The sequence below is a fragment of the Prionailurus bengalensis genome, chromosome D3 (genome assembly GCF_016509475.1).
Source record: "Prionailurus bengalensis isolate Pbe53 chromosome D3, Fcat_Pben_1.1_paternal_pri, whole genome shotgun sequence".
Taxonomy (NCBI): Eukaryota; Metazoa; Chordata; class Mammalia; order Carnivora; family Felidae; genus Prionailurus; species Prionailurus bengalensis.
The window spans coordinates 47,852,036-47,924,124 of NC_057356.1; positions in this window are offsets into that span (position 1 = coordinate 47,852,036).

Consider the following 72,089-nt stretch of genomic DNA (forward strand, 5'->3'; position numbering starts at 1 on the left):
GCATTAAGGGTTAACAGTATTTTTATTACAGATGAGGACAGGAAGGATCTGGAGAGAATCCCCTCAGGTAACACGCAAGGGGAGAGGCCCGATGTTTTGGCTATTTGCCATTAAAGCTCATTAAAATGACTCCATGGCTATGTCTAAGTCTAATGAATAATTAATGCTAAAATGTTAAGGGCTTCAGAATCTTAATAGTGACGGTGACAGAAGGCATGAGGACCAGACGCTATGGCTGTCCAGTCACGCCTGTTCTTGGCTCTCTTTTGCTTCTTGCCCTCAACAGTGGGGTTTAACCTCACTCTCTCATGTGGCAATCCATGACAGTCCCTCAGAGGTGACTTCAAGCATTTTTAAAATATTTACGTGAGAGGGAAGAAGTACAGGCTCATTTTCCAAGTCTGTACTCTAGCTTTCAAAATGACTCAATAACATGAGGAGAACTTAAGCTCAAGCCTTTGGGTATCAACCAAAAGATACCTCAGTGAGTCAGTATTTATAAATAGAATAGAAATTAGGGGCCCCTGGGTGGCTCAGTTGGTTGGGCGTCTGACTCTTGGTTTCGGCTCAGGTCATGATCTCACAGTTCATGAGATTGAGCCCTGCGTCGGGCTCTGTGTGGTCCACGCAGAGCCTGCTGGGGATTCTCCCACCCTCCCTTTCTTTACCCCTCCCCTGCTCATGCTCACTCTCTCTCTGTCTCTATTTACTTATTTATAAGTAAATACACTTTAAAAATATCAACATATGTCCTGGGTCAATTATAATAATGGGGGTCTCAGTTTTTCTATCTCCGTATCTGGACCGTATCTCCAAAATCAGTAATTATTCTAGCTACCGAAGCATTTTTCTGGATGCTTATAACTCAAAAAGGCACTGGCACTCATACGTCAGCTTCTACAACTCCTCAGTTGGTGGCAGTGACATCTCATTCCACTTATAGCAGGGTTGCAAAGATTAGCTCATGCTACAATGCCTGTGTTAGTGGGGAATATATCTGTGTTGATGAGGTTGAGCCCTCTCTCCCTCCTCTTCCCCTTCCACCACCACCCCCCCCTCTACAATGCCCTGAGCTGGAAAAATGGTGCGCTTTGACTTTGACTTTTCCTATGTTATATTTTCTTACTACTGTGGAGCCATGGAGTAGGCTCACCTGACACTGGGAGATAAGGGAATTTAGAAAATCTGCTCTCAAGACAACAGCCTGACTTGTGAGGCTTTAGTCTGACTTACTTTGAATTTCAAAAGCCGAATATTGCCTACATTTTTGCCTTCACATTCCTCCAGTAAATGTTATAATCTACACCCCAAAAGATGGCTGTCTGATTGAGAAAAATCCTGCATTTAGAAAGGTAAAGAGGAAAGCAACAAAAACCAATTAACCCTCTTACACACGTATTGCTATAAGACGACTCACATGCCCTTCCATTAAAAAATGCACAACGTAGCATTGGGATTTGGTGCCGAGATGCATTGGAAAATGATCATTAATTTCTGCTCCTTTTCAGGGAGACTTTTGATGACCTATATCTGGCATTCTTTATAAGTAGAAAGGTCAGGGGACATTATAGAGAAGCAAAGCAGGAACACAAGAGGCATTTTACAATTTTGTAGACAGAGAAAAACTAACATCTTTTTCAGCAACCAGTGAATATACATGTATACATACACACACACACACACACACACACACGCTGGCCAAGGAAACAGTTAAGCCTAATTATGATACCCATCCCTTATTTTTGAGTAAGTGCCATTGAGGAAGAAATTATTCTAAATAGACAATAAGACAAATGAGAAAAAAAGAGCTTGAAGATCTAGGAAGACTTTCAGATGTCATTTTTTTTTTTGATAGCCTCTGGAACTTTCCTTTTCTACTTAAAATTTTTACTATGTTTTTGTTTCAGTATTGTATGAAAACGTTATCATCCAAAAAATTTATATATATCATATATATATACATTGATATACCAAATCATATATAATCATATCATATACATAATATACATGGAATATATTACATACAATATAAAGATATCACATATATGTATAATTTACATATTAATATGGATTATACATATTATATCCAAATTATATATATGTATCTTTGGATGAAATTTCTCACTCGGCAAGACTTTAATCTCCCCGCAGGCATACTTTCAGAAAGCCACTTCTGAACCAGAACTGTGTTCCTTTAAAGAATAAACTTAAACTTCACTTTTAAGTTAATGAAGCAAAACCTGATCATTTGGTCTCTGTTAGGCTAGGGAAATCTGGAGACACTTCCTCAAACAGCAGAGAAACCATCATTCATTTCAAGATAAAATTCAGCTAGTTTATGCTTGTTTCCAGTGAATACCAAGTGACAGTGGTGTCTGTCCATCTGTTTCTGTGCAGCAAGAGACAGGAACAGGAAGAGACGGTGGGAATCCCTTCATTTAAGCTCATGAGTCTATCTACATAAATGTATAATAGGGAGTGTGGGAGGATTTTGAGAAGCAAGTCTACAAGTGGGTTAATATCTAGCAATACTAAAATCCCCAAGTGGCAAAATCCTTCACATGTTTTAACAAGTCTATGAGGTCCTAAGACCCTCTCCAGCTCAGGAGCGGGCCCTCTGAAAGTTGTGCACAAAGTCACAGGCAGGAGTTTTGCTTGAAGGGAGAGCCCGTAGCTTTCATCAGATGCTGAAAGAGTGTGAAACCACCTCTGAAAGATTAAGAACACTTTTTTAGGACAAAGACTGGGGTATAATAGAAAGGTAATAGAGGTCACTGACAACCATCGACTGCTTGCCGTGTCTCAGTACCTGCAGAGCTCATAGTCCCCCAAGTGGGCTGCCCACACCCCAGGGAAACTACCCAATGAGATATGGGCAGAAAACATGGAACTTCTATTTATATTTCTGTTGATCATAACAAAGAGAAGATTTAGCATGCCTGGTGTTTAATAATATGGATTAGCTCCAGCACCCCCTCTCAATCCATATGTTTAGGTTAAGGGGTCCTGAAGAGGGGTGGGGCTCCACAACATGCAGGGCTTCTTGGCAGTGGCCCCATCATTTTCCAGTTTATCATGACTTATAATTTCCATGACATAAGTGGATTTACAGGCTGCATTCTTTAGACTTTTTACATTTTGTCATGACATAGATGTGACGGGTGAAATGTTTGGGACCACACAGAGGTTCTCACATTATCTCCTGGAAGTGTGTCTTAAGAGTTACTGAGCTGAACATTTTTTTTTTTTTAATTAAAAAAAAAATTTTTTTTAACGTTTACTGGGGCGCCTGGGTGGCGCAGTCGGTTAAGCGTCCGACTTCAGCCAGGTCACGATCTCGCGGTCCGTGAGTTCGAGCCCCGCGTCAGGCTCTGGGCTGACGGCTCAGAGCCTGGAGCCTGTTTCCGATTCTGTGTTTCCCTCTCTCTCTGCCCCTCCCCCGTTCATGCTCTGTCTCTCTCTGTCCCCCCAAAAATAAATAAACATTGAAAAAAAAATTTTTAACGTTTATTGATTTTTGAGACAGAGAGAGACAGAGCATGAATGGGGGAGGGGCAGAGAGAGAGGGAGACACAGAATCGGAAACAGGCTACAGGCTCCGAGCTGTCAGCACAGGGCCCCACGCGGGGCTCGAACTCACAGACCGTGAGATCATGACCTGAGCGAAGTCGGACACTTAACCGACTGAGCCACCCAGGCACCCCCTGAGTTGAGCATTCTTAAACAAAGATATATGTCTCATATTTGCTCGGTTTTTTAGTCTGTCAATAATATGCTATCTAGAGTTTTTTCTTCTTTTTTGTTTTCAAATCAGCACACTTTGTCTGTACTTTGCAGACAAATGTGACCAAACAATGAGAGAGAAAATAGATGTTTTTCAAAAAGAAATCTCTGGCATGGAAAGAGCATTTTTAAAAAGGATGTCAGAAATGTTTTCATTATTACAGGGGTTTTTTTTGGTAAAAATATTATCTGTTACCTACAAAAGTTTTTCAGTCTAGAAACAAACCCAGAAACACAATATTCTTGTCTATTTATAAAGTTTCAAATGAAGAGATTCAGTGTTTTGAACCTGTTCAGTACAACAATGGTTTCTGATTAGTTTCGAAAATAACTAACTAAAACCAGAGAAGATAAACATTTCCTGAGTTTCAACAAGGTTTTCCATAATTGTCATATAGTTTGCAAATTTTAATAGGTGGTAGCCAGAAATTTATGTCTTTCATTTGGACATTTATATCTTAGTGAAATATGTATAAAGCTGTGATGGCCAGTCACTAAGACAAAGTAGAAACAGACCTGCAAATTAATTACATCACTTAATTACTAAAAGCAAGATTTTTAGAAAAATGAATCATTTTAATCACATTGCTCTCATAATAATATTAGTTCAACATAATAATATAAAATGTTATTTTAGCAAAAATTTTCTCTGAGTGCAAAAATGTGTTCTGTATTACTAATGAAACAGAATGAAAGTATTTTTTAGTATTATTTATTTCAATCATTTAAAATTTCTATTTTTTGTATATGCTTTATAATGTGTATAATAGTTTAGTGGCATGCAATTTAATTTACAAATGTAGAAATATTTTATACATTTATTAAGACATGCAGGCTCAAATGCTTTTACTGATGAGGAACAATATCAAAGAGGTTGGGACTGATGCTGTAAGCCTTTGATATATGTTTTCCTAATCAGTCCTCATAACAACCCTGTGAAAGAAGTATTGTTATCATTCTAATTTTACAGATTAGAAAGGGACCAGAGGGGTGCCTGGGTGGCTCAGTCGGTTAAGCATCCGATTTCATCTCAGGTCATGATCTCACAGCTTGTGAATTCGAGCCCTGACTTGGGCTCTGTGCTGGCAGCTCAGAGCCTGGAGTCTGCTTTTGATTCTGTGTCTCCCTCTCTCTGCCTCTTCCCCAGATCACACTCTGTCTCTCTCTCTCTCACACACAAAAATAAATAAACATTAAAAAAGAAAGGAACCAGAGACTTTCAATAGCTCAGCAGCTTGGCCGTAATCACAGAGTTCGTGGATGACTGATTGGAAATTTGTAAGCCCTCGCATCTGACGTCAGACCCCATGTTCTAACTATTCTACTTCGAGCAACGTCTTAGTATGTGATGTGCTTAAGACCCTAGACAGGCTCAAAGTCAAGTCAAGTGGCAGTTGACAATAGTTTACATTGCTTAAATGTCAAATTTTACTTAGGTGCATGTTTCTTCACATCTTACTCTAATTGTATATCAATATTTCAGGTTAAGGTTAAGGTTATTTGTGGGTTGGGAGGTAGGCTAATTATTTTTTCTGCTAACCTCTCTTATGGGAAAACCTATAGTCTGGAACACAAGGCACTAACCAAAGTACCACATAACGGCCACTGGCAGCGTGTCGTAATTGCAAGCAAAGAACTTCAGAGAAAATAGTTATTTCATTATTACCCATGTAAACTCAAGCTCCCAAAAGTGACAGCAATATAGCCAACTTACAAATTTTGCAGCCAACTACAGCATTGATTGGGGAGGGTAGCTTCTGACTGGGTCTTTGTCCTATCAAAAACATTTCCACAACCTTTTATACAGTCAATTTATGTGCAATGTATAGGAACTTCTGAAACTTGGGCTCCTCTGTGATGGGCAGTGATAACTGCAATGGGGCCGTTATTGTCCATCATGTCAACGAGTGCTCTTTAACAAGGAGATTACTGGCAAGAGGGAGCATAATGACAATGGGGAAAATGTTAAAATGTTACTATCTATCATGTCAGCTCACTGTCCACTGCCTGACTAAGGTCGGCTTGTTACAGAATCCTCATAGGCTAGCAAGCTGAGGCCACATATCTCAATGAAATAACCCCGTCATTTTTATTTTATTCTTATTTTCAAAATATACCCAAAGGCTGCAGGCACTCTAATGTGTCAAGGTTTCAGGCAGCAGTGAATTTCCGTAGCAGTTATAAGACTCTGAAACAGGGTCTTATAATGGAAAAACTGACAGACCCTTAACTATAGCAGCACTAACAGGAGTCACTATGATAAAAGCTAGCTGAATAAACCACAATTTGGCCCAATTACGTAGGGCTGCTACAATCTCCAATAAGCCTGATGTTCATTCCAACCTAATAATTTGTGCACTTCAGGTTGAATGTATTGTCAGTTTCTAAATGGGTTCCTTCTTCCCTGAATGTAGGCTGTGTGGTGAATCCAGGTGCCTGGATTTGACAGTCAGGTGCCTATGTCTGGGAGACTAAATCAGCAAGTACACAGTAAGACTTGTCAGAGAAGGAGGAAAGAACAAGTGGTGGATCATGGGTGAAAAGTCAGCTCTTCTCCGGTCGGCATTGCCAGTGGACAGCCATATCCAGCAGGCATAAAAAGGCAGTCAAATGGTGGCTGATAGAGAAGAACGGCAACCAGCATATGCAATCAGCAACTATACATTTATACAGCCTGGGGTCGGGCATGGTGTCAGGCTCCAGGGGAATGACATAATTATTTCCTTTAAGGAGCTGATAGTTTAATGAGAGATAAAAATGTCAAGAAATAAATACAAATGGCGTGTGTGTGTGTGTGTGTGTGTGTGTGTGTGTGTGTGTGTGTTGCTTTCCACTGGACCAAGATAGGACGGGAGTGAAGAGTACCTTGACTCTCATATACCACTTACTACCACATCATCCATCTAGCCATCCACCCAACCACCCACCCCTCTATCCATACATTCATTTGACATTGACTGAGGGTCTTATGTGTTGAGCCCTGTTTTCTTCTAGTGCTCAATACCTTCTCCTTCAAATCAGGATCTCTTCTCCCAGCCTTCCTATTCCTGTTTGAAGTATTGGTATTCTTCCATTCACCCCTTCATTTCTGCCACCTCTACGTGCTGAGTCTTCCTTCAGAGTCTGGTTGGTTCCATTCCTTCCTTCCCATTCCCATAGCTGCCAGCCCCGTCCAGGCTCTCAGATGATGAGTACCTTGTGCATATATATATTCAGTGTTTGGCTTGGAATTGAATTAGCTTACACACTGACCATTAGTGATCTGGTCTCTCTGCTTCCTGTCACTCTTTATCACATCATCTCACTTCATTTTTCTACATTCTGCTTTTGATGGTTTAATAATCAGTTCCATGTGTTTAGAAACCTTATCTTGTCCACTGCTGACAGATAAACTCCATGCCTAAATGGATTGTATGCTTTTTTATTCATGTCATTAAATATTGAATGAATGAATGAGTGAATGAATGAATGAATGTTTTCTCAAAATTCAGTCTGGCCTCATCTCTTACATGAAACTTTCCATGACCTCCCTTTCCCAGCTCTGAATATTTTAAGCACACTTCCTCTGTGTTCCAGTAACACCTATAACATAACTCTATCAAAATGCTCACAAAACACATTCTAAACATGATTTACTTGTCAATCTGCCACACTTGTCTTAAGAACCTGAGGGTGAGAATGTCCTGTCCCATTTGACTTTGTATCCACAGTGCGTGTCACAGACTGAAGTACATATTTGTTAACTGACTTATTAAATAAGCAAATAAATAAATGGGTTACAGGAATAACCATGAGCTGCCATCATATGTAAAAACTCTGGCTACCAGGATAGTTAAAGAGTAGAAAATGTCATCACTTTTGATCAATTTGGCTGTCACAACTACGAAGCTTCTTTGAATGTAGGCTTGCTATTTTCAACAGAAGAAACACAGAAACTTGGATCGACACCTGTTTTTTCCCAATTTTTAATTTAAATTCTAGTTAGTTAACATATAGTGTAATATTTGTTTCAGGAGTGGATTGACACCTGTTTTGACTCAGACCAGGAATAAGCCTGAGACCCAGAGTGTGATAAATTCTCTGCATCACCATATACCCAAGGTCTTTCAACCACAGTTTTGTGTGAGCCATTCCTAGACCCTCAGGTTCAGGAGTGCCCTTATGAAAGTACTGGCACATGGAAGGAGGAGGGATCTATGGAAGATGTGTTGTCTTGAGAACAGTGTACTTGACTAAAAGGACATAGACTTGAGTGGCTGTTCACAGTTTACTAGAGTGATATCTGTGGCTTTTGTGTCCTTCTATTTGGCTCATGGTGTTGACCATAGATTTTGTTAGACTAGAGTTAGTAACCAGAGGTAAAACCTTCCAAGACAAGATCTCAAGGATGTGCATGTGACTTGTACTTATGTGAAAGCTGTTCTTTTTTCCTTTATTTATTTTCTTAGTCTTCCCCTTTCTTCCTCTCAATCTCTTTCTTGTAATACTCCATTGTTGAATATCTAATATATTTTGGGCTCAGGGCTTTGTCGTATAAAGAAAAAATTATGAGTATTTACTCCCAAGAAGTGTATTATCCAGTTGGAGAACTAATTAAGTACACATTCAATAATAGTTCAAGTATGTGCAGTTAGAGTGGTTCTGAAGAGCTATAGTTCAGTTCACAGATATTTTGTGAGCACCCGCAAGAAGGAGGCATATGATGGGCATTGAGAATATAATGGTAATTAAGGTGCAATCCCTGATCACCATATTAGTTTCCAGCCTATTGAGGAAGATTGACATATAAATGCATTATTATAAAATTAGTAGTGTTAATAAAAATGTTCTAGAAGGATAGGTGAGTAGCATGTTAGTCAATTGGGGGTTCAGAAATGGCTTTCTAAAGGGATGACTCCTGAGTGGAGCCATTGTTGTTGTTGTTTTTTTAAGTTTTTATTTTTTATTTTTTTTTTAAATTTTTTTTTCCAACGTTTTTATTTATTTTTGGGACAGAGAGAGATAGAGCATGAACGGGGGAGGGGCAGAGAGAGAGGGAGACACAGAATCAGAAACAGGCTCCAGGCTCTGAGGCATCAGCCCAGAGCCCGACGCGGGGCTCGAACTCACGGACCGCAAGATCGTGACCTGGCTGAAGTCGGACGCTTAACCGACTGCGCCACCCAGGCGCCCCTTTTAAGTTTTTATTTTAATTCCAATTAGTTGACATACAGTGCTGTATTCGTTCCAGGTATATAATATAGTGATTCAACAATTCCACACAACACCCTGTGCTCATTATGACAAGTGCACTCCTTAATCCCCATCACCTATTTAACCTACTTCCCCACCCACCTCCCCTCTGGTAACCATTAGTTTATTCTCTATAGTTAAAAGTATGTTTCTTGGTTTGTCTCTCTCTTTTTCCTTTTGCTCATTTATTTGGTTTCTTAAATTCCACACATGAGTGAAATCATATGGTGTTTGTCTTTCTCTGATGGACTTATTTCACTTAGCATTATACTCTCTAGCTCCCTTCATGTCATTGCAAATGGCAAGATTTCATTCATATATATCATATGTTCTTTATCTATTCATATAGGGATGAACACTTGGATTGCTTCCATAGTTTGGTTATTATAAATAATGCTGCTGAAAACATAGGGGTGCATATATCCTTTTGAATTAGTTTTTGTATTCTCTGGGTAAATACACAGTAGTGCAATTGCTGGATCATAAGGTAGTTTTATTTTTAACTTTTTGAGGAACCTCCATACTGTTTTCCACAGTGGCTGCACCAGTTTGCATTTCCACCCACAGGGCAAGAGGGTTCCTTTTTCTCCATCTCCTCACCAACACCTGTTGTTTTTTGTGTTGCTGATTTTAGCCATTCTGACAGGTGCAAGGTGATATCTCATTGTAGTTTTGGTGTTCATTTCCCTTTTGGAAAGTGATGTTGAGCATCTTTTCGTATGTCTGTTGGCCACCTATGTGTCTTTGGAGAAATGTCTGTTCATGTCTTCTGCCCATTTTTAATGGGGTTCTTGTTTTTTGGGTGTTGAGTTTATAAGTTCTTTAAATTTTTTGGATACTAACCCTTTAATGAGTGGAACCATTGTTGACGTAACCTAGCTATCATGAGCACTCAATATGTGCCAAATATTGTGCTAGACACTCTCCATGTATTAGCTAATTTAATCTTCACAACAATCCTGTAAGGTAGGTTCTATTATTACTTCCATTTTATTAATAAGAAAACTGAGGTATTAAGGGGTTAAGTAACTTGTTCAAGGTTATATAGCTTGTAAGTGTTAGAATTTGGATTCAAACACAGGCAGTTTGGTTATTGAGTCTGGTGACTGTGCAACATAGCTAACGGCATTCAAAAACACCTCAAATAAAATTGAGAGGCAGAGGCAAACAATAATCTGGAAAAATGTTTTCAACACACAATTGCATTAATGTTACAAAAAATTTTCAGATTACTTTTAAAGAGTTAAACATTCCTACAGAGAAATGGAAAGAACATTATAAGGAAACTCCAAAAGAAGAGATATAAAAGATCATCAAATATATAGAAATGTTTACTCTTACCAAAAAGAAACACAAAATAAAACAGGAACTCTATTTTACCCACAAAATATCATTTAATTATTGCTACAGCTTCCTGAAAAAAATTGACAATGCATCAAAACCTTAAAGTGTATATTTTTTGGTTCAGCAAATACACCTTCAGGAGTTTCTATAAAGGAAATTAAAATTCATGTTCAAACAATTTTATCAATAAGGCTATTCATCACAGTGATGTTTATAACTAGTAAAATTGGGAGTAATGTAAATATCCAACAATGGGGGACTGATTAAATAAATTGTAGTACTGTCCCACAATAGACTTCTAAGTAGCCATCACAATGTAATACTGAAACATAAAACTAGACGAAATATGAAGTTATTCATGATTTATATTAATTAAAAACAATAAAGTTATAAAATAATAAAGAATATTTCCACTTTTATAAAAGCTACATTTAATTATAGAAAAAATGTCAGTATTGCTCATCTCTGGGTAATGATAAAATGGTAGTATTTTTTGATCTTCATTTTGTTGATCTGAATTTCCTAATTAAAATGTATTGTCTTTGTAATAAGGGGAAATGAGCAAAAACTATTTTTTTAAGGTGAGTTATGTGATGAGAAAAGGGAAGACACATAGGCAGAGGAAATAGTACAAACAGTACGGCTTGGGGTATATGGTGGGGGAGGGGAATAAATGCAGTTTTTGAGAAAAAGTAAGAGACATAGCAGTGACCCCCCGTGCCAAGCTAAGGAGCACAGGTCAGTTCTGAAGATAAGGAGACAGCGATAGGTGTTGAGCAGGAAGGTGGAGGGAGATGGCCAGAGCTCCATTCCAGAGCAAGTACTCTGCAGGCAGAGTGGTGAGGGAAGGCTTGGTAAGGAGCCCAGAGGTATGGCTTTGCCGCAGTAAGGAAGAGATGGCAGAGGTCTGACCAGGATCAACAATAGCAATAGAGCAGAAGCGACGCATTTGGAGAAACAAAATGTTTAGGAAGTCATTTAGGTAGTTTAGGGGACGAATTCATCAAGACTGTGAATGATTAGGGGGTGACAGAAGAGAAATCCCAATCCATACTTCGATTTTTGTTATAGACACATTGAATCTGAGGTTCCTCTGATATGCAAGATGATGGAATAAACAGTTCAGAATAAGAAGAGATACTTCTAGGGGCACCTGGGTGGCTCACTTGGTTAAGCATCCGACTTCGGCTCAGGTCATGATCTCACAGTCTGTGAGCTTGAGCCCTGCATCAGGCTCTGTGCCAACAGCTCAGAGCCTGGAGCCCGCTTCAGATTCTGTGTGTCCCTCTCTCTCTGCCCCTCTCCTGCTCATACTCTCTCTCTCTCAAAAATAAAATAAAAACATAAAAAAAATGTAGAAGAGATACTTCCAACATGGGTGATCATGGGAAGTTTTATCTGGAAGATGAAGAAAGGTAGATAAGAAAGAAAATACAGGATAAGTAGAATTGCTAGAGGTCTAGATGCTCTGTGCAAGCAAAGACAGAGGCATGTGGTCTCAGAGTTCAGATTGGCTTAAGAAAGCTTGTGAGGGAGAGTAGTCGAAGATAAATCTGGAAAATCTAGAGCCAGACCAAAAAAACTCTTTTAATGCTGAGGCTTTTAGGTTATCTTTTTTAGGTTATCTTTTTTTTTCAGCGTGTGTGTGTGTGTGTGTGTGTGTGTGTGTGTGTTTAATGCTACAGAAAATAAAGCATTTTTGAGGCTTTTTGGGCCATAGAAGTTTCACATTCCAAGTAGTGCTAACTACACTGGCCATGGTGTTCAACAAAACACAAATATTTATACTCATCATTTTAAAAACACTTCCTGGTTTTTAACATGTTGTATGCTTACTCTGAATCAGAAACTGGTCTCATTTATGGTTAAGAATAATTCTCCAAGGAAGGCATTATTACCCCTATTTGTAGATGAGGAAATGGAGGTAAGGACAGGTTAATACATTTGCCCAGAGTTACATAGCTAGCAAGTGGCAGAGCCTGGTTTCAAACTCTGATCAGGTAGACCACATAAGTTCACAGAAGTAACTGGTAGCAATGGGGAAATCTAAGAAGTCCTCTCTGAGACATAAAATTTGAGCTGGAAAGCACACCAGGTGTGTGGAAAGGGCAAGGAGGGAGTAGGGTGTGATAGAAGGTCACAGGGGAAGGCAGGACTGGATGCTCTGGGACACTGAACCGGATGTTGAGTTTGGATTTTACTCAAAGGACAACAGAAATCTACCAGCAGGTCTTGGACATGTGCCATGTCTGTGTGATATGGTCTGACTCATGATTTTAAAAGATGATTATTAGAGGGCACCTGGGTGGCTCAGTCGGTTAAGCGGCCGACTTCAGCTCAGGTCATGATCTCGCAGTCCGTGAGTTCGAGCCCCACGTCGGGCTCTGTGCTGACAGCTCAGAGCCTGGAGCCTGTTTCAGATTCTGTGTCTCCCTCTCTCTGCCCTTCCCCCGTTCATGCTCTGTCTCTCTCTGTCTCAAAAATAAATAAACGTTAAAAAAATGTTTTAAAAAGATGATTATTAGGAATTCACTAGACACATGGGGGAGGGGTGCAAGGAGGGAACTGTATGAAAATGAATAGCGCATGGGAAGGTACAACATTGAAAAGAACTCTGTATGGGTAGGATAAAAGGTTCATGTAAAAGAAGGTGACAATGAGGCTGGTGACCAGGATTTTGCAAGGTTTTAGCTAAGAGTTTTGAAACTTAGGGAGGGGAACTGAAGAATTTTCAGCAGAGCAATGGACATGGTCAGGTTTACATTCTAAAGTCTTCCTTCAGCAGCTATGTAGAGAATAGAGGGGCCAACTAGAGGCTGGATGGCCAATAAGCCAGACAGCAAGTGATGAGAGCCAGAGAAGGCAGGGGCAACAAGGAGGTGCAGAGGGAGAGTATTTGAGAGAGATTAAGGTGAAAGAATCATCATGATGTCAACTGTGTATATATAAAGAGGAATGCAGGATTTATTCCTGGTTTTCTGGTTTGGCTGACTGGCTGAGTAGATGATGGTGACTGAGAATTTAGGAAGCAGGGTTTCAACAAAAGATGGTGAGTCCAGTTTGGGCACCGTGACTGATTTATTTCGGGGTCATCCAAGTGGAGATGGTGTGGAAACAAGGGTCAGGAGTTCAGCAAAGTTATGAGTGAAAGATGAAGATGTGGGGGTTATTAACTACAGGTGGGAACCAGAAACCATGGGTGTGAAGAAGGTCACTCAGCGCAGTGTGGGAAGAGTAGACCCAAGTTACTGAAGGTCACATCCTGGGAGTCATACCAACATTTTTGGATTGAACAGAGGAAAAATGAACTGTGAAGTAGATTGAGAAGGAGTCGGAGAGGTAGGAGGGAACTCTAAAGAAGGGTCAAGTAAAATAAAACAAAAATATGAGTTAGCAGGAGCAATTTGGAAGGAATCTGTAACCCTAGCAGAAGTTTCAATGAGTCGTAGAAACTGTAGGCTGCACATTCTAAATGGTTTAGTGGAATGGGAAGTATATGGAATGGAGGCAAGAAGGAATGTGGAATCCAGGAAAGATGTTTTTCAAAGAAGTAGAAATGCTAAGTGTGATTTTCTGCTTTTAGGTCAGAGTTAACGTGGAGGGAAGGGCTGAATACTGGAGAGCAGTGATTGAAGAGTACCATCCTCTAGAGGGAGGGGAGAACGGATGTCCTGCCACAGGCTGAGAGCCAAGACATGGTGCCTTCTCCAATCTTCTGTTTCATGAGCACCTTCTTCTATGCATGGATTTTTTGGTCAGCTGGCACAAATTCTGCATATTGACATTTTAGCTTCATTGACTAATACTAATTTCAGTTTCTCTCTCTGTCTCTCTCCCCACTGTGCAACTTCCTCCCAGCCCAGTCAGCTGTAATCCACTGGGGTCACCTCACACATGATATTTCTCCTTTCAACATCTGTGGGTGGAGCAGGGTTTCCAGAAAAGGCTGACTGCTGAGCTTGTTTTCATAAATATGGTTGAGATGTGCATCTTATCTCTAAGTCCTTATTTTCTGTGAGGTAAGTACTCTTATTGCTGCTTTTCAGATGAAGAGATGGAGGCTCAGAAAAGCTTACTAATTTACTCAAGTTCATGCAGTCCGTAGGTTAACTGAGCTGGGATCAAAGCTCTAGCCCAAAAGCCCACTTACCAAGTAGTAGAGGTCATGTTCCAGTGGATTGGGGGTTTGAGGCTGGACACAAGGAAGCCTGTGGAGAGGTTCTGTGGAGCTCAGATCTGAAAGGGTAAAGGAGTGGTGGCAGTGGGAATAAAGACATGGATGGAGCTGCATGGGGAAGTAAGCTTTACATGGAAGGTACCAGACTTGGTCATGGAGAGTTGTAGGGCAAACTACTTGATGACTGTGTCCAAAAATGGCATTACCTGTGCCCCAGATCTTGGTTTCTAAGTAACACATTCCAGCCTTGGCTGATTCCAAAGCTGGGGCAGAGAAAGTACAAGGTGAACCTGGGATGTCTTATTGCGCCAAAAAGCAATGAAGTGCTCAAAGATTAATGAGACCATGTCAAAAGGACACAGAAACCCACAGGAACTGGCTAGGAGGGATCCTCACTGGCCGCATTGGAAACAATTGGAGCAACAAACAAAAGTAAGGGGTAAATAAAACAAAAAGAGTCCATGTATCCATGATGATATGAGGGGAGGGGAAGCAAAAGAAAGGGCAGCCATTTTTTACAATAAATGTAGAAGATTGATAGAATTAGAACATCACCATGTTGCAGTCTCTAAAATAATAAGTGATTTTAGGCAAGCCATGTTAAAGGATGCTAAAACCATTGGGTGGGTGGTTGTGGGGAATAGAATATTCACACAGACAGAAAGTCAGAGTACCTCTTAACTACAAAAGTGCAAACGTATTTTTATACAAGTATCAAATTTAACAAAGAGAAAATGGTCAATATAGACCTCCTTATGTGATGCAATGGAAAGGATATAACATCATTTATGCAATTCTTGCCATGTGCTTAAGCTAGGCCTAAACATGACGAACTAAATCCAAGATATGGGTTAATCTACAATACAATTGGCCTGGACTCTAAAAGTTTCAATATCCTAAAGACAAATTTTTTTTTTCTTAGGAAGGGACAATTCTTGCTTAAAAGAACCTAAAGAGGCATGATGATGAAATATAAAGAGGGAAACTTAATTGGATCCTAGATTTGTGAAGACTACAAAAGATCATTTTGGGGTAAATGGAGAAATTTGTATATAGATGACATTTTAAATCAATGTTTGGAATTTCTAGTTTTTGTCTGGCATGTAAGGAGCTTGGAAGTCACCACTCCATTCTAACGACAAGGGGAAAGCTGAACAAATTGAAAAGTTAACAACTTTTCTTAGATCTCTAAAAGAAGGGAGATCAATGTGCTGCCCCCAAATTGGAGAGTCAGATAGGTAAATACAGAGAATCACAACTTACCAGAACAGGAAACCCATGAGCAGAAACTTCTGCAGAAACCAGGGCTAGGGTAGGAAAACTGGAGCTATAATTGACAAATTGCTGGAGGCTCAATGTGGACAAGTCTGAGAGTCAAAAACTCCAGGGAGTCCTTACACTTTTTTTGAGTTTTATCTGTAGAAGTTCAACTAGGCTTTCACAATGAATATCAGAGAAAAATCCCCCTCTTGCTTCCAGCAAATGGAGAGAAGCAACCATTTCTGAAATATGTCAGAGCATTCCGTTTTTCTTCTTTTACTATTATTTATTTTTAAAGTTTTATTATTATTAATTTTTATTCCAGTATAGCTGACACACAATGTTACATTCATTTCGGGCGCACAACATAGTGATTTGATGAGCTTATATGTTATGCTATGTTCACCACAAGTATAGCTACCATCTGTCCTGACACAATGCTGCTGCAATATCATTGACTATATCTTTTATGCTGTGCCTTTTATTCCTGTGACTTATTTATTCTGTTCTTTTGAAGAAAGTTTGTCCCCAGAAGAAACTAGTTAAGCAGAGACTAACCCACTTGGGTTTTATCAGAGCTTACCTAGCTGGAGAAAGGGAAGTACTCAACTCCAGCCTAATCTAGCCATCCCCCACCTGGAGGGGTGGGTGGGAGAGAGTCTCAGAAGCACTTCTGAAGTTCACAGTTCAGAGACACAGGCTCACTAGAAGACTGAGACCTAATCAAAGGGGGTTACAGGATGCTTCCCTCCCACACACCACCACCACACTATTAAAGGCCTAGTTATAGCAGGTCCTTTTACTCAGTACATCATGTCTGGCTATCAGGAAAAAAAATTACAAGACATACTAAAAGGCAAAACACACAGGTGGAAGAGAGCAAAAACCAGAAGCAAACTCAGATATGGCAGGGATGTTGATATTATCCGACTGGAGATTTAAAACAACTCTGATTGATGTGCTAAGGCCTCTAACGGATAAAGTAGACAGCATACAAGAACAGATGGGAAATGTAAACAGAGAGACGAAAATTCTAAGAGTTGGAAAGAAATTCTAGAGATCAAAAACACTCTAACAGAAATGAAGAATACATTTGGTGGGCTCATTAGCAGACCGGACACAGTTGAGGGAAGAATCTCTGAGGTAGAGGATATCTCAATAAAATTTTCAAAAACTGAAAAGCCAAAAGAACAAAGACTAAAGAAACCAGGACAGAATATCCAGGCACTGTTGGAAATCAGCAAAAAGTGTAACATTTGTACAGTGGGAATATCTGAAGGAGAAGAAAGAGAGAAAAGAATAGAAGAGATATTTGAAGGAAGACTGGCTGAGAATTCCCCCAAATTCATCTCAGACACCAAATCACAGATCTGGGAATCTCAGAGAATACAAGCAGGATAAATGCTGAAAAACTACACCTATGCATATAATTTTCAAACTACATAAAATGAATGATAAAGAACAAATCTGGAAGAAGGCAGAGAAAAGAAATACCCATAAAAGAGCAAAGATAAGAATCACATCCAACTTCTCAGAAACCATGCAAACAAGAAGAGAGTGGAATAAAATATTTAAAGTGTTGAAAGAAGAAAACCACCAACCTAAAACCAAACTTACATTTCTTGGATATGCAAATTGTATTGTAATTAAACAGAGGAACATCTAGTTCTTAGGAGACAGATGCTGACCTAGTTAGGGATACAAAATAATGAGGTCTTCAACTTTCCTTTCAAATATATATAGGAATGTTTTCAATTGGCAAATAAAAAAATATGCCTGTTATGTTTATAGTAACTATAATCAAAAATTGCCTATATAATAATAACAAAAGGGAAGTTAAATGATAAAAATGGCATTTTCTGATCTGAGGACCATAAGAGAACATTTCCATCTCTCTAAAATATGAAGCTCTGCCTACTCTAAGAAGGAAATAGTTTATTGATCAAGATAATGTAGACTATAATGCTAGGAGGATTTAGTAGATATAGTTTAGACCCAGCAATCCACTCCTACATATATTCGCCCCAATGAAATGAAAAAGGTTCACATAAAACCATGCATACAAATATTTATAGTTCTATTTCTAATTGTCCAAACTAGATACATCCCAAAAGTCCTCCAGTGGGTGAATGGATAAACTATCTGTATACCATGCACACAATGGAATACTACTCATCAGTAAAAATGGCGAACTATTTATATAGGTAACAAGTGGGTAGATTGCAAAAGCATAGGACAAAGTAAAAGAAGCCAGATGCAAAAGTTACGTGCTGTATGATTCCATTTATAGTGTGGTATTCTTGAAAAGACAAAACTACAAGACAGAGAACAGATGAATAGTCGCCAGCAGTCAACTACAAAGAGGTGCCATGAGGGAGATTTTGGGGTGATGCCACTGTCCTGTATCCTGATTGTGGCAGTGGTTGTACAGATCTACCATTTAAAATTCTTAAAACTATATCCTAAAACACGAAAAATCTACTACATGTTCACTTAAAAAAAAGAGGAAAAGGAATAAAAATTCTGTAACCCTTGGACTCTAAAATTTTGATATGACATTCAAAGACAAAAATGTTAACCTATTATAACAATGTATTTAAATGACATTAAAATACAACATTACCATCTATAAAAATTCATCAAGCTATACACTTATGATTCGTGCACTTTTTTTAAATGCTTATTTATTTTGAGAGAGAGAGAGAGACAGAGAGAAAATCCCAAGCAGACTCTGCACTGTCAGCACAGAACCAGACACAGGGCCCAAACCCACGAACAGCCCGCAAGATCATGACCTGAGCCAAAACCAAGACTCTGATGCTTAACTGACTGAGCCACCCAGATGCCCCTGATTTGTGTACTTTTTTGAATGTGTGTTGTGCTTCAATCAAAAGTTTAAAAATATAAAAATATGCAGTTTGCTCTAGCAGATGTGCTGTCTTACAGGTGAAAACAGTGTTTTGGTTGATTGAATAATATGTTAGAAACATCCCCTGCAGGTCCAGAGTTACGGCACGATTTCAAACAACTCTAATCCCCTTTTTGTTACTTCAAACTTTCCTTCACTTCGGGGCAGAGTAAAGGGGCAAAGCCACCACCTGCCTAAATTTATGGCATGAAGAAATGGACGATTAAATACTCTGGTCTTCTCAGCTGTTTATCACTTAAACTACCACATGACATCTATCTGGCTGCTGATATCCCGATAGGACAACTACCACTTCCCCTTCCCCTTTGCAAAGTTACATTATTATTATGTGCAAATTGAACAGAAAGTACTGATCTGGCCAAGTAAGCGAGTCTCAGTGAAGTGCCTGTCAATCTGCAGATTCTGGAGTTGAATAATAATAATACAACATGGCTTGCATTGACGTCGTGTTTTAAATCTTTGTAGGGAGGAATAAAGAGGAAATTTGCTGAGTGTTTAGTAAGTGTCAGGCACTGTGTTTGGTGTTTTACATTTGTTAATTTATTCCATTCTCTCAATTACCAGTTTAGTTCAGAGTATGTATCCTCTTTTTACAAATATGGAAAATGACTATAGACTTCCAAGTTCTTGAAAATGAATGGTATAACTTGCACCCAGCTCAGGGAGCCTCAGAACCAGAATTAGTCAACGACCTGCCCCCACTGCTGGTATCAGGCGGCCTCCCAGACGAAAAGTAGTCTCTGCTATGAAGACAGTCACACAGGAAGGTTGGTTGGCATTTATAGGGTCGACGATACCTTTTGCCACATGACTGGGTCCACAGAGCTCCTGCAGTATGTGTGAGTCTGAGGAATGTACAATATGTTTCTCCCAGGAAGTGATTACATCAGTGGTTGACTGAGGCCATTAGTATCAATATCATACTATCTCAGCCTCAGGAACACCAAGCTCCTTAAGAATCCTATTGCTCAGCCTAAATTCCGCAAAGCGATGGAAATTTGTCCTCAAGTGACAACCTCCTTACCACACGACTTATGGACCCACATACTTGGATTTCTTCCATGGACCAATTCCAGCTGTCCCACCTTTTGATGATTTATTTCAGATACCTTCCAGGCTTTAGCTAGGAACTCTACCATGAAAAGACAGCAGGAATTCTAGGGAGTTGTCATGGCAACCTCTAGATATCATCTTCAGAATGCCCCATGGCTGTTGAGTCCAGATTTATCACAATTATGTTTATATATGGAAGGCAAGCTCTTGCATAGGCAACCAGACCCCAGTAAATGGATCTAATTTGTAATTATATGGATCACTCTAACACTGCTGGCAGCAAGATTTTAGGAACTGCTTTTGAATGTTGGCTTATTGGGGACTGTTTGTCATATTTATATGGGCCTATACCTCAAAAACCAATGGGGAGGAAAACGCTATCCAAACTTTGCATTTTGTCAAGGAAAAACTTGAGAGTTAGGTTTTACGGAGAAATGTGTATGGGCTACCCTCTCCTTAAAGTGAAGAGAGTAGCCTGAGTATCTCAGAGATTCTCACTTTTATTTCCTCTTTGTCTTGCGATCCAAGCTTAAAACAATGGCAGCACAGAGCCCAGTTGCATAGTATCTGCTTCCAAGCAGGATGGCACTGGATCTGCCCAGCATCTTGTGCAGTGGGTGTTTGTCTAGCATTGTCATTGCAATTTTTATTGCATCTCATGATGTGCACAGATGTGCTTGGTAAGCATCCCAAGAGGAAAAGAGATTCTGCTCAATATCCCTGTTCCCAAATGACACTACCTTATAGAATCACTTTCTGGGCTACCTCCTTTGGGATGCTGTAACCATTTAAAGTCTCTGGATTTTGGTGTTTTAACAAGGGTTTAATTACTAAGGTAAGTGTATGCACCTGCTAAGGCATTCCTAATTATTTGATAATGGTGCAATCTTTCTCAATACAGCCAGTTTTGTGGTGTAAGCTACACTAATGAAGCACACTGAGAGAACACATTCCCCCAATGTTGGGGAAGCTTATTTAAATTAAATAAATTTGCAAAGGACTGAGTTTTTACCAGTGGCCTCAACAATTATGCATCAGTATTTCATGCTGGAAGCCGGTATGCACAGTGTCAGAATGAGGCACTTCCTCTTACTTTTGTTCTTTGTAGTGTCTTTAAGTGAAATAGTGTCACTCTTAAAATTTTATCTTTTCTGCATTGCTTCACATACCCCCTCCTTGTTTCACCCCATCCTTTTTTTTTTCTTTTTTAAGAAAAACTAGCTTATCTCTTTTGTTGTTCACATGGCAAAAACTGATAGAAGCACTGTTTTGACAATGCTGAAAGTTTTTTCTTTTCCACCTGATTCTTACCAGTGCCACATGTGGTCTGTAGTGGTTTAGTAATAAGATCTTTGCTATAACATCTGCAAATTAGCACCTTGCATTGCAACATCTCTGGAAACTTGCTGATGGTTTGCAATTGTAGTAAGTCACAGTTGACACTATATCCAAGTGTTTCAAACTTTGTTGCTTTGGACTAAAAAAAGAAGATTCCAATGGGCAGATGGTTTCCAAATCGCTGTTAGGAGCTACGTTAGCGAAACACGGCATCTCATTTCTCAAGCACACATACTCACAAAGTGACTCTGGGAAGAAATACGCACGATTCTAAACTGATTCCATCTATTCTTTTCTGTTCCTAGTCATGTGCTTTTTTTTTTTTTTGTCCCAAATATTTTGGTGACTTGGGCCAGTTCACTGGTTTTCAGAAGGCCATTATGAACACAGTTTTCCATGTATGGATAAAACAACACCTTAATCATTTAATTTCTTGGAATTTTTATGTAAACCAAATTGATTTTTCAAAATTTCTCTATGAAACAAGAGCACCCATTTAAATACACCTATGACCTGCTCCTGAGGTTTTAAACTACTTAGAAATGACTGCCAAGACAAATGAGTGATAGGGGAGAAGACATCCGAATTAAAAATTGTTGCAAATAAGGGTCAAAGGATTAATAGAGTGTGCAGGACCCAACTTTGAGGGCTCTTAAGGACAGTTGTCAATTGTGCCAAGGTTCAGATGCTTCTCGTGACACCATGGTTCCATGGAGCTTATTACCACACAGGTCTAGATTATGCTGTCCTTGTTTCATCACACCGTCAAACAGGGCTAGAGAATGGAGCAACTGGGGACCCGTAAGAGCAAGCAGAGGCATGATGGGAGGGGCTCGGGTAGTAGCAGAGAGCATAACTTGCCGTGCCAGGCAAATCAAAAGGCGGAGGGGGCCTCCCAGCTGATTCCTCAGTGTCCTAGAGATTTCTGTTATTAATGTGGCTTGGGGCATGTACTGCTGATAATTACTGCTAGCTGGAATAATTAATAAGAATAATTGCTCGGCATGGAAAGGGAAAGGGAAGCTCTGGGAGGAGGAAGAAGCAGGCTAGAGAAGCAAGAGACTCCCCAAGCGCATTTATATAGACAGGAAGTTCAGCAGCAAGCATCCTGAGAATCGAGGAGCTGTCTGGATGCCAAGGGCAAAAGTTAAGAGATAGCAAGTGAGGCCAAGTTTGATAGTCTTACCTTGGAATGCAATGGATAAGAAGCCTGTCATGGTTTCAGTGAGAGCTGACTCCCTTTGGAAAGTCAGAGTTTTGGGTTTTTTTTTTTAACACAAAACAAAAAACAAAAAAACAAAAAACAAAAACAAACAAACAACCCACACAGTATAAAGAGAATTAAGAAGTGGCCTTAAATGACAAGTCTGTGTATTTGGTAGAAACCTGATAATGACAGCAGGAGAGCAACAAAAAGGAAGAAAAGTAAGAAATGGTGCCCCAATGAGAGTTTGGGAGAGTTTCTCCCAGCTTGAAGGAAGAAAAACATCCATTAGAAACCAAGTATTGGTGTTGACAGTGTGTAAAAATAACCACAATTTTAACATAATAGGGTAAATTTTCTCAACACTACATAGACTTGCCAACACAGTTCTTGATATTGTAGCTTTCTATACATTACACTTAGATATTCCCCCCGAAGGCAGGGCAAGCATATGCTTGGCAAAACTTAAAGAAGTGAGAAAACGGAATGTGAAAACTTAGCTGTGAGCAACATATGGAATCTGGCAACCAGAGTTCTGGTAACGATGTACAGACCAAGGGGGCTAAGCCCAAGTGTCGGGTGTTCCCCATGACCCTCTGCAGGAGGCAGGGCCCCATGTGCAGTGCTGTGTTAGGAGATAAGAAGAGCTCATGAAGGCAAGGGGTGACTGCTTATGATTCCTTTTTCCTATAGGAATCATACAGGAAGATCAATGCAAGCCAAAAAAAAAAGATGGATTTACCCAATTATCCCCTACCCAACATTTGATGTTAGGTATTGCATTTTAATGGATAATGAATGACCTTAACCCTCTTTTCATCTGTGTTACATAAATGGATTACAAAGAAGGAATGCTACTAAATAGCCAATAGCAAGTGCGTGATGCTGGGGCCTCTCCAAGGTCATACTGCTGCTCAAAATGGGAGCGATACTCCCCTCACTAAAGCCCTAGCCACTTGGGGGATTAGCTCCTGGTATTAGCTAGGTAAGGGGCCTGCATGCTCAAGGACACCTATTGCTTATCTTGGGTCGAGTGGCTTTGTGTCGTCACAGCGTTTAGGGAATTCTAAAAGGCAGAATCCTAAAGGACCAAGCCTTTTTAAAGGCTGGGGCAGGAAGATGATGAGAAACCAGGTGTGAACTAGGTTCTCAGTTTTAGGAAAGAAGACAAGGCCAGGTAGTGTACCATGTGATGTGATGGCTGAAAGGTTCTAGGGGAAGACCTCAATTGCTATGTTTTGAGGAAGTTTTGCCCACCCTAACTGAACGTGGCATTTCTTGGCAAACAGGAATCTGAACTAGACCTTGAAGCTGCCCTCATACCTCCAATGAATGGCACTAAAGAATGTAGAGTCCAGACTCGAGATGGAGTTGGTGGTGTTTATCAATGGCTATGATGGGGTTAACGGAATCCAGAGTAAATCTTAAGGATGCTTGAAACTGGAGGAAAACACTGCTGGTTAAAAATGCATTTGGTGTTTGTTTTTCTCACAGCTTTGAAAAATTATAGTTGAAAAAGTGTGCATAATTACTGGCATAAAGAGTTGAATTAGAGGATGTGGACCTGTGCAAGCTCAGGAGTGGGACAATGGTGGGAAGCAAGGAGAGGGGTTGGGAAGGAACCCAGCCTTGGAGAAGTCATGACTCTATCCTTAAGGAAAAGGAAAGAAGAAACTCAGCCCTTTGCCATCCTATCTAGTTATAGAACATTCAGAATTTCCAGCTCAAGATTTCAGTTTCTGCTGAAGAATTGAGAGAAAACTCTGTTAGCAAGGTGCAGCAGAAAGTTTGAAGACTTCAAGGTCAAATACATATGGAACTAAGTCTTATCTATGCAGCTCACCACAGAGTTACCTTGGATAGACATATCACTTCCATCGAGTGTGGATGATATACCTACCTGGGAGGATTGGTGTCAGAATTAAAGTAAAATATGTAATGCACTTAGCTCAGTGCCTGGCATATAATAGGGACTCAGTATATGTCAGCTCCCAATTCCTTAATCCTTCCTAGATGTCCAGGGCCTTGCTCCCCATCTCTTCCTGTCAGCCTCTTCCTAGTCCTCTACAAGTGAATAAATAACAATGGTAATTATAAGAGGTTTGAGGAGAGGATTTCTGGCTATCTTGCCTTTCAGGGTTTGAGCATCAAGTCAATCCTCTTTCCTCATTAGGGTGTCAGCCATTTTCACTCTTGTTCCACCAGGGTGGTGCCCTGGTCTATCCAACAAATGTTTACTGAGTGCCTACTGAGGTCAGGAAGTATGCCTGCTTTCAGCATGACCAATGTTGTCACAGGGAGAAATACATTGAGGCGATCCCTTGGCCCCATGCTTCCGAAGGAGGCCTGCGCAATGCCACAGAAGGATGGTGACTTACAGAGACAGTGGCAGGAAGAGAAGATCACCAGCTGATTTGGAGAGAAGATCTTATCCCTTAAATCCAACATTAAAAAAAATATTTATTCATTTTGAGAGAGAGAAAGAAATCATGAGTAGAGGAAGGGTAGGAGAGAGGGAGAGAATCCCAAGCAGGCTCTGTGCTGTCAGCATAGCTCAACTCAGGGCTCAATCTCATGAACCAACCATGAGATCATGACCTGAGCTCACATCAAGAGTCACACACTGAACCAACTGAGCCACTCAAGCACCCTGAATCCAATAGTTCTAATGTGCTCACTATATGCCTGGCATTGTTTTAAGTGCTTTCCATGTACTAGCTCATTTAATCGTCATAACTGAGGGAGGAGACAGAGATAATCATCACTCCACTTTAGAGAGGATGAAACCAAAAGATACAGGTGCTAGGGACCTTCTCTATGTCACAAAGCTAGTTAATGGCCTAGAAGTCTGGTTCCAGAGTCTTCCCCCCTAACCTCTACAACATGCAATTACGTCATCTTGCACCCCCTACCTCCTTCCATCTGAATCTACAAAGCAAGGCAGATGTATATTGTATCTTCCCCATCTCTATACTCAGACTTCTCCTTCTTTTAAAGGATGATTTTACTGTTTGTTTTTATCCAATTTAATCCTATTTAAATATTAGCTTGGGAGCAGAGGGTGCTATGTACTATGTTACCTTTGTTAACGTTTTGGGTTAGGTAGATGTCTTCTCTGGTTTCTCAATAGAGAGGTCCAAGAAAGCAGCAGTGAGTTTCTGAGTTATCAAGAGACCAAATTCAGCCAAAAGGAAAACTTTCAATTTTCAAAAAGGCTCTTTCTGTTTAAACCAATCTTGAGACTGAAATGGTGTCAAGCCATGCTGTGGCAGTGCCCCTTTGTCCTTCTAGACTAGTAGAGGAGGGGAATGTGAGTTTCCCAGATGCCTTAGGACACATTCCACCCACGGATGGAGTTGCAGGGTAATCTGAAGTCCCAAAGGAATCAGTTCCCAAATATAAGCTTTAACTTGTTTACCTTAAACTTGGAGCCCATTACTACAGTGCCCTTGGGATTCTGCCATTGGCACTCCATCTATCCTCATCTTCTAGGGATTGGGGCATGTCTCTTCCCAAATTTGCTTAAGCCTGCATTATTTCCCAAATGCCTAAAAAGTGAGCCAAATTAACCCTGTCCCAGAAGAACAAACAAAACCCTGGCAGGGAAAGACAACTTTCAAATCCCTTCTCCCGTGGTCCCTTAGGAACAAAGCCACATCCGAGGGGACCAGTTCTTTAGACTTCTTGTCTCCCCATTCTGCTGTCTGGCTAAGACCAAATAGACTTTGCTCTCTCTCCTTAACTGTTGGTCCTTTCCTTCATTTCTGTTTGCTGACCTTGAGATCCTTCTCCTTTCTTAGAATGAAGGCTCAACTTTATAGAAGCAGAAAGAGAATAGTGATGTTTTAAAATCAGTCTCTTGAGGAAAAGGATGAAGTCTATTTTATCCATTGTATTATCTCTAGTGTTTAGCAAAGTATGTGTTCAATGAATTAATGGAATCAGAAGGCAGAACATATTCTAAGGAATAGGAAAATAAACATTTCTATATACCCAACTATAGAGATATTGAATGGCTTAGTTATGTAAAAATATCTTCCTCATGATCTTATCTTATGTTCCTGGCATAAATTAAGTGGGTCTCCATCAGTACTTCTGAAAATTTTTCTTAGACACCTAGGAAACCAGCAGCCATCTATCACAGAAATAGACATGGCATAAATGTGGTGATAAATAGGCTGGGTGCTATTTTGTTCATGGCTCCCCATCCAGGGAGCCAAGAAAAAAATCTCTCATCCCTTGGGATCTTAGTTTTCTTTTATTTATAATAGAATGTTTGGTCCAGATGACCTCTAACAATGTATCAGTTAGGATGCTCTAAGGTACAAGTGCCAAATGAATCAAGGAGATGTGATTTCAATAAATAATGAGAAGTCCAGAGGCAAGATGGTTCCAGAGCTTGTTGGTTCAACGATAACTTTAAGGACAAAAGCCTTGACAAAATCCTTGGCCAATCTTCAGCACATCTATATATTTTCCTTATAGGCTGGATCCCTTTATGGGCCTAATACAACTGCAACAAGTTTTATATGTGGGTGGCGACACTGAGAAGAAAAAAATAAGAACTACTCTGCCTTGTATCCCTTCTCAAGAACAGACCTTCCCTCGTATCTAATCAGAGAGGTTGCATCGTAATCACTTGGTATAAATCCACAAGGATTTAGATAACTCTCCATTCACTGTCTTGGGCTGGGGAGGGACTGAGCCTTCCATGAAGGGCAGACCAGCTCCAAGGAGCTGAATAATATGGAGGTCTGGCAGCAAGGAAAAGTAGAGAATGGCTGTTGGCTCAGAGGCCCATAGTATCCACCACGAATATTGTGAGGCCAAGCGAATAAGAAAGATGATAAACAAAAGTTTGGTAGAAGTAAAGAAGGGTGGGAGACAACAGAAAGGCCAGGCCCCCACATGAGGAATCCTTGAAAGGCAGGACTGTCACATGTCACAAATGTCTATCTGAAGCATGCCTAAATCTGCAGCACCTAAGCCTATTTTTAACTACCCAGGTAGCAGGCCTCTGCTGGTTGCAGGTTGAAGAAGCCGTATAGCAATTTGTTAGGAGTGAGGAGGTTTTCGCTCTAGAATTTCAGTGGGTTGCACAGGGATCCTGAGCTGGGATTAGGTGGATTATGCTGCTCTTTTCTGTACCTGGGCAGAAGTCAATGGTGCCACATCCCCTTGGTGGACCAGTCCCCTGAGCATCTCAGACTTCCTTCCCACTTTCCTCCATATCGTGTTCTTGTTTCCTTGTGGGCATTCATATGTGCCATCCTATCTGTTTGAACTCCTTTCCTCCACCTCTGGCTTATCCTTTTCAATCTTTAAATCTCAACTTAAGTGTCCCTTGCTCTGGGAAGCTGTGTCTGATCTCCAAGATTCTTAGTCACTGTAGCTCTTGTGTTTACCCCACTGAGCTACTAATTGTACTTTATTACAGTTGCCTGTTTCCTGGTCTGTCTTCTCCCACTAGGTAGTATACTTCTTAAGAGCAAAAACCATGTCACGTATGTTTACCCCTGGCACACAGCATAGGGATCTTGCTTGCCTTCAAGGAGCACTTAGAATGTATTTGTTAAAATAATGAGAAAATGCTCAATAGGAATTGACATCCAAATAAGTTAGAATTGGTGGTCGAGACTTTGCAATCACCAGTATCATAGAACTTATTAATGGGAACATGAAATAATTTGGTTCTAAAGACCATCACTTCTCTCTTCAGATGGCACTCTGTGTCTAACATGGAATCTACAGCATAGGAGCAATACCTCCTACAGTGTTGGTGTATATGTGTATGTGGTAGAGAAGACTCTATTGCCTTAGTTCTCCTCAAATCCTCTTTGCTTTTCTTTGTTAGATTTAATACAGCCCTTTCTACCTTCTTTTCTTAAGTCCCAAATAGATCTATACTGGCAGTACTCTTGATGGCCGTAGTGAGTATGGGCTGAAGAAACATTGTGTTCTGTCTTTCCTTTTATCCCCCACCTCCCTCCTTTACTCTTCCTCCTCCTCCTCCTCCTCCTCCTCCTCCTCCTCCTCCTCCTATTATTCCCTTCCCTCCTCCCACTGATCAACTATTGCAGCTACTTTATGGCAAGCACTCTGCTAAGTTCAGAGGTACAGTGGGGGGAAAAACATGTTTTCTGCCTTAATGGAGTTTATATTTTAATAGCAAGTTTATATTTTACGTTGGCAACAGCTCGGAGCAGGAGGAAGGGAGAAGGCACTTCCACAAAGGGTAGGAACTTCCCACTTGGCAGGAGAGATTCAAAGGTGCATCACTGGCCCTTGTCCCCACAGCTTATGCTTCTCCTAGGGGCAGAGGAGTGAATTGTCTGTCCAGTGAAAGGGAAGAAGGAGCTGAGCATGCCCAGTGTAGTCGCTTTCCCTCGCCAGCCCCTCCCCTTTCTAACTGGCCTCACCCAGACCCACACTCTCCTCTGCCCTGCATAAATCAGCCTGCCCCTCTACCCCCACATTCTGAGTGTGATATTGTGCTGCAGTGACGTGGTGGTGCCATGGAAGTGTATGTAAACTAAGAGATCACACTTATTTTAGAGGATCAGAGAGAACCTTCTTGAGGAAGTAACTTTTAAGCTGAGATCAGAAAATGAACAGGAGAGAAAAAGAGTAAGAGGGAGGGTTTGTGTGGGAAACTAGGTGGTTGGGAGGAGAGTCCTGAGCCTGGAGAACACTCATGAAGAGTAGAGGCAGAGAAAGAATCACATACAATTACAGTCTTCCTGTCTACCTCTCACCTCGTGTTATAAAGGTCTCTGTTTGGGAGAGAGGAGGTATTTATGTGCTCATTCATTCATTCATTCATTCATTCAACTTCTAGCCACTTTCCTAGGTGAAGGGAATCTAATTCTGAGTTAGACACAGTCTCTAGCCTCAGGAAGCTTATCATCAACTGGGGATGCAGATATATAAATAAGTTTGTTGATAAAACCATATAGGAGCTCTGCAAGAAGACACTGGTATAGGATTCATGGGTGGTGGAGGGAGGAATTTACAAAAGTAGAGAAGGAGTAACACTGGAATGTCAGAAAATGGTTGTGTTCTTACTAAGTGGAAAAGAAATCTTAATGTCCATCTTTGATGTTTCCCTTCCCCACCCTCTCTGCCTTAGAAATCTGATGATTATATGGTGTGGTATTCTGCCATAAACATTCTTCCATTTTTTAGCCAGGGTGATGTCACCATGAGACTATGTCTGGTGTAAATGGGATACAATCCCAAAGCAAATCAGAAATGAAATGAGATCTCTTTAAGAAGAACGAATTAGCCTCAACATAATAAAATAGTTACAACTTGGTGGGAGATATGTAAAATGGTTTACATCATTGAACTGCCCCAGATGGTAAGCATAAGGCAAGCCTGTATCTTGAAATGGATGTACGGTGGATATGGTTACAAACTTACAGTACTTGCCTAGTGCTACGTGTGAAACAAACTTAACTTTTCAGAGCCTAACTTTTCCTGGTCTCCTCCACAGTGAATGGGCAACACAAATACACCCACAGTTTCCAATATACTAAGGGTAACAGAGTATCTAAAACCAGTGACACATCAAAAGAAAATATAGTCATTGGAAAAGAAAAAAAACAAAAAACAAAACAAAACATGTTAGTAAACATGCAAAAGAAAGCAAAGAACATTAGATTCAATATCGTGCATCAGACAGCACAAATAATAAAATGCCTGTAGAGATGGCCCTTCCAGACCGGAGGCCAGTGGAAGGCTTCTGGACTGCCCTCTCAGCGTGGCAGGGCCCGGTCCCCTGGGGCAAAAGGGGGGCACACAGTGGTGTGGGAAATGAAATCGAAGACGCCAGGGACGCTGATTTGGTTAGCCCAGTCACTCCACTGTGAACTTCAGGTCACACGCAGTTAAGGGCGGAAGGGGAAGGCAGGAAGTATTCTAATGAGAATTCAATTAATTCAAGGAATCTCAGAAACCAGGTGTAAACTCTGCCGGATATTAAAAGATCCCTGAGAGGAGACAGGGTTTCGGAGCGCGTCAGATCAATTTGTGAGGAGCTGGCAAATTGGCAGCTGCCCCTGCCGGAGCCCCAGCTCCCCCTACCAGGCCCGAATAATTAGCGTCTTTCGGCTCGGAGCAAGTGCGACTTGAAACCCCTCGCGAGGAGGCTCCGGCAGTGAGGCACCCGCTCGCTCGGCTCCACCCTGGCTACCGGCTACCGTGTGGATCTTCGGGAGGCCACGGCCATCCCAAGCAGCCGGACAAGGTGCTGGCCATCAACCGGCGCTGGCGGGTCACGGGCCCAGCGTGGGGACGAGGTTTCCTGTGGGTGCTGGGCTCGCTCTGATAAAATGACGCATGACAGTCTGATGCCGGGGCTCCAAGCAGCGGGAGCTTAATACCAAAGGGGGCAGAGGATGAAAACACAGCTGAAGAACAATGTCCTGCTGAAGAGAAGTGTTGAGTGGGGCCCCCGCAGGGGCCACTCCGAGGGCCTTTAAGGACTTTATGTCCGCATGATTAGCCAAGATGAAGGGGCCAGCTGCAAACTTTAATTTCCTGATGACACAAAGGAACCATGAACAATATATAGATAGGATTTGAATTTGTAATAAGCAGAGGCCTAATCCACAGCGAAGGATAGTCAGTGTAGACCAAAAAAAAAAAAAAAAAAAAAATGCTCCTGAAGTTTCTTAGGTCCCCCATTCAGACATACTCTTTACTGGGAGTTTTACTTGGAGTACTACGGCTGCCTGGGCGAAAGAAGTACACTTTTGCTCTAGGATTCCGAATTCCTGGCAGACCTCTCTTTTCTCCTAGCAAGAAGACAAACTAGAGTTTTTACAACAGTGCTGTGTGCACCTGGTTGGGAGAATATTCTAGATAAAGGAATGAGTGCATTCGTCCACTGGGAATGTTGTGCTGGGCACCAGACTTCTTTCAGTGAACCCTTAACCTTCAGCCAGAGCAGAGAATTAAAATTTTTTTTCCAACGCTTTCTTCATTCTATGATAAAAACATTTGAGGTTGTTTTCCTTTTTTTTTTTTTTTTTCCAAGTGCTGTTGGAATCAAATTAGGTGCTGGAAAGGAAAATCTCAACCTTCATCTTTGTCTTACTCTCAGCTCTAATCATCTTGAAGTGTTAAGGTGAATTAAAAAAAAAAAAGTTTGGGTCAACAGGAAGTGTCTCGTGATGGAGACTGGCTTTAATAGCACAGGGAAAGCCACGGGACAAAAGGGGCCAGATGTTTTGACAGGGCACTGTGGAGCAAACAGAGTCTGGGAAAGGGAAAGAAGCATTTCAACAATTCTCAGAACAAGGGGTTTTTTGTGTCTAACACAGGGAGAGATCCTGTAGCAGAAGCTTCCCTCTAAGAGGCAAAAGATGAGAAATTTGCATATGCATCAGTATGGTGAATGCAACATGTTAATCTTATTAATTATGAAAAAAACCCCACTGAGGGAGCATTTACCCTGGGCTAGGAACTTTCCCTACATTATCTTAGTCTTTGCACAAAGAGGCTGCAAAGTTGGCTTTATTATTCCCATTTTACAGGTGAGTCGGTTTAGCCTAAGAGAACTTATTTTACTTGTCCACAGGCATTCTCCCTGTTAAATGTGGCCCGCATGATGCCAGACCCAGTCTCCAGCCCCTTGGCAAAAGAGAAATCAAAAGAAAGACGCTTGGAATTCTGGATGACTGTCTCATTATCACCAGGATCTAACTCTATCAACGTCGCTCCCATTGCTAAAAGCAAAACCAGACGGGACGGGGCTGGCAGAATTTATCCTGCCATTCCTACCCACCATGACCACCATCCCCAGCCTGGGGCCCGTAACAATCACAAAGAACTTCCCAGGCACCATTTTCAACCTGGACTTCTTTACCACCTTGACAGAATTCCTTAGTGTGGCTTCAGGGGAGGAATGCAGTAAGAGTGTTTTCAGTCCTGGAAGAAAGCATCACAGAGAGAAACCCACAGCTGCCCTTCCCTCTTTCCTTTTGCAAACACAAAAGGAATGGGGGCCAAGTATTTGTCGGATAACACAAAAATCCTTCTGTGTGAGATGTGTGTGCCTGTGAGTCAGTCTTTGGAAGCTGCGATCAAGTCCCAACCCTCCGAAACCCTATCCTCGTGTTCTTATCTTTGGTACTGAGGGTACCTCAAGGCTGGAGCTGGCTGAGAGGAGGCTCTCGGGCTGCCAGGATCTGGATCTGCGGCCTTCTGGACACAGCTGTTGGGGAGATTGGGCACTGTTCCCAAGGGGAATGTGTCATCACCCAACTGCCTGGCCACTGACGACGGGGGACGGGTGAGATTTAAAGCTCAGAGGAGCCCATTCTCACGCGGTCTCCTTTCACTGAAGCCTCTTGCCTCTTTGTCCAGGAGCTCTGCCTGTCTTTAGTTTCTCCTCTGCTTTCTGTCCCCTTTGTCCCCCAGATGCTCTGTCTCAGAGCAGGCTGCCTGGTCATCCTACTGGGGAAAACTGCTCTGTGTCAGCACCCAGCCCCTGAATGTTTCTGACTCACAAGACACCTCAGAATGCTGGGAAGTGTCTGCGAGTGTCAAGGGGTGCTGCAGGCTGGGCGGTCAGAGCCCTGTGCCCCCCACCCATCCTTCCTGTCTAGGGTAGCTGAGCTAATTAATGTGACCAGAAAACAGTTGAGCTGCTAACAGGTGCCAAGAAAGTGTTGGGGGTCCAAGACAAACGACGCTTGGCTCATATCGTAAACAGCTTAAGTTTCGGTGTTGAAAATTACTTCAGTTTTACTTAAATCATCTTCTCTGCCATGCAGCCAATTTTGAGAATGGAGGCATGACAAAGCCACCCCATCTGCAATGGATATTCTCTCCGTCTTATTTGACCTGCGGTATGAGGCAGACGTTGGCAGAGGGGGTGGGGCCGGGCGCATGGCAGGGGTGTTGTTCACAGCCTGTCTGAAGTGTCACAGAGCAAGGAGACAGACAGGGAACGCGTGTGTGACAACTTTGGTTAGCCCAGGTAAGAAAGAGCAAAGTAATCAAGTTAAAACTGTATTTCAATTTCCTTCTCTGAAGAATGTGTTACTAAGTGAATTAATGTGTTGTTTCTTTTATCTGAAGAGCTGTGGTAACTCATATCTCCTGAAATGAGATGGGTCTGCTGTGTGTCAACAGAAGTAGATGACCTGGCATTATAGAAAAATGGTAAAGAAATTTTATAGCATTTTAGGAGAAAATTTGTACCTACGTATGTACTTTTTTAGTTACAGAGATAATGCTATTCATCGTGTGAAAAGGCAGCCCAGTTAGACACACTGGGGACTAAATCCTCATGCTGCCACTTGACCCAATTATGTTGCTTTATCTGAGACTCAACTTCTTGGGGCGCCTGGGTGGCTCAGTCGGTTAAAGTTCCGACTTCGGCTCAGGTCATGATCTCATGGTCTGTGAGTTCGAGCCCCGCCTCAGGTTCTCTGCTGTTAACACAGAGCCAGCTTCGGATCCTCTGTCCCCATCTCTCTCTGTCCCTTCCCCACTTGGGGTCTCTCTCAAAATAAATAAATAAACTTAAAAAAAATAAGACTCAATTTCTTCACTTGCCAAGTGAAGGCAATAATAATACCTACCTGGGTGGGGGGGGCGGGAGGTTGTTAAAAGGAAACAATGAAATAACAAATATGTTAAGCCCTCGGCTCAGTGGTTGCTTTACAGTCAGTGTTCAATAAATAAAACCTAATTCAGATAATATCTACCTCAGAAAATTGTAAAATGAAATATGCCGATGTGTTAAAAGGGACCTGCACATAGTAGGTATGGTAGATATTATTACTCTCCCTCTCCCTCCGTGGTGGTTGGATTTGCTAAAACATTAAATGTAAGATCATGCTCACATTTACTTTCTGTACTTTAGGTCATTTTATTGAATTAGCTTGTGGATTTTAGTATTCCATGTACCTACCACCTTTAAAACAATATATCTCCTGAAAAGACCAAATTCTGATTCACACACAAAAACAAGCAAATTCAACCACAAACAAATTCCACACTCAGTCACTGTTTTGAGGGCTATGAGCGAGGATCATGTCTGGGCCCTCCCAGGCCCCAAGTCATCGGGTCAACTTCATACACGTCCGTCTGGTTCAGGGCCATAAACCAGAACCCCCTCGCTTACCACCCCCCCCCGCCCCCCACCCCCCCCCCCCCTCCTCCCCGCCTCCTCCAAGCCTCAGAAATCTCTTAGAGCAAAGAGTATGTCTACAGTCCTGGGTATGTGATTTATTGTAGTCCTCATGTATTCCAAGTCATGGGGATAGGAAGAAGGCATTAAATGCCAGGGTTTTAAAGACAGTGCCTCACAGAAATGACCATAAATAGCAGCTCAGGAGGCCACTTACATGAAGTTAGACCCGTTTAGGACTAGGGGCTATTACAGTGTGAGCTTATCATAACTTGATTCAAGTGCAATAAGCAAGAAGTGGAGAAGGTGACCAGTCAGTGTGAGAAAGCCAAGCGGAGATCAGATAACCACATTAAAAAGATTAAAATGTCCAGCCCGCTATAAATGCCTGCTAAAATCCTAAAAAGGAGTCTGGAGAGACCCATAAAATCATAACTAAGAAAGTAAGGGAGCCCTGAAGCTTTAACCAGATGTTCCTGTGATATGAATGACTATGTTAGTAAATTTTCATCCCAGCAATACAGCTTTGTATTGATCTTTTGCTTTTATTAGTCAGTGCTGCTATGAGATTAAATATTGTCTGGAAGGAAATACAGGCTTCCCTCTCTAGAAGTCTCTTCTCAGTAACCCAATGTTTGTTATCACAAAATGCACGAGGGAGTTTATAATGAATTGCACAACAGAGCAGGGGCCTGGGTCTATAAAAAGAGTTATATAAGGGGTAGCCTTATAGAGAATAACCTTATTTGGGAAGCAAGCATTTTGTGCCGTAGTGAGTGGGAAACCTATGGAGAGCTGTCTGAAACAGAAACAGACACAAGTATTTATAACCAGGAGCACAATCGCAATATACAGTGCTAAACACTTAATCTACGGTTAGATTTTACTCCAGATCCGAGCTGAAGTCAGCAGAATTAAATCTTCAAGTGTATTTCAGCAGCCTTAAATCCTTCTGATACTGTTAGCGGTGGCAGGGTTCCAAAATGCATTCTGTTAATAAGACAGTAAAGTATAAAATCAAGTTATCTCCTTCAAGGAGAAAAACACAGAGTAAAGGAAACGAGTCTTGTAAAATTACATTCCCAGCACTCTAGGCCTTTTCTACCTGAGTTCCTTTCAATTTATTCTTTTACTACCAGACCATTCTCCTTGACAAATAACAGAAAAAGAGAAATCGTCTCCCACCTTTTTTTTTTTAACTATGAAGGGAATAGTACCCCCGAAAAAAGGCTTAGGATGTTTCCTTCTTATCTTTACGGTCGGGGGGGTTAAGATTTTGCCAATCGGCTTGTAACATGCAGTATGAAGTCTCCTTGGGCTAGCAAAAAGAATTCAGCAGCTGTTACCTTTTCTTTCTCACTTAACATAACTTTTGGTTTACCTGCAGCTAAAAGGAATTTATTCAGCACACACAGTGGTGTTGTTTAAGTCCCATGGCAACTGTTAGTTTTCCCAAGAGTAGCATCAAAAGCTTGTTAAACTTCTGAAAGGAAGGAAGGAAGGAAGGAAGGAAGGAAGGAAGGAAGGAAGGAAAGAGGGAAGGAAGGAAGGAAAGAGGGAAGGAAGGAAGAAAGGAAGGAAGGAAGGAAGGAAGGAAGGAAGGAAGGGAGGGAGGGAGGAAGGAAGGAAGGAAGGAAGGAGGGAAGGAGGGAAGGAGGAAGGGAAGAGGGCAGGTACATCCATTACCAACACCCTCTGAACTCATGACATTGACCTGAAGCTCTATACTTGCTCAAAATGAACAAAGTCAGAAAGAAGCCTAAAATTCCTTCTGGATGTCGGCTCTCACAGCCCAGATTTTGTGCACATCTGGAATGAGAGACCACCCACTGCTCTGAGATCCCTGCAGGGCACGCTGGGCGAGTTAAGTAATAAATTTTAACCTTAACTCTGAATTTCTTTGCTCTCATGAGTTTTAGTCAAGCTCCTTCTTGTTGCATCAATACGTATAACTGTTGGCAATTTCATGTTCTTTAGGCTATCTTTTTTTTTTTTTTTGCCTGTCCAGGAGTTAGAAAAAGATAGAAACTCCCTTGTGTTATGAAACTAATGTGATACAAGAAATTGAGCTGTAGCAATCCATTGGGCCGATACAAAAATACATGAAAGTATAGATTTATACTCCACTGGAAAACCATGTTATAGTTAGCTGAAAATTTAATACAGTATATTAATGTTTCCCCTCTAAGGTATCTCTTTATAGGTGATTTTGGTTTGGTTTCTGTATTCGTAGATGAAAATGTCTGGAAAATCTCTCTGTAATACCTGGATGTAATGTCCGTACATTTTGGGTAGCACATGCCTTCATATCTTAGGACAACGACATGCACACACATAAAACTTTATCACAGAGAATTATGAGATTAAATAAAACAAGAACATTAAACATAAATGTAATTGAACCTACAATTAGAAAAAAAAGACTCAGAAGTTCTTAAGAATTGTCTTGAGCTAAACAAGATATATAAATAATTTTAGAGACTTCTCTTGGATAATTCCCTGAAACGAAACCCAAAAAGCTTTCACTCCCCTCCCCTAATTTTACTGGATTCCATACAGACCCCTCTATTCTACTTATGACATGAGAGGTAACACTTATAGATCATAATTCACCCCCCACCACACTTTAGTCAATTTAATGAGAGTAGGAAGAGTCCATGGCTTTGTAAAGTTGATTTGAGAAGCATTCTAATCTAGATAGAATGGAAGAGATGCCCTATTTACAGCGACCCAAACACAGATCACGGGTAATTTTGACAAATGGGGAAGCTTTTTGTTGTTGTTGTTCATTCCATTTGCTCCAGTTTAAGGAAATGTTCAAAATTCGGGTTGTCCGACCTAGTCAGCACCTACGGTTTCCAGTGTGTGGATGTTACTATATTGTATGAGCCACTCCGGTTCATGCTTCATGCCTTGCTTTTAAGGCTCAACTCCAAAAAGTCCTTCTAAATCCTGCTGGTTGAAGTTAATCCCTCCCCTCACCAAGCCTCCTGTCTGTGTCTACCTTGATTAAAGTTATTTCTGTAAGTGACTTCATGCCAACTTGTAGGCCTCCAAGACTCACTTCTCATCATTTCTTATATCCCCTTCAGTGCTGAGAATAGAGTCTTTCACATAAAATATCCCTCATAAATGTCCCCTGAACTGAATTGCCTTTTCTAAAAACTGGGAATTAAATCCACCCATAGGGAACGGTATGAAGATGAATGAGCAGAGGACGGAAACATATTCTAATGATGTCAGAGATCAAGCCAACACACCCAGTCCCAGACCCTTGGTAGGGTGTGTGTAAAACCATTAACTGCAAGAGGATTTAATGAGCACAGTGGGTGTTCTCACCCCCAGGTGGCCCCTGGAGAGAATGTTAGCACCAGGAGAAGGAGCAGGGAAAGGAAGAGAGGCTTCTGTAGATCCCAGTATGTCAGAGACGAGCTCCCTTCCTCTCCATTCCTCCAGTCTGCATATTTCAAAATGACAACAAGGGAAACATATTACAGTTGACCCCAGGTGCCCCTGGCTGTGGGACTCCTGTCTCATCAGAGAAATGAAAATGGGACCCCTTTTTCCATGAACAAATCTAAGCCACATCAATATGTTCCATTCCCACTCAGAGCACTTTCTGCTGCTTATTTTTGTTCAATGACACTAAAATCCTGGCAGCTCAGCTCACTCCTCTGTTTCTCTGTGCCAGATCAAAGCGCTGGAAACTGTCTCCAGATGGGGAGAATTGGGATGCACGGAGACCCAGAACGGGGCTCAGTTGTTGCACTTTGATACTATCTTCTGATGCCTCTGTTATAACTTGCATCATTCTGCACTGGTCAAATGTTACCTTATCATTTTATCTCTTGATCTCATGATCGACTTGAGATCCTACCATCACCGTATTGCCCAATGGTACTGTTGCCTTCTCACCACCTGCCCAAAGAGAGAGGTTCTCAAACATTAGGAGATATTCTTCCAATTCAATCAGTCTAGAACTGTACCCAGGAATCTGCATTTTAATATATAGTCCATCCCAAGTGACTCATTGTACTTAGTTGATAAACAGTCCTATGAGTTAAGACAAAGCAAGTTGAAACTGGATTGTTTTCTACCCAGGTTTGGGGACAGGGATTGGCAATAAATGTGGGGGAGGGGGCGGGGGAGTGGGAATTAGAAGAAACAGTTCCCTTATTTTTTACATTTGAGGAAAGAAAACCAGAATATAATAATATAATTAAATTCAATTTAACAAATAAACACCTATTTCTTCATCAAAAGCACTAGGCTAGTAACTGGAGATTCGGAAATTGGAACTTGGGTCCCTATGCTCAAATTGCAAACACATTCCAGAAAGAATTATCACTCTGGATCAGACAGTGGATCAGTCAGTTAGTTCCAGTCTCTGTCTCAAAAAAGTACAAAAAGGAACTTTAGGTAGAAGGTCATAGTTTGTCCTTGATGTCAACCTTCTGATAAGTATCTTATGTTTCCTCACTAAGCTTAGGGGTCGATTGTCTGTGCAGGTACCACTGGTAACAGGACCCAAAGGCACGCCAAAACCATCCAGCCCTGTTTCCCCATGCCGTGGATGAGAAAACTGAGCCCCAAAAGGTTAAGGGACTTGTGAAAGATTCTTGGTTACTTTGGTGCAGAGCTTGCACAGAGGTGACCTTGACAGGGGTGACCTTGATGCAGCGTGTGCTCTCAGAGCCAAAGATTGCCTGAAATAAACAAGAACCATGGCGCAAGGTCCTTTCCAGCTCTGACGTGCTATCATTTTCTGTTTTTATTATATACTCATTTTTTTTTCTGTTTATTGCTTTAAGAACTAACCCTACTTAAGACTATTTTCTTTAGCTAGCTTAAAAAGAAAAAAAATATTTTATTTGGGGCGCCTGGGTGGCACAGTCGGTTAAGTGTCCGACTTCAGCCAGGTCACGATCTCGCGGTCCGTGAGTTCGAGCCCCGCGTCGGGCTCTGGGCTGATGGCTCAGAGCCTGGAGCCTGTTTCCGATTCTGTTCGGAATCTCTCTCTGCCCCTCCCCCGTTCATGCTCTGTCTCTCTCTGTCCCAAAAATAAATAAACGTTGAAAAAAAAATTTAAAAAAAATATTTTATTTAATAAACAAATATGTGGCCAAATGTAATGGTGAGGAGACAATCAGCATTTATCTTTACAATTTCTGTCCACTGCTTTTCTCACTTGACCATATGGCTTGGAGAAAGGCTTTTCATAAGACCATTCATCCATTTACTCATCCATCCATTCATTCTATAGATATTTAGTGAGTGCCCACCACATGCCAGGTGCTCTACACTGAGGATGCAAGGTTGGGGATGATTCTCTGTGCTCACAACCTTATAATCTAAGGGTATTGGGGTCCAAAAACAGCTTACATAAAGCCAATTTTCTTTGATTTTTGTCATCAATACAGCTCTTATAAGTGTAAAGGGAAATCCTTTCATTGTTTTCTGGCATGATTTTCAGATTTAGTTGATATATCTTCCTAGCATTTTGTTCCGCTGTCTGATAAATCTGCATCTTTTTTTGTCAGTCTTCTTGAGACCTCGCCACCACTGTTTCTTTCCAGAGAGGAGGCAACAAGTTGTACAAAGTGTTTTAGGAATGGATGCTCCGTGACTTTGGTACAAAGTGGGGTAAAGTTTTTATTTATTTTTTGTTTTTCCCCCAACTTCCCTTAAGGCAATGGGCTTTGGACCTGCAGCAACTTTTTAGAACCATGACTCTCAGATTCAATTCTTGTTGCCAGAAGACCCAACAGATGATTATCATGGGAAGAGTCTGGATTTCTTTTTCTCTATGAGCCTCACCTTTCATTGTCATGCATGAAAGCGCACATACTCTGTCCATTCACACAGCCTCTCAAGATGGTTATAGAGTTTATCCTTCTTTAGTTGACATTTTAGAAACAGAAGACCTTAGTTATAATTTTTAAGTTAGAAAATTTCACCAAGGACTCCCCTGCCCCCAATTAGTCTGGTTAAATTACAAGAGACAATGAAGGGGCAGTTTTGACCACTGATCCTCCTGACGCTCAGGCTTGTCTGGACCAGCCACTCCCCTTAGCAGCTGACTTTATTAATGAGCTCATCCTCTGGCTTAACTCCTGAGCCAAGGCAAATCCAAGGTAGCAAATTGCATTTTACAGCTATAAAACCTAAAACTTTACACCAGAGGAGTCACAGTATGCTGAAAGAAGTCACGTTTGTATTATAAGTAAATTGTCAGAAGCTCAGAAAAACAAATGCCCGGGCCCACAATGCACCATGTCTTGCCACCTTGTAGGACACTAAATTATTTCGCCCATATGTATATACTACTCAGTAGCTCCCAAAAAGTACCTAATCTTTCACCCAAATAAAGGATTAACTTTTTTCTTTTAATTTTTTTTAATGTTTATTTATTTTGGAGAGAGAAAGAGAGAGAAGAGGAGCAGAGAGAGAGAGGGAGGTGCAGAATCTGAAGCAGGCCCCAGGCTCTGAGCTGTCAGCACAGAGCCCGACGCGGGGCTCGAACCCACAAACCACGAGATTGTGACCTGAGCCGAAGTCGGACACCCAACTGACTGAGCCACCCAGGCGCCCCAAGGATTAACTTTTTTAAAGAATAGAGACTATATATCTTATATTCTCTCAAAAAAAAACCCCTCACTAATATATACTTTTTGGACACGGTGGATGTATGATAAATGAAATTTGACTGATGAGCCATTTTGCCCTTAAATTCTAATAGCATCAATCATTCATTTAATTGTTGAATGACTATCATGAACCTAATTTTAGACTATGCGTTATGAGGTAATAGCAGATGTACTTGACATAGCCCTGTGCTCAAAAATTTTGCACTCTTACTGAAAAGGAAAACACACATGAACTAATTGGAATGGTAGATCTAGAAGGACCTTAAAGTCTCTCTAGTCCGGTTTCCTTGTGTAGATGTCCCTAGATGTCCCTGCTGCTCACAAATATTTTTGACTCTGCTTTCTTCTGAGTACCTGGGACAATTGGAATTCTCAATCCCTTGAATTTTAGGTAGGCTGTGGGACTTTCTTTGGCCAAATATTGCAAGTGAGGGGATGTATGTTACATGTCGATGGAAGCATTTAAGAGCTGGGACGCAAGATGCTATTTCTCTTCTTTTTCTGATGTAGCAATGTGGAGATTTCATAGTTGTGAGTCTATTCAGCCTGCTCTAACAAAATCTTACAGACTAGGTGGCTCATATACAATAGAAATTTATTTCTCCTAGTTCTGGAGGCTAGAAGTCCAAGGTCAGGGTGCCAGCACAGTTGGATGAGGGCCCTCTTCCAGGTCACAGACTTCTTATTGTATCCTTGTATGAGGAAAGGGGCAATCTAGCTCTCTGGAGTCTCTCTTATAAAGGCACTAATCCCATTCATGAGGGATTAGTGCCTCATCACCTACCAAAGGGCTTGCCTCCTAATCACCTGGGGCATTAGGTTTTCAACACACCAGTTTTAGGGTTCTTTTGGTGGGGAAGGGCTAAGAAAGGGATGGATGCAAATATTCAGACCATAGTAATGGTGAAAAGGCAGGAAGCCTGGATTCCTGGAGTGTGGAACATGGAGCACAGCTGCTCTCAACCCATCCAGGAGCCTTTGCATGAGCCAGAAAGTCAATTTTTATCGTATTAGGCCTTGAGATTTTCAGCTTATTTGTTACCACAGTATAACCTAGCCCATCCTGACTAATCCCACCCTTTTATAGATGGGACAATTGAAATGTTATGGAATTGAACACTTTTGAACATAATTGAACATAATTGAAGTGAGCTATGGAACCTCAGTGCATTAAGAGTTCAGGATAACCATGGACTGGGTTATCTTCATGAAGGACATCTAATTTGAGCTTCTCTTTGTAGGACATGTATAATTAATTTTGGAGAAGTGGTTGTGGCCTGGGCAGGAGTGTAGGGTGGCAGTGATGAGATAGTACAGGTCAGGAGGAAAAGACAGGGAGAAAATGAGTACTGAATTATACCAACAGTATAATTATACAAATTATACCAACATTAAGTCATATCTTTTTTTTTTTTTTAATTTTTTTTCAACGTTTTTATTTATTTTTGGGACAGAGAGAGACAGAGCATGAACGGGGGAGGGGCAGAAAGAGAGGGAGACACAGAATCGGAAGCAGGCTCCAGGCTCCGAGCCATCAGCCCAGAGCCTGATGCGGGGCTCGAACTCACGGACCGCGAGATCATGACCTGGCTGAAGTCGGACGCTTAACCGACTGCGCCACCCAGGCGCCCCCATTAAGTCATATCTTAATACACATAACTGTTGGTGATAAGCACTTTATTTGCATTATCAATTTAAGTCTCACAACCATCCCTATGGAAATAATGATGATGATGATGATGATGATAATTATAAATATCTCAACCTTCCCTATGAGATAGCAATGATTACAATTTCTATTTCTTTAAAAAGTAAGCCAAAGCTTAAACAAGTTCACTCTAAATATCTGCAACTACCTTATTGGTAAAATCCCTCCCATCTTCTTCCCTGATTGAGCAGAAGAGGTGTCTCCTTTCTTCTGAAGAGTCCTGTCTACTTTGCAGTGAATCCCACCTCCTCCTTTTTTCTGGGTTGTTGTCTTAATGGTGTCTCTTAATTTTTCATTATTTTTAACTGCCCTAGTTCTACTGGTCCATCCCTTTCCCTTAAAAAAAATAGGCAAATGACTAACATTTTAAAGTAAATTTTTTTTAATATAAAACCAAAATAACTACATTCTGATTTGCCTTCAAGTTATCACACTCTGTTTTCACCTCCTTCACCCATCACAGAACCTTCTGTGGATGAGTCACCACTGACTTTCTGGTTGCCAGATTCAATGGATGCAATGAGCCCTGATCTTACAGGGCCTATTGACGGGGAAAACCTGGGCTTCAGAGGTTCTATTCTCTTCTGGATTCTTCTTACTCCTTTACTATTCTTTTTTAAATCCATGTTAAAGATTCCTCTTTCTCCACTGTCCCTTTAAAAGATATTCCCATAAGGGCACCTGGGTGGCTCAGTCAGTTGAGCTTCCAGCTCTTGATTTTGGCTCAGGTCATGATCCCAGGGTCATGGGATTGAGCCCCACGTAAGGCTCTGCTTGGGATTCTCTCCCTCCCTCTGCCTCTCTCCCCAGCTTGTATGCTCTCTCTGTAAAAACAAACAAACAAACAAACAAACAAAAGATGGTCCCATATTTGTATCCTTAGTCCTTATTCTTGTCACTCTTCATGGGCTGTGAGGACAACCTCATCTACTCTTATGGCTTAATTACATGTTAATATGCTACATTCCCCCAGCCAGATCTAAAGCTCCAGTAAAGCTCTCTCTCAGGGACTTTATAAATATGTATTTTGCCTCTTTATTCATATATCACCAAAGCCTCTTGAAATACATAGGTAAACACATGCACGCACACACACACACACACACACACACACACACACACACGCACACATACAAAACAGGGAACCACATTCCTTGCCACCCCAAACCTTTTTCTCCTGAATTCCTTATCTTCATAAATGACCCCATCAACTACCCACTCCCTCAAGCTACAAGTCTACAAGTCTATTTCCTCTTTTTTCACTATAATTTGATTCCACAGCTTGAACCTACCATCTAAATAGCTCTCAATTTCTACGTCCCCTTTTTTTTTTTTTTGGCCGTCCCTGGTATGTGTTTAATTTAAGGCCTTGTCGCCTTCATCTTCACTAGATCACCTTTTTAATCCCTCCAAACCATTCTTCACACTTCATTCAGAGAATTGTTTTTAAAGCTCCAATATAATCACAGCATTCTCTACATTGTTCTAAGGTGCTTCATCAAATTCCGGATAAAATCTAAACACCTTAGTGGATACACACAGTCTTTCATGACCTGATCTATGCTCAAGTTTCCAGCCTATTCCAGTGCTTTCTTCACACTTAACCTGCTGAGTCAAGCCAAAGAGGTGGTAGCATGGAAACAAGTCTCTCTTGCCTTCATGGTGTGGCCTCCTCTACTCCACTCTTACCCTTTACTCCTCCAAGTGGCTTCCCCTGGAATTTTTCACCTGACTTCAAGTCCCAGTTCAAGAGTCCCCTCTCTGGTGCTCCCACATCCATACCCTACTGTAAGCATGCGTGTCTGATGGTTCTATCATAGTATACACAGTGATCATGCGCATGAACATTTCCCAACTGAAAGTACAAGGTTACTGGGTGTAGAGTCTATGTCATGGCCTTCTTTGATTCCTGTGCCTAAAACAGTGACTAAGAACAATAGATGCTCAGTAAATATTGTTAAATAAGTGAATTGGTGATAGACTACATGAAATAGAATACAAATTACTTGCAAAATAATACATTAAAACATACTGAAAGGGTGCCTCGGGTGGCTCAGTTGGTTAAGCAACCAAATCTTGACTTCAGCTCAGGTCACAATCTCACGGTTCATGAGACTGAGCTCTGCATTGGGCTCTGTGGTGACAGTGTGGAGGTTGCTTGTGATTTTCTCTCCCTCTCTCTCTGTGCCTCCTTGCTCTCTCTCTCTCTCTCTCTCTCTCTCTCTCAAAATAAATAAATAAACATTTTAACAAATACTAAAAATTATATCAAAATTTAGTTATATTACATGAAAAATTATTGAAACTTTGGTTTGTATATCCTTCTACAAATTAAGGGGGACTCCTGTTTTCACGTAGTCATCACATAACTTGGTTCCGTTCCTCCTCTCAAATTTATTTAGAAGACCACCAGTCTACCTGCATTTCACAATAAAGATAGCATTAGGTCTTTGAAATAATCCACAAAAATAAAGTCTACATGTGTCATCAAGATTTGTAGAATGCCTACTCTTGGTTCAGAGCCCCACAGCTAGGAAAGAAACACATGGCAAACAAATGGACTTTCTATTTTCTTTTTTCCTTATTTTTTTACTTTGCTTGCCTCATTTGTAGCACAGAAGTTGCTTCTGAACCACAGGTGGGTATAAAGACAGCTTGATCTTTGAGGATTACTGGTGTGTCTAAAAGGTAAGCTCCATAATTCAACCTGTTTTCTAGAGGAGTGGAAGACACCAAGTCATTTAGTGAGTGCCCTGATGAAATTAAGAGGGCTAGATGTTCTTCTGTTTGATAAGGATACATAAGACTGGAGACTATATTTTGATTTTGTGTGTGTGTGATAGTACTGTAAATTCTCTTTTTTCATTTTCTCAATCTCATTAACTTCATTCTCGGTTGCTTCATTATTTTCACAACTGTCTTCTGTAGCTGCATTTTTTTTCTAGCCAACTAATCTGTCAGCTGTTACAGTATTTTTTAATTATATTTTTCCAATATTTCTTTCCTTGTCATCATTTATTTTTAATTTACATGCATATATTATCTTTATGATGAAGTACAAGAACGGCTGCATTTTATACACAGTGTATAGTTACCAAACTTTTTATAGGGTCTTTGCCTCTTGTGTCTCACTGTGAAATCCCAATTCTTCTGTTCTTCCCAGAGAAGAGGCCGTCTTCTCTTTATGCAGAGACGAGGCCATTTGGAGGAATTTGGACCCGTGTTGGTAGGCTCTGAAGTTTGGATCTCAGTCAGTGATCACCAGATTATCTGGTTCTGGTTTTGAGACTTTGTGCTTTAAATTGCCATTCTTAGCAGCAGGGTACTTTCACAAAGCATTCAGAAGGGGAGCTTAGGAAAAAAGGAAAGGGAAGGGAAGGGGAGGGGAGGGGAGGGGAGGGGAGGGGAGGGGAGGGGAGGGGAGGGGAGGGAAGGGAAGGGAAGGGAAGGGAAGGGAAGGGAAGGGAAGGGAAGGGAAGGAAAGGAAAGAAAAACCTTTCTTCAAGGTCATAACTACAACAAACCAATCCCCTAGTGTCAAGTGCTATGATACATAACGAATACCCCAGTCAAAGGGAATCATTATAAATAGTGGAGCAGGGATCTAGAAGAAGTTGAGCCATAGAGCGAGATGGAGGGTAACCCAGTCATCTACACTAGGTCTCCGATTGAATGTTGAAGAACATGAGCCTCCAAGTGCTCATGTTCTTTGTGAATCTTTGGGTTAAGTATTATTGTGATTCTAGTTCAAGGCATGGATGTTCTGTGACTCCATTCCAGGGGACAGAAAAGAGCAAAATAAGGATAATAATACCATATAACATTTATGGAGTGTTTACTATGTGCCAAACATCATTCTAAATACCTTAAATATATTCTGTACCATTTAACTTCATGACAAATCTATGAAGCAAGTACTTTATTATTTCCATTTTAAAAATGAGAAAATCAAGGGGCACCTGGGTGGCTCAATTGATTAAGCGGCCAACTTCAGCTCAGGTCACGATCTCGTGGTGAGTTCGAGCCCCGTGTCAGGCTCTGCACTGACAGCTCAGAGCCTGGAGCCTGCTTCAGATTCTGTCTTCCTCACTCTCTGCCCCTCCCCTACCTCACACTCAGTCTTTCTCTGTCTCTCAAAAATAAATAAATGCTAAAAAAAATTTTTTTTTAATGAGAAAGTCAAGGACAGAGGATAAAGCAATTTGACCAAATTCACACAGGCGTTAATAGGTGATGGATTTAGGGGCTTTCTTACCCCAAAGTCCTTGATCTCAGGTACCACACTGACTGGGAAAATATATAATTAAGAGAAATAGTGGAAGAATGGCTCCTTCTCTTTCCCTTAACTCTTTACCACAAAAGCACCCCAATCTTTGGTCTTCTTCTCTTCTTTACTTATGCTCAGATCTTTTTTGGGCTCAGTCAGTCTTACAGCTTTGAATTAAATCTATATGCTGACAATCTCTCAAATTTATATCTTTCATTCAAATCTCTCTCATGAATCCCAAGCTCATATGTCCAATTGCCTTCTTGACATCTCCACTTTGATGCCACATAGATATCTCAGACTTAACATCCCCAAACTGAACAAGTCTTTCCCCACATTTAAAGTTCTTCCACAGCCTTCCACTTCATTAATGGCACTTCCATTATTCCAGCTGTTCAGGCCAAACCCCTGAGTCTTTCTTGATATATTCTTTTACCCCAATCCAATCTATCAGCAAATTCTGTTAGTTCTCTCTTCAAATTTTTTTTCAGCATCTGACTCCTTCTCCACCCCTATGAAACCTGCCTGGTCCTGATCACCATTCTGTCTCACCTGAATTATCGTAATGATCTCATAATTGGTTTCTTTGCTTCCAATCCCATTCATTTACAGTTTATTCTATACAGAGAAGTCAGAGTGATTCTTGTAAAATGTAAGTCAGATCATGGCCATCCTCTATTGAAAAGTTGAAGTGGCTCCAAATTTCACCTGGAATAAAAGCCTAAGTTTTATAATGACCTATAGAACCCTGTGGTTCCGACTCTCCCTCAAAAATGTCTTCAGGGGCGCCTGGGTGGCGCAGTCGGTTAAGCGTCCGACTTCAGCCAGGTCACGATCTCGCGGTCCGTGAGTTCGAGCCCCGCATCAGGCTCTGGGCTGATGGCTCAGAGCCTGGAGCCTGTTTCCGATTCTGTGTCTCCCTCTCTCTCTGCCCCTCCCCCGTTCATGCTCTGTCTCTCTCTGTCCCAAAAATAAATAAACGTTGAAAAAAAAAAATGTCTTCAGAGGAAAAGATACTTTCCCCTCCCCTTCCTTCTCTTCTTTTCCTCCTCTCATTCTTCTTATTTTCCTTGTCCTCCTCTGCTTCATTCTCATCTTCATCTTATTTTATTGTTGACTTACTTCATAACACAAGTTCTAGAACAAAATGCAATTCAGTCCTTGGCAATGTCTGGTGAATGAAACTGGGGTTCTCTCTTTGACCAAACAACTTTCCACTCCTCCATGAAGACAAGAGATGTGGAACTCATCCTTGACTCCCTGTCCATCATTCGTTACATTCAATTAGTCCCAAGACCATAGACACAGCTCTCAACTCTATTTCTTCCTTTCCATCTCCACTGCTGCTCCCTGAGTGCAAGCTCTCTTCATCTCTACCTATATCCCTTCAACAATCCCCTAAGAGGTTTCCCTTTCATTGGCCTTTGCCTCCATCTACTCTGCATCTTACAGCAAACATTGTATTTGTAAAAGGTAAATTGGACATCATTTCTTGGCTTAAAGATCTCTGTTGCTTTTCTTTTATTCATAGCTTTAGTTTTTAACCTTTTTGGATCAAATGTCCTTGGAAGTCTGACAATATATATGAACTTCTCAGAAAAGTACAAATACCAAAGTTTACATTAAATTTCAGGTGACTCACAGATGCTCTGAAACTATCCAAGGAAGTATTCAGCTCCCAGGGATTCTATGTGAATGAACCTTAGGCCATAGGAGAGTCCACCAAAGTTTTTCAATCTCTGGCGCATAACCACCAGTAGCCTCATATCTCACTACTACCTTTATTCTTCCAGACCTACCTCAAGGGAAATATTTCCTATTCTCCTGAGGAACTTAATCTTTCCTCTTCTCTGTATCCAAAGAATATATGGCAATTATCACGTTAAGTTTAAGTATTCTAAACATTTTCTCTCCCTAGAAATTTCAGTTCTTTGAGGAGAGGGATATCTGAGTTTTGATTTATGTCCCAGTCCTACCACAGACCCCAGGACACAGTTGATATTCAGTAAATATTACTCAGTGACTACATCAAAAGTTTTTTTTAAGGAGAAATATATTATAGAGTATGCTTTGCGACCAATTCATCTGCTCATCAGATCTTTAAGTCTGTTTTTGCACAGTCTCTTCACTCTGGTCCTTAGCTTGGAACAGTGTTGCTCATGCAATGGTCCATGGAATCAGAAGCACTTGGGTACTTACTTCTTCAAGGTGCAGGTTTTGGAACCCACTGCACACCTACTAAATGATACTTTTAGAAGGCAGCAAGGTATCCTGGTATCCTCAGCATTTTAAAACTTTCCTGGGGGAATGATGTGTACACTCAGATTTGAGAGCCATGGACCTAGAACTCACTTCCATTCTCTTTCTATTGCATGTGTATGGATCTGGGTTTCTTCCTTCTCCTCTTGACACTCTTTTGTTAACACCGTACCTTAAATTCACCAGGGCTAGTGAATACATTTACTTTGTTTGTTTCCATAAGCAGGAATAAGGTTAAGAGGAGGAGGTTGGAGCCAGAAAAATCTGGGCTTAAATCTCCCTTCTGTCACTTACTTGCCATGTGAGATGACGTATACTCTCTAAACCTCATTTTCTTTAACTGTAAAGTTAGCTAACAATACTCACCCCATATGATTGCTGTGGAAAGTTAACGGAGTAATATATGTAAATTACTTATTTAGCACAGTTCATAACCCAGGCAAAGTGCTCAATAAATGGTAGTTATTACTAATAATAGTAATAATAAACAACCCTGAAATTTGTCATTTTCCCAATGAGTTATCTAAAAAGATATGAAACATATATACATGTTTGCATATATGTATGTATATGTAAGAGGAATAATACCAAGTTAATAGGATAATATATAGTAACATAACTATAATAATATATATATTCACACAAGAGTTTTGTATTAGTAGATAATTTGCCTCTCCTTATTTACCTGTTCAATTTGTCCTGTCATCTGACTCCCGTCTGTCTGTCTAGCATTTTGATGATCAGCCTTAGCTTTGATGTGGAGATAGTTGAAGATCAAATCTTATTCAGCACTTAGAAAATCACTTCCTTCTATTAGGAAAATTTTAAGTACTTAGATAAATCACCATGAACACTAATTTTGAAAACTGTGTTTGATCAGGGGTACAGTTTTGGTTGATAGCTCTGCTATTCCCAAAGGAATCTTAACAAAACATTTTCAAAGAGAAACACTCTGAAGGGAGAAAAGTTTATGGGGGGAGGCAAACTTGGGGGAACAATCTTGCTTAATAAAAATTCTTCATGAGGCTTCTCATTCATTAGACAAGTCTGTGAACTGTGAGTCGTGTCAGTGGAGCCTCTTTATCAACTACCACCAAACAGAGATTCTCAAAGATCTCTTCAATAATGTGGGGGAAAAATGGTTCAAGGAGATTCTGAAAGATTTTTCTATGGCAAAAAAAAAAAGCAAAGCAGTATAAATTTGATTTAAGTCAGACTTCCCTCTCCTGAACGAAAATTTGTCATGATCACAGCCACCCTGATGTCATCTAGAATTTCTCCATCGTTAGAAATCTCTAAGTGAGAGTGAAGCGGTAACGTGAGTTCCCATTTTTTAGTTTGAAGATTTCAGCAGGGATTCCATCAGCGCCTGAACTGTTGCTGTATCTACCTGATGGCTTTCAGGGGATTGAATTGAATAGCACAAAGAACTCTGGTGCTTGGAACGTTTCAAGTGAGCCTCTGAAATGCAGTAGTCTCCATCTTTAGTTCTTAATATGCTGGATCATAAAAGTCTTTACTAGAATGGGGGTGGGTTAGGAAAGGGGAGGAAAATAAGATGTGCAGTGAGAGTTTGCAGGGACAGGGGCATTTGTTAGCCTTGAGACATGGTTTCCAGAGGGCGCGGTAAACAGTAGGGAGCAGTGGGAGGTTGCCTGTGGAGCAAGAAGCACTGCCCAGTGCGGGGATGAGATTGGAGGAGAAAACAGCTGCCACAGGACTGACAATCATGTATCTTCTGAGATGGCTTCACCAGAGCCTCTTGTCAGCTTTTTCTTTACTGATGAGCCCTCTCATGCTTTCATTTCCTTCCCTCTCCAGCTCAGATTCCACAATATATCACTTCAGTCTCTCTCCTCCTGGTATCCTCAACCTCTTCATCCCATTGTCCTTTTATAACCATCCATCTGGCTAAATCCTGGAAAATTCAATTTGCCTTTCCCCGGGCATGTGCCCAGGATTGTAACCATGACCAGGCCGTCTGGGGTCACTATAAACCCATGTGACGTGAAGTCAGAGAGGCCAAGCAATCATAATTTTTTCTTACTCACTGCTCTGTTCCGTCTTGCATAGCAGTTTTGTCAAACCTTCCAAATCTTTAAACCTGTGTCCTCTCAGCTTTTCTTAACACTCTTAGCAAAGAATCACCTACTTTACTGGCAATAAGGACAATGTTGGATGGGAACACCTCGCTTTCTGGTCCCAATCCCACAAAGGGAGTCACAATCCACCCCTTGCCTCTTGCCTCCGCGCACTTGGAAAGGAGAGTTCTGGATCCAATGACTTCTGTCAGTTTTCTTTTCTCTGTCTTACCTCTTCAACTTCTCCTTCTCATGGTTCTTTTGGCTCAGCAAAAATTGCTCCCATCTTAACCTTAAATGCCCTTCCCTGCCCCTTCCTTTCAACCAAGCATCTTGAAAAAGATGTTTGCATTCACTGTCTTTACCTCCTTGCCTTCCCCTCCCACCAAACCACTAAGTGGCTTCTGTCCCTTTCTAGTCATTAATTCTAAGAGCCATTTTTCAATTGTTATATCATTTGACCTAGTTATTTTTTTTTCCCCTGGCCATGAAATTATTCATAGTTTTCTCCTAAAATACAGCCCTGATCTTCCCACTTTCCTTTCCAGGCTCCTCTTCCACTGTCCATCTCTTAAAGTGTCAGTTTTTGGTTCAATTTAAAGGTGTTAGGTATTAGCATTTGTGTCAATTGTTGTTCATGATCTCTGGTGTTATTGGTATTTATCTAAATTATTTGTGAGAGGTATTTTAAATTTTGAACTTATCAAAACTTCATGGGATTTGTCATAGGCATTGAAAATATTCCAAAATTTTTACTTGCTTTTTCAATTGTAAAGAAAAGTTTAGTTTTATGTAGTAAAATCTGTTGGTCTCTTCCTTTACAGTTTGTTTTTAATGCCATACTTAGAAAGTCCTCATCTTCACTAATATTAAATATTGATCTCTTTTTTATGATTATTTAAAATTTTTTTAAATGTTTATTTTTTGACAGAGAGAGCACAAGTGGGGGAGGGGCAGAGAGACGGGGTAGGGGGGAACAGAGGATCCAAAATGGTGTTGGAGCTGACAGCAGAGAGCCCAATTCCCCAGGCTGGAATTCATGAACTGTGAGGTCATGATCTGAGTCGAAGTTGGAAACCTGACCGACTGAGCCACCCAGGTGCCCTTTTTAAATTTTTTTTTAATGTTTACTTATTTTTGAGAGAGAGAGAGCATAAGTGTGATGGGGAGGGGCAGAGAGAGAGGGAGACAGAGAATCCGAAGCAGGCTCTGTACAGTCAGAGCAAAGACCCATGAACCGTGAGGTCATGACCTGACCGGAAGTTGGACACTCAACCAACTGAGACATCCAGGTGCCCTAAGATTATTATTATTTTTTTTTGTAAAGAAGGTTTAGGTTCACAGCAAAATTGAGAGGAAGGTGCAGAGATTTCTACCACACATGCATAGCCTCCCTGCCTATTGACCTCCCCACCAGAGTGGTACATTTTTACAACTGATGAACCTATGTCGATAGGTCATTATCACCTACGTCCCTTGTTTATATTAGAGCTGACTTTTGGTGGTATACATTTCATGAGTTTGGAAAAATGTATAACGACATATGTTCATCATTATGGTATCATACAGAGTATTTTCACTACCCTAAAAAATTCTCTGTGCTCTGCCTATTCATCTTACCCCCCACCCCTCACCCCTGTCAACTACTAAACTTTTTACTGTCTCCATAGTTCTACATTTTCCATAATGTCATATAGTTTAGAATCATTCAATATATAGGCTTTTCAAGACTGGCTTCTTTTACTTAGTCATATGCATGTAAGTTTCTTCCAGGTCTTCATGGCTGGGTTTCTTTTTAGCACTGAGTAATATCCCACTGTCTGGATGTGCTGCGGTTTATTTATCAATTCACCTACTGAAGGATGTTTTGGTTGTTCCCAAGTTTTAGCAATTGTGAATAAAGCTTCTATAAACATCTGTGTGCAGGTTTTGTGTGGATGTAAGTTTTCAAGTTCTATGGGTAAACACCAAAAGCATGTTTACTGTATCATATAATAGAAGTATGTTCAGTGTTGTAAGAAACCACCAAACTCTCTTCAAAATAGTTGCACCATTTTGCATTTCCACCAGCAATGATGAATTTGTTCCTCCACATCCCTTGATATTGTCAGTGTTCTGGATTTTGGCCATTCTAGCAGGTGTATAGTTGTTCTGTTTTTCTTCTAATAGTTTTATGGTTTAATTTTTGAGGTTTAAGTCTTTAATTTACCTGATGTTTATTTGGTTGGAACTTTATTATGATGTTTAAAAAACAGCTCCTTTTAATTTGTTCCAAATGGTAAGCCACTTGTCCCCAAATTACTTACTGGACAATCCTTTTCCAAAGATATCTTAAATAACGCCTTTTTTGTTCTATCAATTTCTCATAATATTTGGATCTATTTCTATCTAGACTTTCTATTCTGTTCTGTTGATCTGTCCTATTTCTGGACCTATTCCTTAATGCTTTTAATAATGTAGATTTATAATGCATTTTGGTAACTTTCAGGGAAAATAGATTTCTAAAACCTTTTTATTGACTTGTTTTATACTTTCACTTTTTTCAGATGAATGACAGCAGCATTTGTCAAGTCATAAAGAGAAACTTGCTATTTATATTTTGACCAAAATTTGCTACATTTGTAAATTAATTTGGGAAAATATTGACAGCTGTGTACTTTTAATCTTTTTTCTTCCAGATGTTATATCTCTGTTTTTTGGTTCCCAGGAAAGGATTAAACTGTTATACCTATAGGTTTCATATTTCTTATTAATTTCATTGCTAGTAATTTCTATTTTTGGTTTTGGTTATTATGATCAATGAGATTTCTGTTTTCAATTATATTTTCATAAAAAAGATTTATGTGATGGGAATGCAAGCTGGTGCAGCCACTCTGGAAAACAGTATGGAGGTTCCTCAAAAAACTAAAAATAGAACTACCCTACGGCCCAGCAATTACACTACTAGACATTTATCCATGGGATACAGGTGTGCTGTTTCGAAAGGACACATGCACCCCCATGTTTATAGAAGCACTATCAACAATAGCTAAAGTATGGAAAGAGAATGTCCATTGATGGATGAATGGATAAAGAAGATGTGGTACACACACACACACACACACACACACACACACACAAAGTGGAGTATTACTCAGAAATCAAAAAGAATGAAATCTTGCCATTTGCAACTACATGGATGGAACTGGAGGGTATTATGCTAAGTGAAATTAGTCAGAGAAAGACAAAAATCGTATGACTTCACTCATATGAGGACTTTAAGAGACAAAGCAGATGAACGTAAGGGAAGGGAAACAAAAATAATATAAAAAGAGGGAGGGGGACAAAACAGACTCTTAAATATGGAGAACAAACAGAGGGTTACTGGAGGGGTTGTGGGAGGGGGGATGGGCTAAATGGGTAAGGGGCACTAAGGAATCTACTCTTGAAATCATTGTTGCACTATATGCTAACTAATTTGGATGTAAATTTTAAAAAATAAAAAGTAAAATAAAATAAAAAAGATTTATGTGATTATCTTGAATCCAGACACTTTAAAAAATTTTCTTAGTAGTTTTAATAATTTTGTAGTTTATTTGTTAGGTTTTAAAAAATGTTTTAGTAGGTAATTTTCAAAACAGATGATAATTTGTCTGTTTCCAATAAATAGACATTTAAAATTTTGCTTTATATCTGACTACAAAGTAAAGAAATTTCAGAAAACGTATTAAAAGAAATGGAGATTTTTCTTGCACTTAATTTGAAAGTCTCTGGTTTCACTAGTAGGCATGATACTGTATGTTTAATAAACAAATTTGATCTGTATGTGTTTATTTGTATGCACTTAGAATATCTCTGGAGGGTTAACCAGAAACTAGTAAGGGATTTGTAAGGGAAATCCCTAGTAAGGGAAATCCCTAGTAAGGGAAGGGATTTGATTGATGGGACAGACAGACAAGGAAATATACTCGATGAACATACTTTTGCATTTTTTGAAGTGGGTACCATTTATACATATAAACCCATTTAAAACAGAAATAGTAGAATTAACAAGTAAAAGCAACATTTGTTATCTTACTAAAAAATGTTTTATTTAGTCCTAGTTTCTAAGGCTTTTCTAAAAGATAATCAGCTACCAGTGGTGAATTAAACACATTTCTTTCTATATTAATTAGCCTAATCATGTGTTTTTTTTTTAATTTGGTGTTTGATGTATTATATTTAAAATGCATCTAATTTTATTTATTTATTTATTTATTTATTTATTTATTTATTTATTTTTAAATGCGTCTAATTTTAAATCATCTTAATTGGTTGTAGTGTTTTAATCTTTTTTTTCTGATGAGTATTTTATTTAGCATCTTTGTATCTATAAACAAAATATCTATATAGTGGGGTGAATTGTGATATTTTGGTCCAGTTTTGATGTATTATAAAACAAATTGACAAGTCCCTTATAGTTTTCCATACTCAAAATTTATTAGAATGGAACATCTCCAGTGCTTGGAAAATTAAAAGAACTCATCTGGTAACCATTTCCTTCTAAAGCTTATTTTGGAAGAAATATTACGATAAAATTGCCACAAAATTTGTGTTTACTATGATTCTATTAAGGTTTTCAACAATGCAAATATACCTTAATATTTCTTATTAATTACTAACTTGAAAGACACCTTCTGGGTGTGCTATGGGTGTGATTTTAGATCAAGTCTAGACCATGCTGTGGTCACAAATAATGAAAATCATTAAGAAGTGAATTTACTAACATAAAAATTTCCCAGTTTAAAAATTATAAAATTTCTTTTATAAATCACCAAATCTTGCTCTCATCAAAATGAAATACATATTTATATTTAACAAAACAGTCTGGATTTTTCACTTAATTCACATGGCTGCATGTGTTCATTGATAACATAAGCCAACTCTTAAAAATATTTGATTTCCTGCTCAGAGTCTGTAATGGTAAGAACTGAAATGACAAATTTATCTTACTCTGGAGGTTAAATCTCTGTAACTCAGCCATATCTCTGCCACTCATGAATCATCAAGTCTTGGCTTTACTTGTGGGATAAATATATCTGTTATGTATACCTTCTCGTCCTTTTTGTATAAATATATATATTTCTTTCTTTGCATCCATTTTTATTTATATGCATCCTACCTCTGATATTCACAGTGGAGACTTAACTTGGAGCAAATCAATTAAACCCACCAGTAGTCTTTCCTTTTTGCTGTATAATACTGTTGAACCAAGACAGCAAATTTGCCAGGGTCTTTACCGTATTTTCTTCAAAGTAGAGGCATGAGCTGAAAAAGGGAGTGAGGTGAACATTTGATCAAGATGACAAGCACCAGTGGATCCCTGCTGCTTGCTGGAACACCAGCCTGATGACATGTATTTGGTGTCATTCCGATGTAGATTCTGACAGAGGCCAATTTATGGTCCAATTTATGTCTTGACTCTCCTACGAAGGCCAAGCAAGCTATAAAATGTAATAAGAATTTCTTCAATCAATGTCCAGAGGAAAAACAAATCACTCAGTTACTGACACAATATTGCATCAACACTCCGGTCAAGTTCTCACAAGTGTGTGACATGCCCCCAAGCTACACAGAGCACGCAGACTGAAAACCACCATAGCGGCATCTCGTCCTAGGGAGGAGCCCCTAAGCTTTATAGCTGCTAATAGGTTTTGGTTTTTCCTTCATTTTCCTTTATTCTAATAGCACTACTAGTTGTGGGGAGAAAGGGAGAGGGGAATTAAATAAATAAATAAGTCAACTCTTATTCTCCTTCCTTCCGAGATTTTAGTTTCAGACTTATTTCTGACCTCCTGGCTGCGGACTCCTTCATTCTTTTCTCTCCCTACCTCCTTCCTTTCCTACTGGTTCTCCCGTTAGAGGGAAAGTGATTTATTTGTCCTCTGGCAGATCATTCTAACTCAGGCTCCTAGTGAGGTAACACAGATGAGTCCCTGGTCACAGTTTCTATCCAGCCAGTCGTGGGCTTGTGTATTTTCCCTGTGTCTCTTGGTTTAGATGTTTTCCAAGCAGATACATGCCATTAAGCACTGTTACAGGTTGGTGCATGGGAGGGTTTCAGAGAAGAAAGATGGGGAAGCAGCTCTCCATGAGGTCTATTCTACTTTTTTCTGATTTGTTCCTTCCAAATCCTGTTTTATGATTGTCACCATGCAGTGCACGTGTGCGCATGCACACACACACACACACACACACACACACACAGTAAAAAGCTATAGGAGCAGCACTGTGCTCTATTTCAAATGTGGTTCCATAGATGTGTGCACTTAGGGCTGGGAGTCAGGGTAATTTTGTTTATTGGTCTGGGGACAAAATGGCCAACGTGAGGCACTTCCTATTTGAACGTGTTTGCCTTCAGAATATCAAGAAAGTTACAGGGTAGGGCAGGAAAACAGCACATTTTTAAAAGACGTACTCTTTTCTCTTTCCGTAAAAGAACAGGGGAAGAGTTTAGAGGACATAACTGCTAAGAGACATTCTGGTGTCCTGGAATAAAGGGTGGGGGCAGCTCCCTTCACACCGCAGGGCGAGCACTTCATGTCGGAGGAACGGATTGGAAGGGACTCCTGACTTAGCAGTACTTCTGTAAAGTTCAATGCTACAGCACATGAAAAAGAGTCATGTAGTATTTGGTAATGCATATAATATATTCCTAAAAGGGAATAAGTCTCCATCCGGTCAGGGCAAATTTTCTCCATGCGTACTCTAAGAAATAGTGGTCTCATGCACTGATTGACCTTCCCAGATCCCACTAGTCCAGAATTAACCACTCTTTCTTGTGTTCTGGAGCCAAATCAAACTGTGATCCTCAATATCAGGGAAAGCCCAGGTGTTCTGGGGCCTGAACCAATACAACTGGATGGGCTTTAAGCAAAAAATACAAAGCAATATCCAAAAGTGATTATTTATTTAGAATGGGAAAAGAAATCACAGCTCCTCAGAGCCTTGGAGATTTGGATCCCTTTCTCCTTAGGCCTTTGTAGGCATTTTACTGGTTATGTTTACATAAAAGTGACTCATAGGTGCAACCTGGCTTCCACCTAGAGCCTCCTTCCGCACCAACAATTTGCAAGACTCATGGGGCTGGTGCAGGTGAGAAGCTCTTGAAACTTAAACTTCTGTCTCATATTTTTATATTATTGTTTTCAACCACGTGTGTCTCTTCTTCAGACTGTGAGGCAGAGTGTGTTCTGTCATTCACCTGCTGCAGATCTGGGTATAGTGTTCTGAATAATATGGATACTCAGTAAATGCATGCAGAATTGCATTCTGGGCTGTTTTGCTATTGATTTATATTGAGTCATTTTTCTGATTATAAAAGTATCCTGTGTTCATGATCAAGCTTTGAAAAGCCCAGAAAATAATTTGATTAAGAGAGTTAGGGGTGCCTGGGTGGCTCAGTCGGTTAAGCATCCAACTTCGACTCAGGTCATGATCTCACAGTCCAGGGGTTTGAGCCCCGTGTCCGGTTTTGTGCTGACAGCTCAGAGCCTGTAACCTGCTTCTGATTCTGTGTCTTCTTCTTTCTCTGCCCCTCCCCCACTTTCTCTCTCAAATATAAATAAACATTAAAAAAATTAAATAAGAAAATTAAACTATCGGGGCGCCTGTGTGGCTCAGTCGGTTAAGCGGCCGACTTCGGCTCAGGTCATGATCTCACAGTCCGTGAGTTCGAGTCTTCATAGGGCTCTGTGCTGACAGCTCAGAGCCTGGAGCCTGTTTCAGATTCTGTGTCTCCCTCTCTCTGACCCTCCTCTGTTCATGCTCTGTCTCTCTCTGTCTCAAAAAAAATAAACGTTAAAAAAAAATTAAACTATCTGTAACATCATTGCCATTAAATGTTGTGTTTCCTTCTGATTTTTTTTACTGCATATATTTTTGTGTGTTACAGAATTTTATTTAAAATACCCTGCTTTTCACCTTTATCATTTTCTAAGTTCCTGTTCCATGAGAAATATTTTGAAAGCCTGACTTGTAAGGGTGATTAACGTCCCATAATATAGATGTACTGTATTTTTGTAGTCTTTCCTCTAGAGTGACTCAATGCACTGGGTCCTATGTAGAAAGGGTCTCTTTCCAACAAATAAACACAATACTCTATAGAATCCTTCTAATGTCTTTAGTCTTCATACCTTATTTGTTGGTCTTTAAGGTGGAGATAATACAGAAAGCTAGGAGTTAGGCTTCAAGGGAGTGGAGAGAAGAAAGAGGTAGAAAGTGACTATAACTTGCTGTGAAATTTAGATTCCCACAAAACACAATTCCTTCTGACAAAAAGTCTATTAAACTTATTAAATAAAAATTAAGTAATAGTATTTTTCTCAATTCTTACAACCTAAGAAAATGTTAAGCACAGATTTAGGAGATACATAGATAAATAAATAGATATAAAGGACAATAGATTCCATTAAAATAGCACCCTGAGAAATGGTTTACCCATTTAATTGGAATGATGGCCAAGGGAGAAATTTAGAGCAGAGCATTTCAATGACTCTAAACAAATGAATAAATGGTTCACTTAATTCATTTCAATGTCTGGTCTGGTGGTACCCAAAAGTCTATTCAAAAGAATGCCCCATTGTATTGCCCCAGGGGTTGCTTCTTTCTGCCCTGCTCTGAATATACATAGATGTTTAAAATTCATGTGTGATATAAAAACCGTCTATACAGATCTTGTTAAATGTCTAGGCTTCTACTTTGGAGTCTCAGAATTCTGACCAACACCACCAAAAGAACATGATCTGACTTTAAAGAAGTCTGCCTTAGGTTTCAAGAATACCTCCCCAAGCAGGAAGAGGTCTAAAAAAACCAATTCAAATATAGAGCATTTATTTGTGACTAAGCTATACTTAAAATGAAAGAGACTCAGACGTGGATTGCACAAATATTTTTGGAGCATGCACATTGTACTCAAAATCAAACAGTGTGCCTTCATATTCTTCATCTCATTTAATTCTTAAAAGAACCCACTGAGGAAAGATTCTTAAACTCACTTACATGGGTAAACAGAATGAGACTCAGAGATGGTTAGTGATGACCCATAAACCCTCATCTGTTTACCCATATATTCATTCAGGAAATCTTTTGAGTGCCTACTCTGTGCCAGGCCCTTGAACAAGGCTCTTAGGATATAGTCTTAAGATAGTCATAATTCCCACCTTCAAAATGGGTACAGTCTTGTGTACAAAACAGTATGCAAACAGAGTAGATGAGTAAACAAAGCAGAAAATGCAGCAATAGGAGTAAAGTAAGTGGTGTCATGGGGTCACATTTACAGTCAATTGCCTTTTGACAAGGGTACCAATCCATTTCAACGGGAGAAAGAATTGTCTTTTCAACAAACTGTGCTGGGACAATCAGATACCCTCATACAAAGGATTGAAGTTGGAACTCTACCTCACATCATGTACAAAAATTAAAATGGATGAAAAATATAGATGTGATATTTAAAACTATAACATTCTTAGAAGAAAATACAGGCACAATTCTTTGTGACCTCAGATCAGGAAATGGTTTCTTAGATATGACATCAAAAGCACAAGTGACAAAAAGAATCAGTCCATTAGATTTTATCCATATTTAAAACTTTTGTGTTTCAAAGGACACCATCAAGAAAGTGAAAAGACAATTCACAGAATGGGGGAAAATATTTGCAAATCACATAACTGATAAAGGACTATCATCCAGAATACATAAAGAACCCTTACAGTTTAACAAAAAATTTCAAATAATGCAATTAAAATATGATGTTTGAATAGACATTTCTCCAAAGAAGATACGCAAATAGCCAGTTAAGTACATGAAAATATGTTCAATATTGCTAGCCACCTGGGGAATGCAAGCCAAAGCCATAATGAGATACTACACACATCTACTAAGATGACTATAATCAAAAAGTCAGACAATATCAAGTGTTGCCCAGCATATGCAGCAATTGGAACTCCCATACATTGCTAGTTAAAATTTAAGATGGTAGAGATGCTTTGGAAAAGAGTTTAACAGTTCTTTAAAATATTAAATATATAATTACTATATCAGGCAGCCATTCCACTCCTAAGTATACATACTCAAGAGAAATGAAAACATATGTGAAGACTCTACATAAAAACGTGCGCGTGAATCTTCACATAACATTATTCATTAGAGTCAAAAAGTGGAAACAGCTCAAGTGTTCCTCATTTAATTAATGGGTAAATAAAATGTAGCATATTCATAGAAGGGAGTATTAGTCAGTCATAAAAAGGAATGAAGTACTCACACATGCTACAATATGCATGGGCCTTGAAAATATGCTGAGTGAAAGAAGCCAGACACAAAAGGCCACATGTTGTAGAATTCCATTTATATTCCATTTATGAAATGTCCAGAAGAGGCAAACCCGTAGAGACAGAAAGTAGATTACTGGTTGCCAGGGGCTGGGGGGAGAACAGAATGGGAGTGACTGCTAATGGGTATGAAATTTCTTTTTGGGGTAACGAAAACATCCTGGAATGACACAGTGGTAATGGTTACACCACTTTGTGAACATAGTAACACTGAATTGTATACTTCAAAAGGGTGAATTCTATGTTATGTGGATGATATCTCAATTTAAAAAAAGAAAAAGAGAGAGAGATCTACAATTACCTAAGAAAGACCATAAATTATCAGCTCTGACAGTACAATGGTTGCTCAGTTCTACTAAATTCCATTTCTCAGGAAGGTGGACAGTGGACTATTTTTCCTTTATTCATGCTTAAACACTAAGACAAAGGATATATTTTCTCCATATACATTCTTTTCCCACATACATATACATATATAGACTTTTACTATATGCTGCAAAGCATCTTGAAATAAAAATGAACATTAAAAATTATTTTTCTTACACTTACCTCAAGAATGTAGGCCTTGGCTGGGAATCTGCCAGAGGGAAGGCCCAGGTCCAGGCTCACTGCATATCCATGGAACTTTCCAGGCCAGGTGATGGAGCATGGGAAACAGAGTGACCAAGGCTGGTGTGATCACTGCCATAGACACTTGACTGCTCAGTTCACTTACCCCTCTTTGAGTTTCCTAAGCAGCATGGTGGTTGCCAGTCCTGTCCAGCTGTCACTCCGTCTCCAAACTTTGAGGAAAGCCTGTCTAGACAGAGCAATGATACTTTCACAGTATGAAGCTGGCAGACCATCATCTTTTAAGAAAACCAACAAATAAAGACAGACAACAAACCCCAGTACAGTAATTAGAGACCAGACCTAATTTGAATCCTCTGTAATGAAACTCAGTCTTTTCGTGCTTCTTCAAAGGCATTTGGAACAATCCTGAATGAATGAGCAGAGCCATCTCCAGAGTGAGATTAATCAGGACAACTGCTGCCTGCCCTGCGCTGAGCACGCAGTGTTCAGTGCCCAAGGGCCCAGGCCTGGGTGGTGCCAGGGCTGACGATGATGCAGTATTTCAGGAAGACTACGATGGGGGATGTGGGGAGAAAAGAAAAACGAGCTCCCCAGCTGAAACTATCCTGAGGCTTTTGTAATCCACACACATTTACAAGATCAGCCATCAGCCGGAAGCCTTCCCTCACGTCCCAGTGAACAGGATGGCTCGTGGCCACTTTTATGCTTTTCCTCTCATGGGTACTTGGACCAAAAAGACAGAGGGGGAGAGGGGAGGTAAGACACACAGATGGGTTTGCCACAATCTCCACTCCTCTCGCAATGCTTCAGGGAGACAGAACTCTCTGGAAGTGAGGTGCTCTATGAACTTAGGAAGGTCAGGACAAGCTGGTAAAGAGCTGGCTTTGAATCCAGGCTGCCAGGATTGGAATCCTGATTCTAACCTACTGGTGAGTGATTTGGGGTCAATATTTAATCTTTGAACTTCAGTTTTCTTAACTGTAAAGTGGTCTAAATTCCTACCTCAGTATTGTCAGAATTTAATGAAATAACATGCTTATGAAATGGTAGATATTATTTTAAACAACAAGGATAAAATCCCATTATCTGTGCTCATAAATCCCTCTATTTTTTAATTCTCATATTTCCTGCAGTGTTTTCTAACTTGGCTTAGATTCAGCTACAAGAGTCCATCCAGCTATGTTCTTTATATCAACACAATTCGATGAATATTTATTATGGTCTGTGTTAAAATCCTAGGGATCAGACAGAACTGTTTTCACATTCCTGACCCAAATATACATACCAGCTGTGTGACCCTAAGAAAGATGTTAAATCTTTCCAACCCCTATATGTATATGTATATGTATATGTATATGCCATATATACATATATATATGTAAATGGAGACCTTAATAAGATAACATGTCTGAAGTCTTTGGACCAGTAACTGGAAAAAAATTAGTGAAAATAAACAATAGTGTATTTCCGTCCTCCTCCTTATCATATATACTAACATTACCTTTATTCATGTTTCTTGGATAGTTCAAATCAATTTAACTATTTTGACCAGCTCAACAGCCAACAACCTGATGGATAACTGATTTAACCATAGTAAATTGCACAGGTAGTGATAGTGGCTGAAATATACATCCTGGCATGGTTATTATGGTCTCAGTGTCCGCTAAATAGAGAAACCATGTTCGAGTTTTAAAAGGAACATACCCAGAAGAGTGTCTGTGGGGTATACCTGTTCTGTCTGTCTGTCCCTGTCCATCTGTCCCTCTCTCACACACACACGCATACCCCTTCTGGTTTTAACATAGCCCTTCCTTCAGAAGTACGCAGCTTTGCCTTTCATTTCTTTCCATATAAATGTAGAAATAAATTTCTCCAATTTACTGAAAAGTATCTCCCCAAGGGACCAAGGGAGGCAGGAAATTAGACTGTGGCGCTGAAATCATTCCAGTACTCCAGCTGTATCCCACAAATGTAAATTTAGGAAATTCCACTTGTCAAAGTCCTCTTTGAAGCTTTGAATAATTGGATCCCAATTACTCTTAACCACATTATTCAGGCCTATGTTCAACTTAATATCTAAATAGATTACATTTTTTTTTGCCACCTACTAAAATTCCCCAAAGTGAATATTGCCACATTATGCTCTTCAGTTAAGAGTGAAATTTCTGACTAAAAATGTTTTTACTCCTATCTTGAGATGGCTGCAAAATCCTCCATGATAACTAAAGCTGTGAGAATTGGCATCACATTTGAATTGGTATCAACTTGTAGTAAAAATATGCTCAGGAAGAAGGAATCATTGTACTTTCTACCGATCACTTTAATACCTGAGACATCTTCTTTCTTTCTAATAGCTGTTCCTAATGGTTATAAAGTCAAAACAGATAGCAAAGAATATAAAGGAAAATCATAGTGTCTGGAAGCATCTCTTTGAACAGGTTGAATACAATATAAATTACATGTTCTTATTCTACTTTCAAAAGGAGTTAATGTTTAAAACTGTGCCATGCACATTCTCTTGTTATATAAATTTTTTAGGTTTTCTGTTTCAGACACTGTTATCAAGTGGCTCCATTATATTTTTGTGAGCTCTAAATATCAATTCTTCCTTTTAACTTTGCCAGAGAAAGTGAGAGAGTGGCTGATCTTGCGACAGTGCTCAGGACAGCCTCCCTCATCCCCCTACACCAAAGGATTATTCTGTCTAAAATGTCAATAGAGCTGAGAGCCCCTGCATTACACCATGTTACAGATCGGGACATTGATATGATGTAATAAAATGTCATACCAGACATGAGCAGAGACCCAGGTTTATATTTTATGATTAGTCAAGACAAAATTACTATATGGATTTATTGATCTTAATTTAATATCATAACCAGTGGTGACAGGAAGTAGCTGAGAAGCTTGTTGGGTGATAGAAACAAATCATTTGAGAATAAAGTTTTGTCTTAACAGTTCTCACTCCTGGGACATCCACAAAATGAATAATTCACTTGAGGTAAAAAGTAACTATTTTTAAATTTTATTTAAATTTTACATTTTTCCTAGGATTACATTTTCCTAGGATTTAAAATTCTAGAATTTTCAGAACAGAGTAAGCAATATTGAGTCAATGGATTCAAAGTCCAGAGTCTTTACATCCATGAAGCATTTTAGGTATCATATCAAGTTTATCTTTATAATAATTTTATACATGGTGTAGTATAGTCACATACTGTTTGCTATTTTTATGTGAAGAAAGAGACAAACATAGGTAAAAATAATTCCTAATCCACTGGGTGGCCATCAGCCCCAGGCAAGGTCCTCTATGCATTTGCTTAATACTCCCTCATTTCTCCTGGCCTCTCTGGATATAACAGCAGGTTAATCCATCCTTCCTTCCTTCCTTCTTTCCTTCCTTCCTTTCTTTTTTTGGTTTTGTTTTCTTTCTTCAGTACAAAGTTGACAATGAGAAAATTAGCAAGGGTCATTGCAGTCATGAGATTTGTGAATGATTGGTTAAAAATGACTCCAAATGTCAATTCCAGTCCACACACTAGCTCTGTATGTCTTTTATTCCAGGTGTGTGGGGATGGGCCACCTGCTATGTGATTGTTTTTCACAACCACCATGTGTCATCCAGTGTCACCTGTTACACCATGTTACCTAGATTGAGAGTTCATGTTTCAAATCTCTGCACAGGATTCTGAACAGGTGAAAGATGGGTGACAACTGAAGAGAAACATTCTATGGTCCTCCAGAATGCTTCAGGGACACCACTTGAGGCAAATCACTTTTCTCTTGAACCTCTCAGTTTCCTCTCCTTCTCTTCCAAGGTATGCCTTGGATTTTAAATTCTGGATCGTAACGGTCAGATGCCTGCATCTTCCATTTCAGTGTGCAAGCCAATAATGAGCATAAAGTCCCACTTTCTTCCCCAAATGGTCACTAATGTCAGAAGTTGACATTTTAAAGGATGTGCTATATATTCAAGATCAACTTAAAAATACGTTTTTAGCAATGGTTGAATATCGATCTGCAAAATTATGGGTAGTTTTTTTTCCTTTTTCTGTAGTTTGTATGTACGTCCACATTTCCTTGGACATAGCATAGCTTAACATTGTGTCTTATAAGATAATCATTTATAAATGACATTACTGTTGTATCTATACAATGGGCAAGGACAAATACAGCAAAAAGTTTCCAGGCTACTGAGAAATGTAAAAACTCAGAGTTCAGAACTAAAGCACTATTCAAAAATGTAACAGAAATAATAAGCATAAAATTATGGAGAGGTTTCAAATCAATTTTGAGGTAGATTTCCCGAATGCCATATTTAGACTGCTCTTTTGAATGGACACAGACACATATGCCTTTTCCATACAGGTAGAATTCATTAGTAGACCAATCTCCTTAATGGTTAGTCATAAAAAAATTAGAAATTCTAATTTCTTAACGTGTAATTATTCAGGAAAAGACACCTTGAAACTCAAATACACAGGGGGCTTTCACTACATTTAGGGTATTGCTGTATAACTATAGATTCCTTCAGCAACTACTCTCGGGACACCTAAGTTGCACTGATGGAAGAGATTTCTAACTTTCCATGTTAAAAATTGCCCCAGTAAGAAATCTGGACCCGCTGGTATGAGAAGAGGTGAGTAAAGTAAATTTTCTCCAAAATGAGCTTGCCAATAAATGTGCCAATTTTAATTTTAGAAACAATGTTTAAATAAAAGACTTCCAAAGTGTAAAAAAATTATTACAGAAGATGACTGTAAATCTATTCTAAATTTCCTAATGCAATTACTATGGTATTTACTAGATATAAAATATATATACACTACATGCAAATGCCAATGTATGCACATGCCATGCCTAGGACAGAACTATTTCCATTGAGCTAAGGATGTGTACTACTTCTGTGAAATCACTACAGCAAAAATGTAAATTGTGTATAAAATGAAATGATCTTACCAGCTCCGTAAACAGAATGTTAAGCAGGATCATGGAATTGCTAAGGTTTTTCTAGTCACACAGCATATTTGCAAAGGAAAAACAATAGCAAAAGGAAAAAGTAACATAGGATTTACATTTCTGGTTAAGATGAGTAGCAGGGACTGGAGGTCCCATACCCTAAAACAACCAACACAGGAATAAAATATATGAAACATTGGTTTGTAAGACACCGTACATCAGACAACAAAGAACAGTATCCTTGAGAGATGGCAAACAAAGTGTGCACTGAGATACCCCAAGAATACTGTCTAGAGATTTTCCAGGCCATGATTCAGGGAGAGAGAATCATGGTGGAACCCAGACAATTCCCTGAATTGAGGGGATGCAGCTGAGAGTCCAAGAAGATGAAGATACCTACAGTTCATAGGACAGAGTAACAAGGAGCAGAAAGCTGAACAGACAGAGTGGTCTGGAGATCTACAGAGTCTCCCATTAATATTAGTCTGAGTACTGATCAGAACATTCATATAGCTTCCTTATAGAGAAAAGGGGAATTTTAAAAAATGAACAGAGCATCAGTGATTTGTTGGGCAATGTCTGGCCACCTACCATACATGCAATTAAAGTTTCTGAAAAAGAGGAGAGGGTACAAAAATATTTGACCACAATTTATACCTTAAGAAATAGAATCAAAGTAAGTAGAAGAAAGAAAAAAATACAGACCAGAGTAGAAAAGTGGAAAAAAGAAAAACAATAGAATCAATGAGACCAAAAGCTTGTTTTTTAGGAAGATCAGTAAAATTGATAAACTTCCATCCAGATTAATTATTAAAATAGAACACAAATTATCAATATGAAGACTGGGAGATGAAACTGCTAGAGATTCTATATATATTAGGAAAATATTATATACAACTTTATTCCAATAAATTTGACAATTTAAAGGAAATAGGACAATTCCTTGAAAGACACTAGCTACCAAATTTCATTCAAGAAGAAATAGGTAATCTGTATAGCCCTGTAGCTGTTAAAGAAATTGTATTTCTGTTTAAAACCTTCCACAGAGAAAACTCTAGACCCCAGTGGCTTTACTAGTGACTGCTGCCAAACATTTAAGGTAAAAATAATGCCAATTTGTTTATTTTCCCAGAAAATTAAAGATTATTTCCCAGCTCGTTTGATGAGACTAGCTTTGTTCTGATAACAAAGATATCATGAGAAAAGAAACCACACAGGGATATTCCCCATGAACATATATGCAAAAAAACCTGTATAAAATTTTAGTAAATTCAACCCAATGATATATAAAAATGATATTATCAAATGGGTTTATCCAAGGAATGCAGGGTTGGTTTGACATTTGAAAATCAACCAGTACAAATCACCCTATCAAAAAAGAACAAAAGATGGGTGCCTGGATGGCTCAGTTGGCAAGCGTCCGACTTTGGCTCAGGTCATGACGTCACAGTCCATGAGTTTGAGCCTCATGTCGGGCTCTGTGCTGACAGCTCAGAGCCTGGAGTGTGCTTCAGATTCTGTGTCTCTGTCTCTTCCCCTCCCTCACTCACACTCTGTCTCTCTCTCAAAAAAATAAACATTAAAAAAATTTTTTAAGAACAAAAGAAAAAACTGACACATTCATTTATTTCTGATTTTTAAAAAACTCTCCTAGAAAACTGGGAATGGAAATGAATTTCTCATCCTACATCTTGCTTAATAGTTGAAGACTAAATGTTCTCTCTCTAAAACCACAGACATGATCATATCTGCTTGCTCTGACTTCTTCTATGTAACATTCTATTTGAGGCCCTAGATAGTTCAAACAAGGAATAAAATGAAAGGTGTCCTGATTTTAAAAAAGAATCAAACTGTCTTCATTCTCAGAGGACATCATTGGCTACAGTAGAAAATCCAATAGGATTTACAAAAAAGCTACTGGAACTAATAAGTGAGTTAGCAAGGTTAAAGGATAAAATATGGATATAAAAAATCAATTGTATTTCTTTTTTTTTTAGAGAGATAACATGCATGCACATGCATGACTGGGAGAGAGGCAGAGAGAGAGAGAGAGAGAGAGAGAGAGAGAGAGAGAGAGAGAGAATCTCAAGCAGGCTCCACACTCAGCACAGAGCCTGACACAGGGCTCAATCTCACAACGTTGGGATTATGGGCCCGAACTGAAATCAAGAGCCCAGTGCTCAACCAACTGAGCCACCCAGGCACCCCAATTGTATTTCTATATACCAGAAACAAATGATTGGAAACTGATATTTATAATTTACCATAGAATCAAAAATTACAAAACTTAGGAACTGGTCTGGCAAAGGGCATTAAGACCCATACAATAAAAACAATGATGGAATGCCACAGAGAAAACTTCAAGAAGACCTAAATGAAAGGAGAGATTCCTTGTGCCTGGATTGGATCGCTCAGAATATTTGAGATGTCAGTTTACCCCGAACTGATGATCTATATGTTCAAAGCAATCCCAATCAAAATCCCAACAAAATTTTCATTGAAATTTCCCACTTAAATTCATATGGACTTTATCTTAAATTTTCAAAATGTAAATGTTCCAGGATAGTTGGAACAATGTTGAAATGAATCAAGCTAGAGTATTACTGCCTACTTGCAAGACTTACTAGAAAGCTTCAGTACGCAAGACCATTTGATATTGGCATAAAGATACATCAATGGGGTGGAATAGAGTTCAGTGATAGACCCATACATTTGGACAACTGATTTCTAACAAAAATGCAAAGAAAATTCAATGGAAAAAAAGATAGTCTTCAATAACTGGTATGAGACAATTGGATATCCATAGGCAAAAACAAAAACAAACAAACAAACAAAAAAAAACAAAAAAACCTCAGGCATCATATACAAAAACTATTTCGAAAGGGATCATACATCTAACAGTAAAATCTAAAACTATAAAACTTCTAGAAGATAACATAGAAAACCTTTGTGACCTTGTGTTAAGCCAAAATGTCTTAGATGTGATACCTAAAATATGATCAATAAAAAAAAACTGGATAAATTGTACTTCACTGAAATTACAAATTCGTGTTTTTTGAAAGCTACTGTTAAGAGAATTAGAAAATAAACCACAGATTGAGAGAAAATATTTGCAAATCACATATCTGATAAAGAACTAGTACCCAGAATATATAAAGAACTTCTGAAACTCAGTAATAAGGAAAAAAGAGTAATCCAATAAAAATATGGGGAAGAGGTTAGAACAGATGTTTCACCAAATAAACTATATGGATCTCACATAAGCACATGAAAAAATGCTCAATGTCATCAGTAATTAGCAAAATGCAAATTAAAACCACAATGAAATTACACAATCATTACACACCTATTAGGATGGCTAATATTAAAAAGACTGACCATACCAGTGGCTGGTGAAGGTATAGAGGAACTGGAATTTTACATACTGCTGGTGGAAAATGGCACAACTACTTTAGGAAATACTTGAGTTTTTTTTTTTTTAAGTTAAAGATGCATCTACATCTGATCCAGCCATTCTACTATTAGGTATTTACCTGGAAGAGATTAAAGCATCTGTCCATACAAGACTTGCACACAAATGTTCATGGCTTTATTTGTAATAGCTAAAACCTGGAAGCAATTCAGATACCCATCAACACATGAATGGATAAACACACTATGATATATCCATACAGTGGAATACTACTCAGAATAAAAGGAATACATTACAGCATGGATGATTCTCAAAATAACTATGGTAAGTGAAAGAAGACCACAAAAGAGTACCTATCGTATGATTCCACTTATGCAAAATTCTAGAAAATGCAAACTAATTGACAGTGACAGAAAGCAGACCAATGGTTGCCTGGGGACGGCAACCCCCGAGGATGTGATGCTTCCCTTGGCAGAGGAGGGAAGCTGAGCAGGTTACAAAGTGGGAGAATCCCAGCTGCCCAGAGGTGGACCACTGCTTTTCCTTTGCTCAGGTGAGCACTTAGTGGTAGGAAAGATACCCCTTGCTCAGGATGAGATAGTTTGGGTGGACCTAAGATTGCTGAAGAAGGCCATTTATTTATAATACAGGGAGTGGAAAATTAGGCCATTGTATTTCTGCACAGGGGAAGAATTCATAAAAAGTCACACAGAATTATTCTTATATAACTGACAATGACATCGTTGTAAGGTGGAAACAGAGCTTTATTTGTCTTACTTAAAATGATATATAGAGCACTTGTCTGTTTATTCCACTGCAAACAGCTTCTGCAAAAACAGCCGTAAATCCCTGGGGGTTTCTACTGATAGTTATAAGTTACTTGAGCAAAATCTCTCACGCAACTTGCTGCCTTGCAGGTATCCATTATTCTAAATTCAAAGACCCTTTTCTTGTTGTTTGTTTGTTTGTGTTGAGTGTGTATTTTTTCCTAAAATTATGTTACATGCAATATTACTTTAAAAAATAGAAAATGTGTCAGAACACAGCTACTTCTCAAATGGGTAAGTATATATACCTAAATCAAAACACGCACAGCCAAAGGGGGAAACACTCAATAAATAGGCTTCATAATCAAATCTGGCTCAGGTTAAAGTGAAGTTAGTTTGATGGATTCAGCTGGGGCCCTAGTAAATAACAGCCTCTGTAATTAAGCTACCTAAGCTTAGCCTGCCTGGGAGCTTACGGGCTGCTCAGAGGTGCTAGAGTGACAACCAGGAGGCAAACTTTAGAGATGAGTAGACACCTCGCCCACCCAAGCGCTAGTCCCCCCCCCACTGGCTTCCGAGCCACATACGGACTCAGATGTCCGTGG